Source organism: Neovison vison, chromosome 2 (genome assembly GCF_020171115.1).
Source record: "Neovison vison isolate M4711 chromosome 2, ASM_NN_V1, whole genome shotgun sequence".
Taxonomy (NCBI): Eukaryota; Metazoa; Chordata; class Mammalia; order Carnivora; family Mustelidae; genus Neogale; species Neogale vison.
The window spans coordinates 16,505,461-16,575,211 of NC_058092.1; the positions used below are offsets into that span (position 1 = coordinate 16,505,461).

The 69,751-nt window shown below is 55.4% G+C and overlaps 1 protein-coding gene across 1 annotated transcript; it reads left to right on the forward strand.

Annotated features, from left to right (window-relative positions):
* The first annotated feature begins 3,570 nt into the window (after window positions 1–3,570).
* Window positions 3,571–37,389, forward strand: EPHA8 (EPH receptor A8). The gene is made up of 17 exons (XM_044236314.1): window positions 3,571–3,667; window positions 9,047–9,111; window positions 14,873–15,536; window positions 23,330–23,485; window positions 25,641–25,976; window positions 29,784–29,908; window positions 29,986–30,148; window positions 31,293–31,386; window positions 32,565–32,632; window positions 33,484–33,648; window positions 33,842–34,027; window positions 34,326–34,387; window positions 34,930–35,139; window positions 35,933–36,082; window positions 36,188–36,378; window positions 36,886–37,059; window positions 37,224–37,389. The coding sequence occupies exons 1-17, from the start codon at window positions 3,571–3,573 to the stop codon at window positions 37,336–37,338; spliced, it is 3,021 nt and encodes a 1,006-aa protein (XP_044092249.1). The 3' UTR covers window positions 37,339–37,389.
* The last annotated feature ends 32,362 nt before the right edge of the window (window positions 37,390–69,751 follow it).

The following is a 69,751-nucleotide window of genomic DNA, read 5'->3' on the forward strand; positions in this document are numbered from 1 at the left end:
TTGTACTTGTTCCTGAAGGGGCGCCCGGTGGAGTGCTTCCCTTGGGGTGTGGGACTGCCCAGAGCCAGTCCCGTCCTCTCAAACACAGGAGCGCCTTCCCATCAGATCTCATGATGGGTTGCCAAGCACATGTGCACCTGTGAACTCACGTGAGCCTCATAGCAAGCCTTTGAGCTGGTGCACACCCTCATTACCCCCCTCTGGTCGGGGAAACTGAGGCTCAGAAAGGCGAAGTGAGAAGAACTACTCCGGAGAGGGTATTTCTCCCAGGAAACGGAGAGTCTCATGGGGCTTGTGTCATGTTCCCTTCAACCTCCTTTCCCACTCCGGGACAGAGAAGTCCAAAGGTCAGGGGTTGGGGGAGGAACCGTGAAGTGGGGGAGGGAGTCAGAGGCTGTCCTGCTTGGCCAAGTTCAGCTGTCCCCGCCCCACCGCCACCTTGCCTGCTCCGCTGGAGCGAGATCCCAAGGGCCCCACGTGCTGGTGGGAGAAGGTGAAGTGAGCACTGTTCAGTTTCACCCCTTCGAGAGTGAAGGTCAAGCCCACTTAGCACACCTGCACGGTGTTCAGAAGGCAAACTGTCCTGCAACCCAGAAACAGCTTTAGCAATGGCGGCCTCAAGCACTTGGCCAGTGAGGCGTGGGCCCCTTGGAGGGTTGCTCACTCATTCACTCACTCAGCAAACGTTTCCACCACACCCAGCCAGGACCCTTCATGGCCACTGCCCTCAAGAGGCTCAGAACCCAGTCGGGGAGGGGAGGCAAGCTAACCACAACCATCCCAGTTCCCACCCGTGCACCACACAGGGCTTCCGATTCCATCCTTCTGTCCCCACGAATCTCACTCTCCTTGCCTTTGAAATGGGGAAAAAGCAGGGATCAGAGGAGAGAAGGGATGCAGAGTCCAGCCTGGGAGATGGGCTGACAGTGACAGGGACGCCTGGGAAGCCCCCCTGCTCCACAGCTGCCCTGTCTGCCTGAGTACTCAGGAGAAGAGAGAAGGCATCATATTCCCAAAGGCTCTGGTGAGACACCCATTTCTTTAGGAGAAGGGTCTGATGGCTTCTTTCTTCCCATTGGCGGATGGGCAAGTTGCATCTTTGCCACACAAGACAGACAGAGTGGAAAGGGTGGGAGGGAGAGACCCGGATAGGGCACACGGGGGCTGGGGCATCCTGGGAGTTTTGGAGGGCGAGGAGAGGACTGAAAGCAAGCAGCTCTTACCCCGCAGAATTCCGGTGAAATGCAGTTCTAATTTCGCTAAAGAAGATTCAGAATATGGAGCAGACCCGTGGCAGAGAACTGCCCCTCATGCTTATGGAGTCCTTCAAGGAGTCCCCAGCTCCAGCAGACTGTAGTACAGGCAGAACCCAGGTTCAGCGGGCTCCACCCGGACCTGGAAATGCAGAACCCCAGCCCCCAGCAAAGCCTCCTCCCATCAGTACATATTTCTGGGAGCCCCGGCCAGGATAGGCGGTGCCCACGAGTGCAGGTGACTGCATCCTGCACCCTCCGTGCAATTTTCTGCCCTGTGGTGCCCACGCGCCCAGTGCCCCACAAGCGAGGTGCCAGCCATGAACTCTTCCATCTGAGGAGCCTGCAGGGAGGTCTGGAGTCCTAGGAGCTGTGACCGCTCCACCACGGGCTTGCCCACACTGCGTTGTTATGAAAACGTTTGCATTAGCTGCCAACTTTAAATATTAGCAGAGAGCACATAAAAATTCCAGCTATAAAATCTCTCTTGAAAGCACAGAAAATCGGATCCCCCTCCCTAAAGCGATGTGAACTGGAGCTGGGGAGACCCTCCCCCTCCCCCTGCCACAGTGGGTTTCATCAGGATGCCTGCCTGGCATTTGAGTTTGCCTCTCTGGGTCTAGTCCAATCTGCTCCCTCTAACCCCCACCCCTTTCACAGCATCCCCGAACAGCCTTTTGCTAGCGTCTGCTTGAATGCCTCTGGTAACAGGGGGCTTACTATGTCTTTGAGGCAGTTGGTCTGAGCAGTTGGTGGTAGGAAAGCACCTAATCTGAAAGCACCTTCCCCCTTTGTGTCACTAAGAAAGATGCACGGGAAAGAAGTGGGTGTTAGAATCCAGTGGATCTGGATCTGAGCTCCTCTCTAGCATTTAACCAGCTGTGTGGTGCAAGCGAGCAATGCTCTTTCTTCACTTCAGTTTCCTTAGCTGCATGGCTGCTGCAGGACTGTGAGACTCAAAGCAGAGCAAATTTATGAAGCGCCTAAAGCTGGGTCTGGCACGTCCTCCCCCAATGGTCTTGATCATTCTATGCAACCTCCAGCCAGGGGTCCAACCAGCTCTTCCCCGTGAACTTGGAGGCTGGGAGTGCAGTTGGAGAGCTAAGGAAAGGTCTATGCCAGCTAAGTCACAGTCAGAGTCCCAACTTGTCCTGGAGGTACCAACACTTGAGGACCAGCCCCCCCAGGAGCTGCAGGTCTCTTATCTGCCTCCTAGGCAGCTTGGCCCTCCAGGTGCTCAGGTGGCAAGCAGGGTCCAGGGAGGGAGCCCCCACATCCCCACCATCTGCACACAGACTGCAGCCTTCCCAGGACGGGATCCCTACTCCCGAGAATGGAACTGGAGGTGGGGAAGTCAGGGGAGGGAAAAGCAGGGAATGGTGATCACCATCATCCAGGAACAGCTGCTGTTACTGGGCACCTGGCAGTATGCCTGGCCGTATGCTGGACCCTTACCTGAGTCCTTGAATAGGATTCTCATAACAACCCTAGGACACAGAAATGGTTATTCCTGTTTTACAGATCTGGAAATTGAGGCTCAGAGAGGCTAAGAAACATGCCCAAGGCCACACAGCCAGGATTGAAAATCTTGTATGTCTGCACTCCCGACCACTGCACTCTGCCGCTTCCTAAACTCCGGTTGCCTTCCTCTCGCCCAGCCATTAGGCTGTGGAGGGGCGAGGAGTTTTTACCCCAGCGTGCTTCTGAATTGCCCTTCGAGCCTCTGTGCCCGCACACTAGTGAGAGGGCATCCAAATGTGTCACCGCGCGAGGCACTTTGGGCGCGTGTGTCTGAGGGTCATGCGTGTGAGCGTGAGTGTGCGGGAGGACGCCTCGCCTCTGCGTGAGTGTCCACGCGGGGACTCCCCCGTCTGGACCGCGCGTCCCGGTGTCGCGGGGAGCGTCCTGCCCTGCCCGCGGCTCAGCGCGCGGTGGCTCCGAGTCCACGTGCGGACGTGGGGCGCGGGGCGCGCGCCGCCCCCCGAAGGTGCGGGCTGGTGAGGGCGAGCGTGCGCACGTGCGGCGGCGGGGTCCGCGGGCCGGTGTCCGCCGTGTGGCTCCGTGTCCCCCACCCCCACCCCCGCCTCGGTGCTGATTGGCTCGGCGCCGTGACGGGCCGGCCCCCGCCCGGGGCGGCGGCGGCGGCGGCGGCGGCGGGCGCGGGTGCCCGCGTGTGCGCTGTGTGCCGGCGTGTGCGCCGGGGTGTGCGCCCGGCCGCCGGGTGTGCGGGAGAGCGAGGGAGCGCGCCGACGCGCCGGCCGCTGCGGCCGAGCTGGAGGGTGCGCGGCGCCCCCGCCCGCCCGGCCGGGCCATGGCCATGGCCCCCGCCCGGGGCCGCCTGCCCCCCGCGCTCTGGGTCGTCACGGCCGCGGCGGCGGCGGCGGCCACCTGCGTGTCCGCGGCGCGCGGCGAAGGTGAGCGGCGGCGGCGGCGGGGCGGGGGCGGCCGAGGGGCCGGGGCGCGGTGCCGGCTGCCCGAGGCTCAACTTCCTTCCCCTCCACCAAAGGAGCTGGGATTCCCGGGTTGGGGGCGGGGTGGGGGGGGCAGGAATGGCACCGCGGAAGAGACCCGAGGTCAAGGGACAGTGCGATGGAGATGGGGACAGGGCTTGGGGGATAGGGACCGGAGGGCTTTGAGGGTGGGAGACAGAGGCTCCCAGGGTCTGGAGGAGAGGAAGGGAGGATAGGACTGAGGGATTCCTAGCTGGGAGGAGAACTGAGGGCTGGACACTGGGGATGAGGGAACAGGACGGGGTACAGAAGGCAAGAGGAGATGTAGAGGAGAGAGGGGACAGAGCAGGGGAAAGGACCAGGGGACCTGGCAGGGACAGAGAACAGAGGGACACAGGGATGCGAGGAGAGGTTCAGAAGGCTGAAGAAGAGGGCAGGGGTGGCATTGAGAAAGGGGACCAACAACCAAGGAGCAGAGAGCAGGACCAGGTTGCAGGAAGCTGGTGAGAGGGGCCGAGGGACAGGGAATGAGAGTCTTAGGTGGCCGTGCTAGATGGCTGGGGAAGTCATGGCTGGAGGGGAGGGGCAGGAGGGTGGCTGTGGGAGGAGGGGACAGTGAGGAACAGGTCCAGGGGCTGAGGCAGACAAGGCCCTTGAGAGCAGGGTCTTGTCCAGGGGCAAGGCCGGGGCAATCCAGTCACAAGGGGAACCCACGGGTGGGGGGTAGGAGCAGGAGTGTGGGCTGAGCAGTCAGGACAAAAAATGTCTGGGAGGTGACCTCCTGGCGGTGGGAGAGAGCAAGGAAAGCTGGGAAGAGACACCCAACATCCCAGGCCTCACATCTGCACGCATGCACACATGTGAGTGCACACGCATACAATTAGCTCCACTGACATCCAGGTCCAACCCGATGCTGCCCTGGGTTCTGTTCTGCACCCCGCCTCCCATCCCCCAGGATCTCCTCTGCTTCTGCAGCTCGGCCCAGGGGAGCCCCGATGTGTGCCCTGGGCAGGATCCGGGGGCTGGGGTCCTGGGGGCTGAGCTGTGTGCCCACCCCAGCAGGATGAACTTCTTGCACCTGCGAGGGAGCTCCAGAGCCAATTTCCCTTATCCCCACTCGGCTACACCGAAGATCCACCCCCTCACACACGAACAGCTCAGAAACGCACACGTGCACACATGGACTCACATCAGGATTTACACACATACACCCAGGCCTGTAGAGACTCACATGCGTGGACAGCTCCCCACCTCCAGCATCGCCCACAGTCAGACACAGAAGTGCAGCCAGGACACATGTGCGTAGACATGCCTGTGCACACGCATACATGTCCAGAGGCATGCCCAGGAAAACAGGCGCACCATGGACTGTTAGTCCATATATAAGAAGACCGTCCAGCTTGCATTTACGCCCGCGGAAACACACGTGCACGTGATAAATGCACGCGTAGAGGAGCTCAGTCTCCAGGGGGAGAGGGACTGTGGCAGGGAAGCTGAGAGGTGAGGTAAGGTGGCAGGCGGAGCTGGGCCAGCTGGGGTGGCCGGGGACCGGGGACAGGTTCCTAGGCCACGAGAAGAGAATTGAGGTGGGAGCCAGGTGAGTTGGGAAGAGGGCAGGATCGGGGTAGAGGGGCCTGGGGGAGGGGGACACTTTCTTACCAGCAGGATGCTGTGGGGTCCACAGTGAGGCTCTGGGCTGTGGACCGCACACCCTCAACGGCTCGCTTCAGTTATCTTCTCCAGGAAGGAGGCAGCACCTTGCAGAATGGCAGACTGGCACCCCCCAGAGTCCCCTGGGGAGGTGACTTGGAGCAGACTCTCCTGCAGAAGGCAGGCCACTGGCCTGAGAAAGAGAGAGGACTTGTCCAGGGAGGGGGCAGCAGCTGGGGAAGAGGCAAGGTCCACAAAAGGAGGAAGGCAGGATGTCTTTGTCCTGGGCAGAGGGAGGCATCGTCCAAGGGCCAGTCCTCGCCTGTCCAGCCAGAGCAGCAGAGTACCCACAGGGGGTCAGGGCTGGGCCATGCAGGCTGGACAGCCCGGGTCAGAGGTGCTGCAAAGGCCGGCCCTCCCTCCGGAAGGACAGGAGTCCCTCCCAGTATCAGTCCTGGGCTGGTGCAGTGCCAGGATTGGCCAGGGAGACTGTGGGCACTCAGAAAGGGGTATCTGCTCCCAGCTGGGCTCCTGAAAAGTAGCAGTGCTCCAGCCTGGCCAGGTGCCCCCATGCCAGGTCCCTCACGGGGCAGGAGAGGGCCCTACACCTGCAGCCGTGCCCCCCAAGCCCGATCAGGCCCACAGCCGCTTATCACTCTCTGGTGTGGATTCTCTACCACATTGGGGTGATCGCTGAGGCATTCACATCCTGGCCGACGTCCCCTGGCCACCCGGATTCTCCAGCCTCACCATCACGCACTGCGTCCTCAGGGAATGTAAATCAATTTAAGTATTAGTCTCAGCGAAATGGAATGGGGGAAGGTGATGGTGCTGGAGAAAAAAAGAAATCGCATAATGCTTTCCACAGTGGAACAGGAAAGGCTTAGGAATTATCTGTGCTTCTCAGAGCAGGAGAGGGACCCGTTTGATCTCCTAGAACAGCCTAGGAGGGTAGGCCCAAGAGGGAGGCCTACGGACATCTTGCAGATGAGGAAACTGAATACCGAGGGGCCAAGAGATTTGCTTCACTGAAGGCCCCGAGAGGCCATGAGTCTACTTCTCGCACTGGCAAATGGGGAGATGGGCCCAGAGAGAACTGACTTCACGGAAGGCACACAGACCTACAGGCCAGGAGTGCAGGAGAGCAGGAGAGAGCCTGGGCTGGGTGACCAGAAGGTTCTGCATTTCCAAGGGAACTCGGGGGGAGTGGGCTTCACGCTGGACTTGTCTCTAGGCCTGAAGCAATCTCCTGTGGGCCTGGAGCTTCCCGTGACCAGCATATGCTGTGTCTCCTCCCCAGCCCCCCATGAGAGGGCATGGGAGGTGGGGAAGAAGAGGGACAAAGGGAGAGGAGAGTAGGGCAGGGATGGGGAAGCATCTGGAAGGAGTTGGAACAGGCAGCCCTAGAATCCTATAGCTCTTCCCGAATCCGATAGCATCGACTTTTGACTTATCTTTGGATGCTCCGGGCCCCCTGGCTGGCTGATCAAGAATCCGATGCAAATGTGGTGAGGTTTCCCAGGGCGGGAAGGACCTGGAAGGTGGGGTCCGCTGGCCGCTGCCCCTCAAGTCACGGTGCCCCAACGGAGAGGAGTCTAAGTGGCGGGCATTTACGCCGACCCTCCTGCGGTAGGGGCAGGTCGCAGCTGCGTGGAGAGCAGTCAGCTCCGAGACCCCATCTGGAATGTGGGTTGGAATGGGGGAGCCCACTAGTCCCCTGTCCCCATCCTCTCCCCGGACTAGGCTCTGCTGGTCTGGGGGAAACTGCAGTGCGGCCCCTTCCCCCTCCCACCAGCCAGCAGGAGGAGAGAGCTTGCCTGACCCAGTTTTCTCTCCATTGCCTGAGAGGGAGGGAGGGAGGCGGGAAGGCTTCTCTGCCTGCGCCCCTGGCATGGGGCCGGCTGGGGAGGGGAGATCCTTCTGCGGACACTGGCCCCACCCCCTGATCCCACCTGACCCCTGGGGACCCGGGGAGGAGGACAGAGGCCCCTCCCCTGGTTCTGCAAGCTCTCTCCAGCTGGCCTCCCCTCTGGGGCCGCCGACAATGGGGTAGGAGGGTAAGAGGAGGGAGAAAATCAGCAAATAAGAGCATCCTCACTCCAGCATTTCCTGAAGACGCTTGTCTCCATCTTTGAGGGGCAGGCGCCGAGCTGTGCAAATTTCAGGCAGAAGGACACCAGGCCTCCCTGCAGAAAAGTTCCAAGAGGGCCCCCACGGTGTTAACCCTCTGGAACATGCCCCAGCTGGCCTAAGCGGAAGCCCATGGTTGTAGGCAGGGAGAGGGGGTCCAGGGAATGGAGCGTGAAACGGGAACCGTCGGGACCATGGAGCCAAGAGCCCTCTTGTACGCCCATCACCAGATAGAGCAAACGGGGCAGGGGCCCAGAGAGGTGAAGGGACTCACCAGAGGACACACAGCAGTGGAGATTCAAACCCCAGTTTCTTAACAGTTTAGCACGCCTTCATCACCGTACAGTGAGTGGGTAGGTCTGAGGGACAAGGAGAGAGGCAGAAGGGACAGGACTTTGGGAAAGGGAATTAGCTTTAATAAGGCAGTGACTCCTGGCTTTCCGGTTTACTCTCTAGGTGTTGTTATCCCCATTTTACACGTGAAGCAACAGGGGCAGAGAAGCCAAGGTCACCTGCTACTATGTAGCTGGTCCGTGATCTGAGCCCGGGAGTGTCTGGCTCCAAAGGCAAGGTCTTCTCTGTTATATCACTGGGACTTCGTGGGGTCCCCTTTGGGGGTCGGGCTTAGAGTAGACTTGCCTTTCGGGCCAGCGCTCCTTCGCGGCCGCAGTGGTTTGCGCTCAGGTGCTGTTTCCTGGGCTCAGGCTGCTGGAACTGGCATCTGCGGAGGCTTCTGCGGGTGTTGTGGACGCCAGCCCGTCTGGCTACCCCGGTGGGGCTCCGAGCACGTTCCTGAATGTCCCCAAGGCCCAGTGTCTTCACTGGTGAAACAGAGACAGGAGTCCCCACCTCGCGGCGACCGTCGTGGTGCAGGGAACGGATGGGAGGCTTCTAGAGTGCCCCTTGCAGAGCTCAGTGTACAGTAGGGGCTGAGAGGCAGCGTTTCCCGCTCTAGGTGCCCCCACATCAGATGTGCTCAGAGGATGGAGTAGGTGCCAGGCATCTCCCGAGGGACACTGGTGATTGCAGAGCTGGGCTGGTCCTCCTGTGGGAGGTATGACCTTGAGAGGCGAAGCTTGCTGGGTGCTGTTGAATGCCGTCGTGTCCCATGAGTGAGACGAGGATGAGGCTGTCTTCAAGACACCCTGTGAGACAGGACCCACCGTCACGCTCATTTTTCACAGGAGGAAGCTGAGGCTGGGGGGGTGGGGACTTGCGCAGGGACACACAGCCATACGTGGCAGGGCTGGGAATCTGGCCCAGGCCTCCCGGACTCCTGAGCCCATCTCTTAGCCCTAACACTGCATCGCCAACCAGGCAAGCTCGGCTCTTGGGGCACCTTATGTTGTGGGGGTTTGGAAGGTCACATTTGGGCCAAGGTGGTGGGAGATGGCTTCAGGTAAGAGGGACAACTTGAACCGGACCTGGAAGGAGAGGGGAAGTGAGGCGTGAAGCTGGCGTGTTCAGGAGCGAGAGCAGACCAGCATGTCCAGGTTGGGCTGCACTGTGGGACTGGGGAATGGTATCCTAGGGTCTGATGTTCTCTCCTCTCCTGTTTTACAGTGAACTTGCTGGACACGTCCACCATCCATGGAGACTGGGGCTGGCTCACATATCCAGCTCACGGGGTAGGTGACCCGCAGCGGGGCCCGCATCACCCTCTGTGAGCAGAGAAATGCTGTGACTCAGGGTCTTATCATCAGATCAAAAGGAAGCAGATGCCCAGAGAGGTGAAGTGACTTACCCAAGGCCACACAGCAGTTAGAAATAGAGCTGCTGATTCCTTCTCTCTCTTCCTCTCTCCCTTTGTCCCTTCCTTCTTCTCTTCATACCTTCCTATCTTCCTTCCTTTCTTTCTTTATGCAGACCCTTGGGATTATAGAACCAACCCTGCTATAGAGCTCCCAGTTCTTAAGCCTAAGGACCCTAGGTGTGGAATCCATACATCTGTGTTCTGGGCTTACAGATTCATATGGGCCCCAGCCAGGCATGTCACCCCTTTGGGATTGGCCCCTCCCTCCTGCCCTGCCTTTACCAGGAGCCACCGGGCCCCTGTTATTCTCTTCCATCGGAATCATCTGAACGGCACCTGCCAACACCTACTGCAGGAAAAGCCACCAGGCCCCTCTGGCCTCCACAGTGACCCTGAGCTGAGCCTGTCAGGTCTCCGGGGGTTCCAGACTCCCAGGCGGTACCCCTGCCATCCTCCTGGGAAGTGGGTGTGGTAACCCCAGGGCATCCTCGGCCCGACCCTCCACCTTTCCTATCCAGACCCTCCCTCCATGAGCCTGGCGAGGCCCGATTCTGCCACTGACAAGCGGGGCAGCCCTGGGGGTCACCACCTCACTCCCCAAGGCTCAGTTCCCCGTCTGTGGCAAGGGATAAGCTTGTGACAACCTCGTGGGCTTTGCTGTCAGGTTGAGGGGAGGTGACACCTGGTCCTGGCGCCATGCCTGGCACCTGGGGAGCCCTCGCCGAATGTGCTGTCACTGTCATTGTCATTAGTGTGTGTGATGGTTCTGTGTCACAGACATTTCCTCCTGCAGCACGCTCAGAAACACACACACACACCCCTTCCCCACCAGATGCAGGCGTGTCACGTGCATGTGACTTCTTTCGTGAACGCTGGCTTCCATGGCTCTGGAGACAAGGGTAATAATATTAATAATGATGGTGACAGTGACTTCAACTTGTGAAGGGAGTGGGAGTGTTTCTTCACTTTTCATCTGGGCCGTTTGTGGCCTGTGGCTGGGGGCAGGCTGGAGCCCCCCTCCTCTCCCTTTGGAGCTCTCATCTCTGGGCGGCGGGGGGCCAAGTGCACTTCCATGAGCTCCCGTGCTCCAGGCTTCGGGGAGTTTCACAGCAGACCCCATGGACCCAAGAACCAGGAGGGAACTCCTTTCTGCCTGAGAAGCTCAGCCCTGATTCCAGGCAAAGGCTGGGTCCTTGAGGTGTCTCTTTACCTCCCTGGGCCTCAGTTTCTCCTGGTGAAATGCCCCTTTGTGTGCCCCAGGTGGCTGCCTCCCAGGGGTGAGCAGGGTAGGAAAGGGCTTGAGAAAGTGACCCAGCTCTGGCAATGGTAGGGAACTGACCCTTGAGTAGGTGACCGCCGGGCCGATGATTGGGTCATCTTTTTCCCCTGAGACCCAGCAGCTAGAAAGGACTGGGCGCGGCCCCAGGTTGGCTCTGGATGTCTCTGTCCCTCTGTCCTTCTCAGAGCTCAGGACTTGGTGTTTAGAGGAATTGTAAGGGTTTTAAGCAGGTGGAGTACGGCCAGACTTGGGTTTTCGCTGATTGTGCTAGAAATCTAAGATTCTTTTGTCTGCAGAGTGCCGCAAAGCGTGGCTCAGAGTTATCTTATCCTGTTGGGGAATTAGAACAAATTCTGAACGGTTCAGAGATGTGATCTCATTTAATCCGCATAGCCAATCCTGTGAGTAGGTACAGCCATCCCATTTCACAGATGAGGAAGCTGAGGTCAGAGCATCCAGGAATAACTTTCCTGCTATCAGTTTCCAGAGGATGGACTCAGACTCCAGTTCCTCAGGCCCAGAGCCTTGGTTGAGTCCCTTGTCCTCTCGTTAGTCTATGTCCTCATTGCGAGAAGGTGAGAGGCCCCCAGCATTGTATGATGAGCAGGGACCATCTTCCATCTTTATGGAGGCTGGTGACTGGGCTTGCCCGGAGGGGAAAGAAGGCTGGGTGAAATCCCTGCTTCCCAAACTCTAGACCTTAACCTGTTCCAGGCTAGCAAGTGAGGCTACAGGACCCTACATGCAGGGGATCCCGGGAGGTGCCTGGCAGTCTTTTGTTTCATAAGCTTTCCAGGTGATTCTCCTGCTTAGCTGGCTAGGGAGCCTGTGGTCATGGCATTTAAGGCTCCAGGAGGTTCCTCGGATTCTGAAGGCTATTAAACAGCCTGGGAGCAAGGGCCATCCAGGGCTGTCTCCGGCATCAGCAGAGTGACTGGATTGTCAGCCAAGGCTGCACAGCCTAAAGGCCGAGGGTGCTGCTGGGTCTGGAGGAGCCGGTACTCTGCGGCCTCTAATCACTGTGACCCAGGCAGGTCACTTACCTGGCCGCCACCTCCCCATTTATCACACGGGAATGATCACAGAACCTGCTCTGTGCAGTGGTTATCAATGAGAACGCACGAAAGGGACATTTTCCCCGTGAGAAACCCAAAGCTCTGGGAGGTTAAGCCCCTCTGCCGAGGTCAGGGGACATCTGGCCCCAGAATCCAGGCTCTTCATCAGGCCGTGCCCCTCCCTGCACAGGCTGGGACCCATTCCATGGTTCCAGCACATCTGGTGAATTAGCAGGCACGAACCAGCGCTGCCTTAGATGACAGACACATTCGGTTGTCCCCCACCAAACCTCAGCATCCCCTGGAGTTGGTGGAAGGGGCAGGCGTCGGCCAGCCCGTTTCACATACAAGAAGCACAGGCTTCAGAGAGGGGACGGGAGGTCCCCGGGGCTGCACAGCTGGGTCAGTGCATTCTGTTCCAGACAGAGCACAGAGCTGCGGCGGAGGAGGGCCCCAGGCCTCGGGGAGCGGGGACGGGGGTGCCCAGGTGGGGAGCACGGCTCATTCCATCCTTGCAACAGCCTCCAGGAATTCTCGTCATTCTGGGCATCTGCAGTAGCCCCTGGGGCTGACAGGACAAGGCCAGGGCATTGGCATTGGTAGAGCGGCTGGAGCAGACTCAGATGAGGCCGATTAATTTATCCAGGTCCCTGGCAGGAAACAGACAGGGAGCAGCTGGCTGGCTCTTCAGTGCTCCATTAATTGTGACAATGACTTTAACCCCAGATGTGACACAGCACTGCCCAAAGGCCTTGGCTGCAGTGTGGGGTCCAAGGGGGTCCTTCTGGGATACGGGATGTAGGAGGCGTAAGCTTTCAGGTGAGGCCGGCACACCCTGGACCTCTTCCCCCAGGGGACCCGGGAGGCAGGCACAGGTGGGCTGGGAAGGTGTTGCCAGGCTGGCACCATAGCAGGCCCGTTCCTCTGGTGCCCTGCTGTGCCAGGCCCCAGCCAAGCGCTTGGCAGCCTTCTCCTTTCATTCTCTCAAGCCTCGCCGCAGTGTGCCTGTCTGAGCCCCGGTTTACAGATGTGGGCACTGAGGGTTGGGACCACATGCTGGCCCAGATAAGGTGAGATGGAAGGGCTTTCGTCAGGAAAGATTCGAGGCCCCCGTGGTCCCCACTCCTGCACTCGTAGGTCACTCAGAACCCCCAAGATTCTCAGATCATCACGAGGACTGGTTTGTTCCTCCCCCATCCCCCATAAGCAATAGAATCTTTAGTTCAAGGACAATTGCGCATAGAGGCCCAAGAGAAAAGAGCAAGGCATTGCACCGCTGGCCAACCCAAGGCAGGGACCCAGAGCCCATCCCCTCCATCTGCACTCGGCCTCCAGCCCCTCCTCAGGGCTCTCAGGAGTCCACGGAACTCAGCCCCTCGTGACTGCTCCCGGCCAGCCAGCTTTCTGCAGTTGTGGAAGCCAGGGCCCAGAGAGGAGCCGGGACTTGCCCAAGGTCACACAGCACTTAGAGACCGAGGGGTCTTGACCTCTCAACTCCCGGCTCATTTCTTAGCAGTGGGTCTTGCATGTGAATCCTCTGTGGCTGAGCTGAGCTATCTGGTGCTCGCTGAACATTGCTTATTCTTCCCGGCCTCTCGGCGGGCTCTTCCCTCCCATCCCTGCAAGAGCTTCCTGCTTCAACCTGCAGGAAGTTTTCATCACCCCCTGGATGCCCACCCCCTTTGGCATGGAGCCCTCCACCTCCTTGTCTGATGGACTGTGAGACGCCCAAGGGGAGGGAGTGTTTCTGGAATGTTCCTTTCTTAGTAGTGGTAAAATACACATAACATTTACCATCACGGGGCCTTTTAAGTCCACGATTCAGTGGCATTAAGTACATTCCCCATGTCATATGACCGTTACCACTGTCTATCTCCAGAACCCTTTTCATCTTCCCAAACGGAAGCTCTGTGTCCGCGAAACACCAGCTCACCCTTCCCCTGTCCCGCAGTGCCTGGCAAGCACCATTCCGTTCTGTTTCTGTGGCTCTCAGGACCTCATTTAAGTGGGATCATACAGCGTTCTTTCTCAGCTGGCTTATTTCACTTAGCGTCATGTCCTCAAGGCTCAGCCGTGTTGTGGCAGGCATCTGAGTGTCCTTCCTTTTTAAGGTTGAAAACTGTCCCATTGTTTGGATACGCCGCATTTTGTTTATCTAGTCATCCGATGACGGGCACATTTTGGTCTTCTACCTTGAGGCTACCGCGAATAATGCTGCTGTGAACTTGAGTGTGTGTTATCTGTGGAGACCCTGCTTCCCATTGTCCTGCTTGTATACCCAGAAGTAGAATTGCTGGGTCACAGGGTAGGTCTCTTTTCAACTTTCTGGGGAAGCTCCACCCTGGTTCCCAGAGCAGCTGGCCATCTTACATTCCCACCAGAGGTCACACGCATTTCAGGTCCTCCAAATCCTCCCCAACATTTGTTATGTCCTGTCGTTCCGATAATCGCTATCCTTGTGAGTGAGAAGCGTCTCTCATGGTGGTTTTGATTTGTATTTCGCTAATGCCGAGTGACTGTGACCATTTTTCTATGGATTATTTGACCATCTGTATATCTTTAGAGAAAGGTCTATTCAAGTCTTTGGCCTGCTTTTCAGTTGGGCTGTTTGGTTTTTTGTTGTTGAGTTATAGGAGTTCTTTATATATTCTGGCTATTAATCCCATATTAGATACATGATTTGCAGGTATGTCCCTCCCATTCCGTGGATGGGTTTTCTTACACTCTGTGAATCGTGTCTGATTTATTTCTGAATCACTGACGCCTCACCAGCAGGTGGCACAGAAGCCACCACATTCAACTTCCCCACATCCTGGCACTCCCTTGCTGAAGGATTTGGGGCATAGTCAGGTCTCTGCATTAAAAAGATCCCTCTGGCAACTGATACAGAAACTGGGCCTGTGGGCCCCCTGACTTAGCCAAGCACACCCCCAGCCCCAGACTCCCACCCTGGGAGTGTTTGGAGCTGCCATGAAGACACGCATTTGGGTTTTATACCTTTGGCATCAATTCCAGTCCCGGTTCTGCCACTTATTAGCTGGGTGACTTCAGACACGGGGCTCAGAGCTATTTCGTCACCAGTAAACTGCCACAAATAGCACTATCTCGGAATGATGTGGCACTCTGAGGGCTCACATCTCGAGGTGATGGTCCAGTAGAGGGAAGGTCGGCAACCCAAGGGCAGAGAACATTTGGTCTTCTTCCCGGGGAGGTCCTGACCCCGTGCGCGCGGGGCAGAGGTGACTGGCGGGGGGGGCGGGGTGCTCACGCTCACTTCAGTGCTGTACTCTCTGTGCCCGCAGTGGGACTCCATCAACGAGGTGGACGAGTCCTTCCAGCCCATCCACACGTACCAGGTGTGCAACGTCATGAGCCCCAACCAGAACAACTGGCTGCGCACGAGCTGGGTGCCCCGCGACGGCGCCCGGCGCGTCTACGCCGAGATCAAGTTCACCCTGCGCGACTGCAACAGCATGCCCGGTGTGCTGGGCACCTGTAAGGAGACCTTCAACCTCTACTACCTGGAGTCGGACCGCGACCTGGGCGCCAGCACCCAAGAAAGCCAGTTCCTCAAAATCGACACCATCGCGGCGGACGAGAGCTTCACAGGGGCCGACCTGGGCGTGCGACGCCTCAAGCTCAACACGGAGGTGCGCGGCGTGGGCCCCCTCAGCAAGCGTGGCTTCTACCTGGCCTTCCAGGACATCGGCGCGTGCCTCGCCATCCTGTCTCTCCGCATCTACTACAAGAAGTGCCCCACCATGGTGCGCAACCTGGCCGCCTTCTCGGAGGCGGTAACGGGGGCCGACTCGTCCTCGCTGGTGGAGGTGCGGGGCCAGTGCGTGCGGCACTCCGAGGAGCGGGACACGCCCAAGATGTACTGCAGCGCCGAGGGCGAGTGGCTGGTGCCCATCGGCAAGTGCGTGTGCAGCGCTGGCTACGAGGAGCGGCGGGATGCCTGTGTGGGTGAGCGCGCCACGCGTGGGTGGGCGGGCGGCCGGCGTGCAGGCTCGGTCCGGGAGGGGGCTGCCAGGGTCTGGAGCGGGGGGGGGGCAATCGCGGGTGGCAGGCATCGGGATGGGGGCGCAAACAGCATCTGGGAAGATGGGTGACCCTCCAGCATTTCTGGGTCAGCAAATACAGCAGGCGGTGCATGCATATGTGCTCGTGTGAGTGTGTGTGTGTGTGCGCGTGTGTGCACGCGCGTGCGCGTACGTGCACATGGAGCAGGGGGAAGGGAGAAGAGAGGAAGACACCCTACAACCAGATGCTGCTCTCTGTGGGCAGTGTGGAGATATACCTCTGAGGATACCCGCAGGACTGGGCGTCCAGCTGAGTATATGCCTGTGGGAGGGGACAATACTATGAGCTCACTTGTGTCAGGCATCGTTTTAGTCACTTTTCATGTATTAACTCGTTTAGTCTCCAGAGCTACCCTATGACATAGAAGCTGCGGTTATCCTGACTTTATAGATGAGACTGAAGCCCAGAGAGGCAAAGCATCTTTTCCAGGGGTACACGGCTCGGAAGCAGCAGAGCTGCGATTTGAGCCCGGAGGTCTGGTTCGGGTGTTCATGCTCAAACCCACTAAACTGATGTGGAGGGGAGGGAAGTGGCGGCAGACCCCGGGTGCAGGGGTGCAGCAGGGGGCCACTGGGAAGCTGTGCAGGCAGGGGCCCCCAGGGAGTCCTGTGTAAGTGGCCCGTGTCTGGGGGGGAATCTTCCCCAAGGACCTGTGGGAGAGGACAGCCAAGGTCCTTGAGAAAGGGAAGGCGGAGGATGGGACAGCATGGCATCTGTTCCCATGAGTGCGCTGCTCGGGTTCCCACGCCAGAGGCCAGGAGCAGGGCCGGGACCCCAAGCTGCGTGTGTCTGTGTTTGTGTGTGAGACACTTGCACTGTGCCCGTGTGGAGGCGGTGTAGCCAGCCATCCCAGGCACCGGGGACACTGCACAAGTTGGTTGGACAGACAGCTGGTGCCTCAGCTGGTACTGGTCTCGGCCGGGTTGCCCTCTGCCCTTCCCTGGCCTCCCCTGGGGGGGCTGGACACATGGCTGCTCGCCCATTCAGAGCAGAATGAAGCCTGCTGTTGGGACCACGGGTGCTCCTGGGGGAGGAGGCCGTTCCTATGCAGGGATCAGAGAGGCTGGGGCCTCGACCCTATTTGGGGCCCTTCTCCTCGGCCCCAAGCAGGCAGGAAGGACCCCTTGGTGCTCACAAGAGAGAGCAGGGCACAGGCCAAGAATTTCAGGTAGTGTTCAAGGTAGTTCTCTGGGATCAGGATCCTCTATTCAGCCACCAAGCCCCTTCTAGACCCTCTCTGGAGCTTTCTGGTTTCCTTAAGCTGTCCTTCTTTTTTTTTTTTTTTAAGATTTTATTTATTTATTTGACAGAGAGAGGTCACAAGTAGGCAGAGAGGCAGGCAGAGAGAGAGGAGGAAGCAGGCTCCCTGCCGAGCAGAGAGCCCGATGCGGGACTCGATCCCAGGACCCTGAGATCATGACCTGAGCCGAAGGCAGCGGCTCAACCCACTGAGCCACCCAGGCGCCCCTTAAGCTGTCCTTCTTAACTGCTACGAGTCTTCACCTCTCAGGGACCCTAACTCCCGAAGCATCATCTGTGACATTCACCTGTTTCTGGACTTGTTCTGCCCCACCGTGGCCTCAATTATCAGGTTCCCAGGCTTCCAGCCTCTCCTGGTTCCCATCCCAGTCATCCCTGTACTTCTCGACCCCCCGCTGCGTGAAAACCAGCATCCACGTTCCTTTGCAGCTTACAGAGGGAGGCTCACACATCAGCTCATTTGCTCACTGGAGCAAGGCAGATCCATTTTACCAATGGGGAAACTGAGGCTCGAGAGGGAGCAACCCTGCACGGGCCTCACAGCTGGTGAGAGGCGGACCTGGGACCTGAGTCTGGTCTGTCTTGCTGGAAGACACGTGTAGATATTTAACTTACCCCTGGCCCAGCCTGACTGCTCTCCCTGCCAGAGCTGGCTTCCAGTATCCCTTTCTTCTGATGGGGACAATCAAGTCCCTTAGCAACAATTTTCAAGTGTTTGCCATGAACAGGTCACATTAGTAAGTACTTCCTCCTCGTCAGGGCAGCTTCTCATTCTGTTGAGCATCTGTTGCGTCTCAGGCATGGGGATTTAGGGAGTTCACACACGTTCTCATGCTTACAAAAGTCCTCTAAGCGAGGTAGCATATCCCCATCTTACAGATGCGAGAAACTGAGTTCTTCGACGTAAACCGCAGAGTAGGTCTCTGATCTCAGCTGGCTCCCTCCAGAGCCCTGAACGGCTTCCTTTTTCCACAGACCCCTCTGTCAAACCCCGCTTCCCTCCTCCCTGGGGGAACAGCACAACAGCTCTAACTGGTACAGCATAGGCCATAATAAGAGGCCAGCTGGTCAGTGGACACCTGGTCAAGGTCAGCTGCTGACCCCAACCCTGGGTTTAGTCTGTAAGCACAAGTAAGCCACTTGTTTGTCCAGTATGCAACAGGACACCTCTGCCCTTGGGAGGGAGGCTGATCTTCCGGACTTTTGGGTCCATGGTCTCGAGTCCTGCACTGGCCTCCTTGTTTGACAGGGTTGGGAAGTGGAGCCCAGTGAGGGATGTGTCTTGCCCCAGGCCCCACAGCAAGTCAAGGACAGGACTCTGGGTAGAAGCTCCTAGGTCTGGAGCAGCAGGACCTTCCCAGGGCTGGGAGAGGCTGGAGTCATGCCCACTGCCTGGCACTGTTGGCTCATTAATAAAAAATAATAAATGCCAAAGCGGACTTAGGAAATTGCAGCATATTTTGAATTTTACATTTAAATCACAATACAACGTAATTATGCCAGTTGCAAGATAATTACAGGTTTTATAAAAAAATATTAATTCCTAATGCACTGCAGGCGGAGAGGTTTGGGGACAAAATGCCAGTGGCAAGTCACACGAGGAGAGACTTTTCTCGCTCCTGTGAGTGGGTTTCCGGGATTATCTGGGAAACCTTCTTGGAAGAAGCAGCACGGCTCTGACACTGAGCCCCTCCACACATGGGAGGTCCTGGCGCGCGGCCCTGCCGGGGGGGGGGGGCCCTGTCCCCAGCCCTCCTTGGGCAGGTAACCTGAGAGTGGGGAGGCTGGAGACCAAGCAGGAGGCGGGAACAGAGTGGGGGTGACTTTCCGGGCTTCCTGAGTTGTCCTCTCAGAGCTGTAGCTCCCCTCTGCCACCAGCCCACCTGAGAGGGACACCCTGAGGACCGTGGGTCCCCTGGCCGCCTCCCTCGGGCAGTTGTCTCTGATCAAACAATTGAGGAGGAAGGGCTGGGCTCTGGGGTCCTGCCTTGTCCAGGCTGATCCCACCCGCCTTCCTTCTAGCAAAAGGAGGGGATCCAGAGCCTGAGGCCTGTGACAGGGGCCAGCCCAGGTGGCCACGGCCGCCCTCCCAGCCTGCAGGACCCCTGCCCCGTGCTTTCACCTTCATGGCTCTCCACAGAGGTGGCCAGGGAGCACCTGATTCCACAGAGAAGACAGTGGAGCCCAGGAGGAGGGACCAAGCAGGTCACGGGCTCCGTGAGGGCTTCCTGAGAAGCCCTCAGGCCCTCAGGCCTCAGACACCCACAGGAGAGCCTCAGAGCCAAGGGGAGCTGGTCTAGTTTCCCAGTGGGCAGGTGGGGGTCCAGAGAGCCAAAGTGACTGGCCCAAGGGCACACTGCTAGTGGCGGTCGATTGGACCCCAGATCTCCCAGCCAGAGTGCCCCTCTGCATACACAGTGCCAGGCCCAGTGACCTGTCCCCACAGCTGGCTGCAGTGCCCCCGCTCAGTCCAGGCAGGGGAAAGGCCTCTCGGAACACCACCCAAGGGAGCAGCAGTCCTGACGCTGAAGCCCTGGTTGCTGTCCTTCCCGTCACCTGGACGCAGAATGCAAACCACCCTCGGAGGCCCTAATCATTTTTCTATAAATATCAGAGAGTCTCGCTTCAGAGGGGCAGCACGAGCGCCGGGCTCTTTTGCCTTCCTGACTGTGTTTAAAATCTGATTTAGAATTAATTTCCTCTGGTCATCCACCGGCAGACACCTTATTTGTCAAATCTCGGGCTCTTGGTGGGGGAGCGGGGAGAGGTGGCGGGGCCGCAGGCAGCTGCCGGCCGGGCGGGCGGCCTGGGCAAGGTGCCCTCGGCAGGGGCAGTGGCCCCACCTGGCGCTCGGCCGACTCGCCGGGCACGCGGGCTCCGGAAGCGCCCTGGGTCGGTGGCCGGGCCCGGGCCCCAGCCCAGAGCTGCTCCATCTGTCTCAGCCATTCATCCCCGGCTCTGCCTCCCGGTCTCCGGGCTCCCCGAGGCCTGGTGATTAGTATTCTTATTAAAGATTATTTTATTTTCATTGCGCGGATTAATCTGGCTTTGACACATTAGAGCCATATGGGTATTAGCAGAGCGGGTGAGAACCGCCCACTTGCGAGTGGCAGAAAGGCCGGGCCATCTCTAAGCCCCGGACGCGTGTTGAGAGGCTGATGGGGGACAGGCCTGGGCCCCAGAGGTTCCCCCAGCTGGGTTTGTGTTCTGGCCCAGTGGGGAGCCTGGGGCGAGGTACCCCGCCTGTTTCCTCTCTGCCAAGCGCATTGTCCCCACCACATAGCACTGGGATAAGTGCCAGGCAGGGTCCTGGCGTGAGTTCACGTGTACTTACTCACGTCACCCTCACGACAGCCCTAGGAGATGCAGCCTATTATTGTCCCATTTTACAGATGAAGAAACTGAGGCCTGGCCACCTGCCCAGTATCCCTTAGCCTAGGTGAAGGGGTTAGAGCAGAAGAGGAACCCAGGCAGCCTGCTCCCAAGTTTGTGCTCTTTTTTTTTTTTCCCTAAAGACTTTATTTATTTATTAGAGAGAGAGAGAGAGAGAGCGCACGCACAAGCAGAGGGAGAAGCAGAAGCAGGCTCCCCGCAGAGCAGGGGAAGCCGCATATGGGACTCCATCCCAGGACTCCGGATCATGACCTGAGCCAGAGGCAGTGGCTTAACCTACTGAGCCAGGCGCCCCTGAGTTTCTGCTCTTAACAGACGAGAGCAAGATGATTTCTGGGGCAGTCAGAGACTCAGGAACCGCGGGCCGTCTTTCCGTGCGTCCTTCCTGCCACAAATCACACGAGGGTGTCACCCACACTTTCCCCGTGCCTGTCACAGCCCAGACAGCTGGAAAGCAGGGCCAGCTCTTGCTTAGCTCGGCCCCATAGTAGCAGCTCAATAAATTTGGATAAAGGAACAAATGCAGGGCAGCACGGGCAAGCGGTCCCTGAAGCGCTAACCGACACAGGCCTGATCACAGCAGTGAGGACGACTGTCACTCAGCTCAATGACGGGTTGAACCACATATTTGCTGACGAAGGGCAAAGCCATCTTCCTCTGCCCGAGTCCTGGGCCCCAAGGAGGCCTCTTTGGCTTGCCCCAGGACTCTGTCAACTGGGAGACTTCTGGGAGGAGGAGGTGAGATCACAGTGCATCAGCTAGGAGCCCCACAACGCTGAGGCCCAGCCCCCTGGCAGGCCCGAGAACCCTTGGGGTCTCTCCAGGCGGGAGGGAAGAAGTGTCAGAGCGGAGGCACGTTTCCCTACTCTCCAGCCTGTAGGCCCCGTCCTGCTCTGCGGCCTCTGAATCCATAAAGCAAATGTGAGGACAGAGTCATTCTTCCCAGCTTCAGTTTTTCTCTTGACCTGGGAGAATTTTACAAATTAGCTTGATTTTAGCTATTAGAATAAAGAGATACGATTTCATTTTATTTATTTATTTATGACATGATGTCTTTTCTTTTTTTTTTTTTAGTGCATTTCTTTTTTTTTTTTTTAAAGATTTTATTTGTTTATTTGACAGACAGAGATCACAGGTAGGCAGAGAGGCAGGCAGAGAGTCAGGAGGAAGCAGGCTCCCCGCAGAGCAGAGAGCCCGATGCGGGGCTTGATCCCAGGACCCTGAGATCATGACCTGAGCCGAAGGCAGAGGCTTAACCCACTGAGCCACCCAGGTGCCCCCATGATGTCTTTTCAAGTGAAGCTTCTGTCAAGCACGGAGTTTTCCAGAATGGGACTTTGTGGATAGAAATCCCATAAACTTCCCGGTGGTCTCTGTGAAAGGATGTCAGGTCCATGGTGCAGCCGGGAGCCACCTGGCTGGGTGGCATTCGGTGCTCTTGAACTCCCGGGTTCGCTTTCTGCCCAGAGCAGACAATGGCAGGATTAGCTCACTTTGAAACCTTCTACGGGCGCTGACAATTTCTGCTCGGAGCCAGACACTAGGAAGGTTGAGATGTCCTTATCCACAAGGAGCTGGCTGCAAGCACCTGCTGGTTTAGGAGGTGAGCCAGACCTACAGATTAAACAGCACAGCCGTAGGGTGTGTGAGAGGTGGTGGTCCTGAGCAGGGGCTGCAGAAGTGGGGCGGGGAGTGGTGGCTTCTGTGCACCTGTGTGTATGTGTGTGTGTGTGTGTGTGTGTGTGTGTGTGTGTATAGGTGTGGAGAAAGGCTTCATTTGAAGGGACAGTTAAAATGAATCTTGAAAGAGTCTGACAGGTTGACCAAGGGTGCAAAAGACACCCCAGGAAGAAGGCACAGTCCATGCAAAGGCCCTGAGGCAGGAAGCAAACTGCCAGATGTGGGGAATGGCCAGCTCCTTAGTTTAGCCTGTGGGTGGGAAGGGAGGAGGCTGCAGCAGGGCTTTGAACGCCCGGCACTGTTGCGCAGTCCCAGGCCCGGCATTGCTTTAGGGAGTTCCTCAACCTAGAATGTTTCTATTGGTTCTTATTTTTTTTAGGCAAGGTTCAAATATCATTTCCTTCTCCGGGAAGCTAGCTTCTCCCACCAGTCACCCTTTGCCATAGCTACCCCGTTGGATTTCCTTCCTGGAAACGGTTTTCGGTTTCGTTTACTGCATGTCTCCCCCTCGAAGAGACTGGCTCGGTGAGGGCAGCGAGAGAGTCTCACTCATGGCTGGGTCTCTGGTGCCCGGATCTGTGCCTGGCACAGAGTAGGCCCTCGTGAACTCTGCTGGAATGAGCAGCAGTCAGGCGGGCGGCCGGGGCGGGGGAGGCCAGGCTGGAGGCCGGGGCCTCCACGTCAGAGATGATGCAGGTGTGGTGGAGGCCGGGGGCGGGGCACGCTCACAGGGACGCAGGCTCTGGGAGGGGTGGGAGCCAGCGATGTCCCGTGTAGTCATTGCTTGGGAGCTTGGGAAACAGAGCCCCGGGCCCCACGCCTGGCCCTTCCACACCGGGTGGCTGTGGTGGCATCTGGAATCGGTGCTGAGTAGGGTTTTACCACTTGTGTCTCCTATCGCCGCCCACCCCATTCCCTTCCAGCGTTTTTTCCTCCCCAAGTCACAGCCCTTGGATGCCTAGCCTCCTGACGCTCCGAGGCAACGTCTCACTCAGGGACCGGGTTCCTGTGAGGGACAGATTTGGGCTGGAGACAGGCCTGGCCAGGAAGGGCCACAGGAGGAGATGTGACTCCGGTGTGAGGAGGCTCTTTCCTGGGCCAACTTCAGGGCTGGGACTCTGGTGTCAGGGTCCCGGCCTCAGCTCTGCCCCCGCCTTGCTGTGCAAACCCCGTGTAAGTCACAAGCCCTCTCTGTGCTTCAGTCTTTTCCATCTGCCAGCGAGGGTAGGAGTGGGGCATGCTGAAGGCCTGCACCGGTGTCCCCTGGGAGATCCGGCTGGAAGGCCTGCGTCAGAGTGAGGGCGGCCTGGTGGGCTCCTCTGAAGCCGCCTTATCCTCCACAGCCTGTGAGCTGGGCTTCTACAAGTCGGCCCCCGGGGACCAGCTCTGCGCCCGCTGCCCCCTCCACAGCCACTCTGCAGCCCCCGCTGCCCAGGCCTGCCGCTGTGACCTCAGCTACTACCGCGCATCCCTAGACCCGCCGTCTGCAGCCTGCACCCGTGAGTACTGCCCTGCACCCCGGAATCCTGGAGACCAAAAACAGGCCAGGACCCCCTGCTCCCAGACTCTAGGGAGCCAGGACTCTGGAGGTGACATAGGGACAGGTGGCTTTCTTGGATCAGGGGCCAGTCTAGGGCTGGGGGGTGACTCTAACTCTGCCTCCTTGGTGGGGGTCCCTACCTTGACCTTTCTCGGGGTCCCCACTTCCTGTCATACGTCACCTGCCACCTCTCCTCAGGGGAATCTTTTCTTCCTTCCCTCCGTCTTTCCTTCCTGCTTCAGGGGACCGATGAGGGTGGCTTTGGTCATTTCCTGACCCAGCAGTGAGGCTGATGTCCTGGGAGCTGGGGTGGGCAAGCCAGCAGGTTCCCAGGGAGCAGAGGAGTCTCAGAGGAGCCCCCGATCCCTGTCACCCCTGAGGGTCAGAGCTGCCTCCGTCTGTGTGCGGTGAGGGCACGAGTGTGTGCCGGGAGTGCGTGTGGCTGCCTGCGCAGATGCCGCCATGTGCGGGTCTGATTCCGCATGTGGCTCTGGAGCACCTGCCGCGATGGTGACACCGTGTGCATCTGTGTCGGCAGCTGCTCCTATGGAAGACACCTGCGTAGTGTGTGTACGCTCGAGCGTGAGCGTCGGGGTTTCGTGCCCGTGTGTGTAAAGGATTGCTACAGCTGTGTGTGCACATCCGGGTCCCTAAAGGGGACCCCCAAGTCCCCGCAGAGATTGCATGAATGTGCCTTGGGGGTTCAGCGTGTGCACACCTCGCTTTGCCGGGGACGTGCGTGTGCCTGGAGAAGTGTGATTGTGTGTGTTCATCCCCTGTGTACCCGAGGGAATGCCAAGGGACTCTGGCACCGTGCCTGCAGGGCTGCGTGACTGTCCCAGCGTTCTGATGGTTCTCCTTCATTACTTCCTCTCCTGGCCTGAAGGGACCTCTCACACCCCCATCCCAGCTGGGAGAGGCAGCAGCCAGCTTGGCCCATCCCTTTTGCCAACCCTGGTCTCTTGTGGTGGGGTGGCAGGGGCTTCCTAAGGTTCTGTCTGGTTGTGCCCCCCAGTCCAACCCAGCCTCAGTCCCCAGTCTCCCTCTCCCCCCACATCCTTCACGCCAAGCCCCCCAGTCCCTGTATGTGGCAGCTGAGAGTGCACACACACACACACACACACACACTCACACACATTGTCTCCCTCCCTCCCTCCTTCTGCCCAGACCTGTGTGTTTACCCCATGTGGGACCGGCCCAGGCAAAAAGGATGGCTGAGTGACATGGTAACTACCGTAGGGTTTGCAGGCAAGGGGAGCCCAGCTCTAGATCAGGGACACTTGTATTCGGTGAGCCAGACTCCAGTTTCCCTCCAGATCCACAATTCAGGGCCCTCAGGTTCTAGAAATCTTAAGACTGTAAAAGAGGTTTTTAGTATTCTGTGCCCTCAGATTCTATGATTCCCTATGATTCCGAGATTCTTCTATTTTCTTAAGATCTAAGAGTCCCTGCCTGGGATGCTGAGAACTGGAATTCTAAGCCCCAGGGGTCCCCACATCCCCCCACCATGCCCTCCAGACTCAAATCCCCACCCCCCGGGAACCTCCCCCAGCGCCCACCCCCCATCCCCAGCTTTCCAGACTCTCTGCCCTGCCCAGATTGGGCTCCCTTGGGAGTGGGGGGTGGGAGTGGGGGGTTACACTGCCACAGAGACCCCACTGGGCTTCCCGGCACCTCCCCTGCACCCCGCAGCAGGGCTCCGGGATCTGCGCGATAAACCAAGCACAGAGGTTAAGGAACAGAGTATGGGACGCAGACAGCAGGGGCTTTTCACACCCAGGGTGGCTGCTGTGGGCACCCCCGAGGATTGTCCGTCTCTCACCCGGCTCCCGATGGAAACTTCAGGAAGCACAAACCTGGGCTCTCTGTGGTCCAGCAGTGGGATGATAAGAGATGGGGCTTAGCTTTCTGGACACAGACCTGACATTGTGGTCCAGTCTGATGCTGCGTCTGCTCTTAGGGGGCTCCCAGAGGCTGGACGAGGCCATGCCCTTTTCCTTGGGGACCCCCGAATATCATAGGGGAGTCCCAGCCCTTCTCTGGTCTGATGGAGGGCAGCTGGGCCAGCCCACGTAAATGCCCTCCGCTGCCACCAGTCACTTTCCTCCCCCCAGGGCCACCCTCGGCACCCGTGAATCTGATCTCCAGCGTGAACGGGACCTCTGTGACCCTGGAATGGGCCCCTCCCCTGGATCTGGGCGGCCGCAATGACATCACCTACAACGCCGTGTGCCGTCGCTGCCCTTGGGCATTGGGCCACTGCGAGAACTGTGGGAGCGGCCCCCGATTTGTGCCTCAGCAGACAAGCCTGGTACGGGCCAGTCTGATGGTGGCCAACCTGCTGGCCCACATGAACTACTCCTTCTGGATCGAGGCCGTCAACGGCGTGTCTGACCTGAGCCCTGAGCCCCGCCGGGCAGCTGTTGTCAACATCACCACGAACCAGGCAGGTAGGCGGAGTGGCTTGGGCTGGCAGCTTCCCCGGTCCCTGGCCCTGCCTTCCTGCCCAGGACTCGGAGCTCCGGGCTCTCCGGGCCATTAGGAGAGTAGAACCTGTCCTGTAGGTGGGAGGAAGCCAACAAAGCAGAGACAGGTGGGCACGGCATTTGATAGGTTCCAGAACCTTCTTTCTGCCTCTGTTTCTTCCCTGGTACAATGGGAATAATGGTGTCTGCCTTGGGTACTATGATGAGGCTTAAGTGAGAGAGATGAAAATGCTTAGCCCCCCCCCCCACCTGGCCCAAGGTCCGTGCCCCATAAATGTCATTAAAAGGTAAAATTACTCTGATTATCATTTTCCAGAACACCTGCCACTGCTGCTCCAGGGATGGACTTAGTTGCACGGGTTTGGACAACAGCCATTTATCTCGGGTCCTAGCCAGCTGTTGGGCTGGGTTCTGCCCCTGGAGCCTCTCTCTTCCCAAATCCGGGTGGGTCCTGCCTGTCCAGTGACGGCCCGACCCAAGAGCCCACCACGGCAGCCTCGCCATCCGCAGCCACCCCAGCACATGCCTAGGATTGCTGTGGCTCCCACCCCGTCCCTGGCCCTGAGCCTTCTCACCATGTCGCCAGGGAGGAGAGCAAGGGTCTGAGTCACTGCGTAGGAAGTGGCAGAGTCGGGATTCGAACCCAGGTCTGTCTTGCCCCCAAGGGTAACGGACCTCCCAACTGTGAGCCCAGGGCACCCCCTCTCTGATGCCAGAGATAGACATCCACTCGAGAGACTCTCACCAGACCAGCACATGAGAGGCACCCCTAGAATGCCCGGCTCTGTCCTCAGAGCTGGTGACATGGTGGGGAATAGACGTATGGGTCTGGTGCTTGTGGCCCTGCCCTTGCCCATGGGTCTCCAGAGCCCAGCAGTGCTCCTGACGCCAGCCGTATGCTCCATCATGAAAAGAAAAAGCCTCCCTTGAAGGCACGCTCCCTTCCGCCACCGACCAGTTCTCTTCCCTGGGAACCTTCCCGAAAGAGCAGTCTGTGTGACTCTATCCGCGTCCTCTTCAGGCAGCCCTGGCCAGGTCTGTCTCCCCAGCTGTCCACTGAAGTTCAGGTTCCCCACCTGGCCACACGCAGTGGGGGGTTCTCTCTCTCTTCTTTTCTTCCCTCCTGGAACGCTTCTGTCTCGCCCTCAAACCCTTCCTACGCCCCCCATTTCTTGTCCACCTGTCTGCCCTGCCCTCCTCCATCTCGGCCAGCCCCTCTTCTAGAAACAGCCTTGGAAGGCTAGAGGATCCCATGCTTGTCCCGGACCCTCCTCTCTTCCCTGTTCACCTGGGTCCATCTTCCCTGAGTGACTGGATCAGGGCCCATGGCTAGGAACCCCGCTGACATTTTGTCACCAGCATAGGCCTCTCCCCTGAGGACCGTGTGCCCACTCTTGCCCCCGCTCAGATGTGTTTTAGCCACACAACACACAGCCCCCCACTCCCAGAACACGGCACCACTGTTCATGGGGTCGCTCAAGCCCCAGAACCGGTTGTCATCCGGACTCTCCCTCCATGTCTCCGTACCACGTCCACCCACCTGCCAGGCCCACTGGGCCTCCCTCCAGGGGACCGTCTCCGCCTCAGACCCCTTCCGATCTATTTCCCTGAGCTCAGGCTACCGTGATAAAATACCATAGGTCGGGGGCTTAAACCACAGAAATGCACTGATGACCGTCCTTGAGGCTGGAGGTCCAAGATCAAGGTGCTGGGCTGTTTGGTTTCTAGTGAGAACCTGCTTCCTGGCTTGTGGATAGCTGCCTGCTTGCTGTGTTCTTGCAAGGCAGAGAAAGAGAGAAGTCTAATCCCATCCTGAGGGCCTCACCTGCAGGACCCCACCGACACCTAACCGACACCTAACCGCATCCCCAGGCCCCGCCTACAAACACTATCAAATTAGGGCTTTGATATAACCGTAACCCTAACCCCACCCACCCCTCCAGCCTCACCCACTTACTCTCACCTGGCTCCTCCCTCGCAACCGCACGGACCTGCCATGCATCTGTCCAGCCCTTGGAGCACACCAAGCGCTTCCTGCCTCGGCCTTACTTCTCCTCCGGAGAGCGCTGGTCGGATCAGAGTCTCTCGAGTGGGTGCCCTGGCCTCACCGTTGGGAAGTCCTTCGGAACGACAGGCTCGTCCCTGTGATGCTGGGTGGCTGATTCCTTCAGTTCTTGGTTCTGCTGTCATCCCTGCCTTGGGGAGACCCACCCTGACCACCTCCCTGCCCCAGCTAACATGGCCTGGTTCCACTCCCCACTCCCGCCCCCTGTGCATACAAGGTCGGCTCCATCACACGCCCAGCCTTCTTCCTGTCCCTTGGGGTACTTAACCAGCCTGTGATTATACATCGATTTGTTTTCTTATTTACTTTCTCTGTATGGATTATAAGCTCCTTGAAAGCTGCCTCGGTCACTGTAGATCTCCAGGTCCTAGTAGACCACAAGGCATGTGGAAGGCATTCAGAAAATCCTGGGGCGGTGGGGGGTGGCCCTGGGGCAGGTAACAGCCCTGAGCAAATTGGGGAGGTCTGGCTTCCAATGGCCTTTTGCTCCCCCTCCCCTCTCCTCTTCTCTGTCCCTCTTCTCTACAGCAATCTCCTCCTTGGAGCCTCTCTGGTGCCCCCACCCTGTTTCCCTTCCCCCTCTGTGTCTGCTCCCCTCATAGGGCACCTGTTGCCTTGGAAGTCTTTTGTTTTTAAGGGGCACCTACGTATTGCTGGCACTGGTGTGTGTTCCTCCCAAACAATGGTCTTACCCCATCCTCACCTCGTCCTGGCAGGTGGTAATGCTAGCTTCCCTTTCTGGATGGGGAAACTGCCACCCCAGGGAATGGCCCCAGTCACCAAGATGAGGCCAGGTTGTGACCCAGGCCTGATTCTGGGGCTGAGGGGGGGCCCTGTGCCACGCTCTCCCACTTAACTCTGGGAGTTTATTTTTCATGTCAAAATAGCAATGTTTGTTGGGTACCTACCCTGTGTAGCCCCTGCTTTCGAGGAGCTCCGGACGTGCAGGGGGAGTGGGGGACAGGACACCCAGATAGTGGGACAGGGGAGCTGTGGGCCAGAGAGTCCGCCTGGCTGCGGCTGGCGGACTCTGGCACCTTCCAGCAGACTCACCTTGGGGGTAGGTGCCCTGAAAGCAGGAGCCAGGGAGGGAGGGAATGGTGACTCAGTCACTGCGTGACCTGTTGAACAGGTGACCTGGTGCGACACAGGAATCTTGGGGCTCAGGGGCGCCCAGCTCATTACCTTTCCCCGAGTATCAGAGCTGCTGCGGTCCTACCCTCCAAACCCAGGCAGCAAGGACTCAGGGTCCGTCTGCTTTTCCCCTCTCCTTCCTCCTCCTCAGGCACTCCTGAGAGCCTGTCCTACCCCAGACCCTTGGAGATAGAGACATCCGGTGGTGGGGCCCCAGGGCAGCAAGGGTCTGCTGGATGGGGTTTGTGGTGTCCCGCAGGCTTCCAGAGGATGGGCCTGGCCAGAGATGAGGAGGAGGCAGTGAAAGCTGGGGGAGTCAGGCCACGTCTGGGTCAAGCCAGCCCCAGCATCCGGGCCCAGAGCCGGGCAGTGCCGACCCCCGGGGGGCCGGCCAGAGTGGCAGCGGGTGATTTGCTGGGAGTGTCGGAGGCCGCCGGCTCTCCTGGGACTGGAGCTGGGGGGCAGGATAGTTGGCAAGGTGAGCACGCCCCCAGCCAGCCCCCCTGGGACAGAGGCCAGTCTCCGTCATCCCCCATCCAGCCATCTGACCGAGGCTGGCCTCCGTCCCCTAGCCCCGTCCCAGGTGGTGGTGATCCGCCAGGAGCGGGCCGGGCAGACGAGCGTGTCCCTGCTGTGGCAGGAGCCGGAGCAGCCCAACGGCATCATCCTGGAGTACGAGATCAAGTACTACGAGAAGGTACCAGCCGGGAAGGGAGAGAGGGGCAGCGGAAGCCGGCGGGAGGAGCCTGGGCTCACCACCCCTCTCGTGCCCAGGACAAGGAGATGCAGAGTTACTCTACCCTCAAGGCTGTCACCACCAGGGCCACCGTCTCGGGCCTCAAGCCGGGCACCCGCTACATGTTCCAGGTCCGAGCCCGCACGTCCGCAGGCTGCGGCCGCTTCAGCCAGGCCATGGAGGTGGAGACCGGGAAACCCCGTGAGTGCGGGGAGCGGGGAGGCCGAGAGAGCTGGGCCAGGCCGCGTGCTGGGGCCCTGGTGGCCAGAGGAAGGGAACGCCAAACACTGAGGCTCCGAGAATGGAAGCGACTTGCCCAAGGGGATGGAGCCGGTGACAGCCCACCAAACACTGGCTGTCCCCGAGTCACCAGGGTGTCTAGCCGGTGTCATGGTGCGCATCGCGGACAAGACCCCTTATACTTGCCCCAGAGACCCTCTAGGTAGTTGTGCAACAATTCAGGTTTGGGTTATTTTTTTTTTTTTTTAAGATTTTATTTATTTACCTACTTACTTATTTTAGAGAGAGAGTGAGAACATGCACGGGGGAGGGGCAAAGGGAGAGGGAGAGAATCTCAAGCAGACTCCTTGCGAATCACAAAGCCTGGCACAGGGCTTGATCTCGTGACCCTGGGATCATGACCTGAGCCAAAATCAAGAGTCGGATGCTCAACCAACTGAGCCCCCAGGCGCCCCAGCAATTCAGACCGTCAGGGTGATCCTGAGGCACATTCAAGCTTGCGGATACCCTGCCCTCCTCTCCAGCTGCTTGGGGTCCTCTCTGTGCTCTATGCTGGGGTGCCCTCTGGGGGGCAGTGTTGGCAGAGAAAGGTTCGAGCCCCAGCCCATGGAGTGTCTCAGGTGCTCTGAGGTCTGACACTGCGCTGAGACTGCCCCGCTCCCTCCCGTTTACTGTGTGGCCTGGAGGAAGTTCCCTGCGTCTCTGAGCCTCAGGGTTCTTGTCTGAAAGCTGAAGAGAATAGTGGGTTCTTCTGTAACTGGGACGGGAACCCGCACGTCTCAGCACATTTGGTTTTGCTACTGTTTGAACAACAAGTGAGACAGGCAGGTTACAGGGGAAGACACGGGCTCAAAGAAGTCTAGGGCTTCTCCGGGGCTCACAGTGTGTCAGAAAGTGCTGGCACCGGAGTGGGAAGCCGGGAAGCTGGGAAGCCTGGGTTGGCAGGGTTTGGAAGGGACAGCTTAGTAGAGGGGAGAGACTGGGCAGAGGAGGCGGCAGCTGTGACCCCAACCCAGGGCTGACTCACAGCCAGGATGCTGCTCACCCCGTGTGTCCGCCCCGGGGAGCCGCCAGACTCCCTCACCTGCTGTTCCCCACCCCCCAGGGCCCCGCTACGACACCCGGACCATTGTGTGGATCTGCCTGACCCTCATCACGGGCCTGGTCGTTCTTCTGCTCTTGCTCATCTGCAAAAAGAGGTGGGTGGTCCTGGCCGTGCCACCCCCAAGCCCCCACCACCGTACCACCACCCAAACCCCTCCCCCCCCAGCCTGGTCCAGGCTCCATCAAGCTGCTGGGGGCTGGCTTTGCTTCCTGCATACGTGCTCTTCTTTTACTCCTTGGGGAACCTTCTGTCTCGCCCCCACGTCCCTCCTACCCCCACCCCCGCCATTTCCTGTCCACCTGCCTGGCCTGCCCTCCTCTATCTCTGCCAGCCCCTCTTCTAGAAACAGCCTCAGAAGGCTAGAGGACCCCATGCCTGTCCCGAACCCTCCTCTCTTCCCTCTTCACCCGGGGCCATCTTCCCTGAGTGACTGGATCAGGGCCCATGGCTAGGAACCCCGCTGTCATGCTGACATTTTGTCACCAGCACAGGCCTCTCCCCTGAGGACCATGTGCCCACTCCTGCCCCCGCTCGGATGTGTTTTAGCCACTCAGCACGCAGGCCCCCACTCCCAGAACACGGCACCACTGTTCATGGGGTCGCTCAAGACCCAGAGCCGGTTGTCATCCGGACTCTCCCTCCGTGTCTCTGTACCACGTCCACCCACCTGCCAGGCCCACCGGGCCTCCCTCCAGGTGACCGTCTCCGCCTCACTTAATGCTGTGATGGAGACATCCTGGTGTTGCGTTGCAGGTAACCTAGTTGGGGATCAGAGAGGTTAGGCCTCTTCTGCCAAGTAGATGTCAGAACTGGGACAGGAACCAAGATCTGTCAAAACCGAAGTTGCCGTTCTCTCCCACGGCTTCCCAGAGGGCGTTGGAGATAGGACACTGTACCTTGTGTGGGCTTAGGAGCCCAGACAGCGAGGCCTGGAGGCATTGTCTTACACATGGAGACACGGGCCCAGGAAGGGAGGTGGCTGGCCAAGGTCACACAGTGTCATATATACCGGAAGCCCCTGTCCCCACCCCCAAGGGTGGTTTCATGTAAAATAGGGCTTAGGCTGTGTAGACTGCTGTGCAGACCAGGTGCACTTGATTTTGTAAATCGTAACTGTCAAAGGTGTCACCGTCCAGCTGGGTTGAGAGCCTGAGGGTGGGGACTCTGCTCTGTAGGGGCAGGAGCTGACCAGAAAGGGAAGGAGCTAGAAGGGAGGAGTTCTGCTCTGTCCCCGAACTGGGTCAGGGCTGAGGCTAGGGCTGTCCTCCGCAGGCACTGCGGCTACAGCAAGGCCTTCCAGGACTCGGACGAGGAGAAGATGCAGTATCAGAACGGGCAGGGTGAGTGCAGGGGCCCAGGCTCATGGGGGCAGAGAGGAGGTCCAGCCAGGGGGGTGGGGACAATGCTGGTCTGGGGAGGGGACAGGTGGGGAGGAGCAGAGCAGCCCACAGAAAAGAGGAGAGCCCCAGAGATAGTAGGATGTCAGAGACCCCAGACCTCAGAGGCGGCGCGCTGTTCACCCGTATGAGGTCGGCGGGCCCTACCCGGGATGCTGGAAATTCTCCTCCCCAGGAAATGCACGCATCTGCACTCACACACAATTTTGTGTCGTTTCGGAGGGGGGTGTGTCATATACCCTTGGATAAGAACCCATGCTGCAGACAGCTTTCCCAGGACCCTGCAGGGACCCCACAAGATGGGGCACATAGGAGAAAGCCTACCTCCGTACCTCACACCTGTGCCGGTGGTAGACGGTAGTGTCAGTTCTGGTACCGATTCTCAGCTGAGTGCAGCTCAGAGTCCTTCCCACCGCGGTTTTCTAGGGAGCTACTTTCAATCAAAATTGCCATTTGGGATGAAAACGTTTTTGCTACATTTCTACCCTAGAGCAACTTAGATAGACCTTAAAGATTCTAAAAGTGACCCCCCGAAACAGTAGATGTGCTCAGAACCCACTGGAGACCCCAAAGTCCCTTAGAGACCCCATAGCTCCTCCATAGAGACCCCATTTTCACTCGGTAAGCATGTACTGGGCACCTACTGTTTGCCGCCACAACCTGAGCTTCCCGGGGCTTCCCGGGGACGCTCCTTACCCTCTGCATCCCATCCCAGACCTACCCCAGGCCCAGGGGATGCTGTGAGAGCAAGCTTTCTGCGCCCCACTCATGGCATTTCTTTCCTGGCCCTTCAGCACCCCCACCTGTCTTCCTGCCCCTGCACCACCCCCCAGGGAAGATCCCGGAGCCCCAGTTCTATGCAGAACCCCACAATTACGAGGAGCCTGGGCGGGCGGGCCGCAGTTTCACCCGAGAGATTGAAGCCTCCAGGATCCACATCGAGAAGATTATCGGCTCTGGTGAGCCTTGGGGGTTGTGAAGGTGGGGACAGCACAGAGGGGTGCCCGGGGGAGGGGCACCCAGGGCAGGGAAAGAGGGGAGTCCTGGAGAACACACTTCGTGGGGCAGGGTGGGGGAGGGGGGTACTGGGGTCCAGGTGTGGAGGGGAGGGTCCCACAGCCCTCCTCTTCCTGCCCCACTCGGGGTCCACAGGGGAGTCCGGTGAGGTCTGCTATGGGCGGCTGCAGGTGCCGGGACAGCGGGATGTGCCCGTGGCCATCAAGGCCCTCAAAGCCGGCTACACAGAGAGGCAGCGGCAGGACTTTCTGAGTGAGGCGTCCATCATGGGTCAGTTTGACCACCCCAATATCATCCGCCTGGAAGGTGTCGTCACCCGTGGTAGGTCCCGGACTGGGGCAGCCTCACCCTGCAGGGCCCCTTCTGCCCCAGCACAGAAGTCTGGTTCCACCCCTGGACCACGGTACTCTGCCCCTGCCCTGCCCCCATCTCCCCGGTTCAGGTCCCTGGGTGATGGGTGGGGAGGGGACCCAGAGTCCAGGACCCCAGTGGGAACCCTAGTCTCCCTGGAGCCCTCAGTGCCGGCCCAGCTCTTGGCAGGTCACGGAGGGACCATGTTCCTGGGGTCTCTGATCGATAGACTCAATCAAGAGCTACCCCATCCTCTACCCCTCCCCAGGCCGCCTGGCAATGATCGTGACCGAGTACATGGAGAACGGCTCTCTGGACGCCTTCCTGCGGGTGCGTGTCCCGCGCCGCCTTCCCGTTGGGTGTCGGGAGAGGGAGTCTGGGTGTTGGGAGATAAGGACAGGCCTCCAGACACCCACGGGAGCTTGGACCCAGTGGACCTGGGGAAGGGGAGTGGGGTACAGGGAGGAGCCTTAAGGGTCAGCTGATCAAATTGCCTTGCAGCCCCCCTTAATGGGAAGGGCCCTCCCCGCACGGGTCCTCTGCCCTGCATGCAGGCTGGGAAGGGTGCCTCCGTGGAGACCCAGGGTCCCGCCTGCTGGGAGGCATGGCACGGAAATAGTTAGCCTCCAGCCCCCTCCCCCGAGCCATTTCTCTGCTGAGCCTCCCGGAGCCGGGCTTCCCCTCTCTGGGCCTCCGTTTCTCCTTCTCAGGATGGGTGAAACGTCATCACAGCCCCACCTCCCTCTCAGGGTCGCTAAGAGCATAAATGAGACCATGAGAAGGAGCTGAGACAGGAACGTGCTTCATAAGCAGTGAAGACACTTGGCACGCGGCGCGGAGCCTTGCTGAAGCCCAGCCGTGTCCCCCTACAGACTCACGACGGGCAGTTCACCATCGCGCAGCTGGTGGGCATGCTCAGAGGCGTGGGCGCCGGCATGTGCTACCTCTCGGACCTGGGCTACGTCCACCGAGACCTGGCTGCCCGCAACGTCCTGGTTGACAGCAACCTGGTGTGCAAGGTGTCCGACTTCGGGCTCTCCCGGGTGCTGGAGGATGACCCTGGCGCGGCCTACACCACCACGGTGCGTGGGCCCCCCGCTTTCCGGTGAGACCAGGGAGGGCTCCCACACACACAGTGAGGTTGGAAATGTCGGGGCTGCCTTCAGCCGGGGCAAGTCCTACTTCTTCTCCGCACCTCAGTTTCCCCCTCTGGGAAACGGGAGCTCCCGTTCCCACCTTTCCTATATACGGGGTGGCCTGGGGAGACACCAGGGTTCGGCCCGGGGTCACTCACTCTCTGGGAGGTTTTGGGAGGGTCTGTGTCTCTCTGAATCGCGAATCCACTCTACATTCTTCTGTAAGAATGAGCTGAACCCTGATGGCGGCAGAAGCTGTTCCGTAGAGAGGCAGGCCTCTCGAGAGAAGCCTTGGGGTCCACCTTCGAGGCATGAGGCTGAGTGGGCCGGGGCTCAGGCCCCCCAACCCTGCCTCAGTGAGAACCTTCCCTTGGGGTCTCCCCTACCGAGCATCCGGACAAGGTTTCACTTAGAGAAAGGATTTTGTGACAAAAACAGAAAGAAACAAGGAAGAAAGGAAGGCAGGGCAGCGAGATAATGAGTCCCGCAGGCTGTGTCCCTTGTCAGCCTGTTGGCGGGTGTTTGCTGAGCACCTGCTGTGTTCCAGCCACACCACGCAGGTCCTCCGCTCAGTCTGCAAATCAGCTGGGAGTGCGGGTCCCCTGAGCGGAACGGGGGCTCCAGGCAGGGGGAGGCTGGGCCTCCGCTCCTGCGCTGCCGTGTTCCTGGCCCTGCCCCGGCGCTCGGCTCCCTGCCCTGGGCCACGGAGAAGGCCTCGGCACTTGCACGTGTCTTGCAGGGAGGCAAGATCCCAATCCGCTGGACAGCCCCGGAGGCCATCGCTTTCCGGACCTTCTCCTCGGCCAGCGACGTGTGGAGCTTCGGTGTGGTCATGTGGGAGGTGCTGGCCTACGGGGAGAGGCCCTACTGGAACATGACAAACCGTGATGTGAGTCCAGGACCCTGGCAGGGCAGAGGCCGAGGGGGGCGTTGGGCGGAAGGGAGGGGGGTGGCCTCCAGCCCAGCACCGTGCTTCTCCCCTCCCCCCACCCAGGTCATCAGCTCCGTGGAGGAGGGGTACCGCCTGCCCGCGCCCATGGGCTGCCCCCGCGCCCTGCACCAGCTTATGCTAGACTGCTGGCACAAGGACAGGGCCCAGCGGCCTCGCTTCTCCCAGATTGTCAGTGTCCTTGACGCCCTCATCCGGAGCCCTGAGAGTCTCAGGGCTACTGCCACTGTCAACAGGTGCCTGGCGCCCACCCCAGCTCTGCCCAAACCCAGCTGCCCTCCCGGTATTCCCCCGGATAAGGCCCAGACTTAGGGTCAGCTCTGACGTCCAGACCACACCGAGCGGACTCCTGAAGCCCTGACCTGCCTAGGCCCCTGACCCCTGAGCTTCCTGGGCCCCTGACCCCTGTCAAGTCTGGACCCCCAACCCCTGGCTTACCTGGGCCCCTGAATGCTGTCCTACCTGGGCTCCCCACCCATGTCCTGTCTGGGCCCCTGAGCCCTGAGCTTCCTGGGCCCCTCATCCCTGCCTTACCTGGGCCCCTGACAGCTGTCCTGCCTGGACCCCGGACGCCGGTCCTGCCTGAGCTTTCCTCTGCCCTCTCCTTTCAGGCCTGGGGGCTACCTTGTCAGATGCTTTGCTCACTAGTGAGCCTGCATGGAGGCTGAGGGTGGCTGGTGCCAGGGTCCCCAAGGAAGGCAGAGACCCTGGCAGGCCACTTACCAAAGGCCCCTGTGCCTCAGGTGCCCGCCCCCTGCCTTTGCCCAGAGCTGCTTTGACCTCCGCGGTGGCGGGGGTGGTGGTGGTGGCCTCACCGTGGGGGACTGGCTGGACTCCATCCGCATGGGCCGCTACCGGGACCACTTTGCTGCCGCCGGCTACTCCTCGCTGGGCATGGTGCTACGTATGGATGCTCAGTGAGTGAAGAGTCGGGCGGTGACCGTGTGGGTGGGGACCGGAGGCAGGGCCACCGAGGCGGTGGGGCAGGGTTGGGGGAAGCTCTAGGGGATGGGTCTGCCCCCTGGCTCTGTGGTTCCCAGCCTCCCAGGCCGACCAGAGCAGCCCAACCCTTCCTTCACAGGGACGTGCGTGCCCTGGGCATCACCCTCATGGGCCACCAGAAGAAGATCCTGGGCAGCATCCAGACCATGAGGGCCCAGCTGACGAGCACCCAGGGGCCCCGCCGGCACCTCTGACCCAAGGCCAGCGGGGCCTGGGCAGCAACGAAAGCAGACCCGGGTCGTGTTGGCCATCAGAGGACTTGCAGGGTTGGCCAGGGGGGTCAGGCATGCCCCCAAGCCTCTGTCCCTCCTCTCAGGTGCCAGGGAGGCCAAGAGCTCCCCCGCAGGACCTGGGCATACTGTGGCTCAGGCTGCCTGGGGCGGGGCGTTCGGTGCCCAGATGGCTGGGACATGTGTCCCCGGGGCAGAGGGGCTGCTCTTCCCCTGAGGCTGGGGCCTCAGTGACACGGAGCCCGACAGAGACATCACTCACCTGCCTCCGCGTGTGCGTGCGTGCGTGTGCGTGTGTGCAGCTATGCTGTAGGGATGTGTTTTCATGAGGTTGTGGGAGCCTCGGTGAACATTTGTGATCACGTGTGTGTGTCCAGCCATCAGGTCCGAGCACGGACGTATGCTTATGGTGTGCATGCTTTTCCATTAGGGCAGGGGGCCTATGTGTGTGACCATGGCTGGCGTGTCGTGAATGAGGACGTGTGTCACAGGCCTGTGCGCACAGAACTTGGTGTGACGCTGCCCACTGCGGATGGGCCTGGGCCCCAGCGCCCGCAGGGACTAGGGAGAGGCACATACCCACCTCCCCTGACACCTGGAGGCTGGAATCAGGGGCCACTTCGGAACCACACCAGCACCAGGCCCGCCCTTGTCTCCGCCAGGGTGAGCCCTCCCCCGGCTCTATCTCAGGTCTGCGCCCTCCCTCCAGCAGGTGGGGGGCCACCTGCGGCCTCCACCAGGCTCCCACCGCTGCTTCCACAGGAAAACAGGGTTCCCGGCCAGCCCCTCTGGCCACCTACTGTGTAGACATCGCTGTAGGGTACACGAGATGCCCTCAGCTGGACTTGGCTGCCTGGTCAGAGGCCAGGTCCTTGAACTTCCCTCTGGTTCCCATGCCCCTCCGTAGCCCAGGGCTCCTCCCTTGGAAACCCTCTGCCAACCTCTCACTGCCCAGCCCTGGCCTGCACCCCTCCCTCCTCAATCCTAAGATCAGGGACCATAAGATCACAGCTTTTCAGCCCCACGTCCACCCCACCTCCTGTACCATCTGGGGACACCAAGACCCAGAGAGGGCATGTGCCCTGTCCAAGGTCACACAGCAACCAAGTTTCAGAGCTGAGGCCGCCTGCCTCCCAGCCCAGGGCTCTTTCTCCCCACACCACCCCACACTGACAGCTGTGGGTGAGAGGGGGCTTTGGAAGCTCCCCCACCCCGAGACTGACCCTCCCCTTTACGGCCCACCAGGGTATGTAAATATCTTTTTTCTACCATGCCAGAATATTTTTTCCTCACTCCTGACAATGCAAAAATGGTCTTCAAAGCACATAAAAAGCACCCAGGGTGAGAAAGCACCATCCCAGGGGAAGCTTGGCAGGCAGGGCCCCAAGGAACCACTGGGCAGGATGCCTTGCGCCCCCTGCCGGCCCCAGAGGGAGGGGCAAGCCCAGCTCTCCCCCACCCCCCCCAAGCCCAGCCCTTCCCTGAGCCAGCACAGCTGTCCCGCAGAGACGCCAGCACTGAGCCCCCCCTCCTCCTGCAATAATTTGGGGAGTCTCAGCCCCGCCTAGGTGCCGCGGCCAGCTCTCTACACCTCTATATATTATATTACTATATAGCCGAGCTGTTCTTCCTTCCTATGGAAGTCGGAAACATGGTCAGGACACGATCCGGGGAGGACCCTGTCTTCCTCCCACCCCCCACCCCACTCTCACCCAGTTCCTGGGCTCTGATCCTCACAGTCAGGGTGGACACAGTGGGCCCGGCACTTGCCAAACTGTGGCCCCTGCCCCGGGTGTGAGGTGCCCTTGGGGCCCCAGGGATCTGCTTCTCTGTGGTCTTCATCCTGAGTCTTGAACTTGCCCACAATGAGAATAAATTCTGCCTCATCTTTGCCTGTGTCCCCCATTTTTTCCCCATCTTTTCAACCTCAACATCACCTGGTAAGAAAGAACAGCCTTCTGCTATGCACCTACTGTATGTATCCCATACATTTTTTTCTGCTCTGGTTTTCTCATCTATCTCGGGATGTAGGATTCATGCACCCATTTTATATATGGGGAGGCTGAGTCTCACAGAGGTCAACTTCCCTAAAGTCTTGTTTGCGGGGTGCTGAGCCAGAACCCTGGTTTTTCCAACTCCAAAGCCCATGCTGTGCTAGGAAGCACGCCCGCAGGTCCCACATTTTGTCTTTCAAGACATGCAGATGGTGCTTAACATGGGAGGGCAATTGCTTGCAAGTGGGCGCTGCCTTTGCCTCAAGTGCTCTTGTGGAAGAAAGACGTCCTCCAGAGGAGGAACACATGAGGAAGGAGCATTTATTGGAACAACTTCCTTGGGACCAATAGATCCATTGAGAGACCTGGGTGCTGTGGGCAGGGAAGGGATGCAAGCACCTGCAGTTGTGGCATCAGGGGCTGAGGACCCATCTCTGTTTCAAGGGAGAGGGGACAGCAGCAGGAGCCAGGGCAGTGGTGTTGGAGGCAGAGCAGAGCCTGACTATGTCCATTTGGGGAAGATACCCCTGGGGATCCTGTTGATGAGAAAGCAAATGATCTCCAGCCACCCCCCAAGAATCTTCATTCCTGCATGTCCCCCAGATTGGAGATCTAGACCAGGGAGAAAACATTTTACTGTGTTTCCTCCATTGTCTCACTAATAATCCCAGCAGCCCAAGGAGATTGGTAATATTGTCTCCAATTTACTGCTGGGCACAAGCACGCTCAGAGAGACCAGTATCCCAACTGGCAGAATGACCGTGTAAACCTGGAAGTGTCTGATTTCAAGCTGTTTCTCCTAAAACTAAACTGCTCCAGACCTCCCTGCATGGGACTAGCCATTTCCTATGAGATAGAACCTGCCACTACACATTTCCTTCCCCAGGGGAAGGAATCATCAGAGCCTATGGGGCACTTGCTGTGTGCTGGGTGACACTGGGGGATAGAAAGGTGAAGGCAGACCCTCCAGAGGCCAAAGCTGGGTGGAGGTATAGAGTGCACCCAAGGGGCTGGTGCTAAGTGTCCAGGAAATGGGGCACACAGAAAGATTAAAGGAAATTAGAGGAGAAAAAGCCTGGAGGGTCAGAACTGTCACCAAGGACTTCCTGAAGGAGGAAGCATTCAGTTGGGCACTGAACAAGGAGAAGGATTTGGAGGTTCGTTTCCTTTAAGTGAGGATGGATGCAGAGAAGAGGGAGAGTAACAACCAGAGAAGAAACAGATGGGTTTTCTGTCTAGGAACTCTCGCCATCATAAAGTCAGCTAGTACCCTTCAATTTAATCTATACATTGTATTTCCTATAAAATTTGTAGTGGGGTTTTCTCTGTAACTTGACAAGGTCATCCCAAAATGTTTATGGAATAATAACCTAGAATAGCCAAGATAGCTTTTATTTATTTATTTGACAGAGAGCAAGAGATCACAAGTAGGCAGAGAGGCAGGCAGAGAGAGAGGGGGAAGCAGGCTCCCCGCTGAGCAGAGAACCTGATGTGGGGCTCGATCCCAGGATCCTGAGATCATGACCTGAGCCGAAGGCAGAGGCTTTAACCCACTGAGCCACCCAAGCGCCCCTCCAAGATAATTTTTAAGAAGAAAAAAGAAGAAGAGGAAGGGAACCTCACCCTACCCGATGCCCATAATTACTCTACAGCTCTAATAATTAAGATAGTTTTATTTGGTTCTGGGAATATAGAAACATAAAAAGAACAGAATAATAATGCCTAGGTATGGATCTAAATATATATGGGAGTTTGAAATATGACAAAGGGCAGAAGGTGGTCTAGTTAATGGGTGATGTTAGGACAACTAAATACCCCCATAGATAAAGATAAAATTGGATCCCAGCTTATACCACTCACAAAATAAATTCCAAGTTGATTAAGATTTAAATGTAAAAAGCAGACTATAGAACTTTAAAAAGAAAACTGGAAGATAACTTTATGACCTTAGAGCAGAAAATAAGCAAGACAAAAAAGAACAAATGGTAAAGGAAAACAATGATAAACCTCATTTCAATCAAATTAAAAACTTGTGGATGCCAAAAAAGAAAAGAAAAGAAAAGGAAAATAGATTTGTTAGAACCATAGCTGGGGGAGTGTTTGCAAACTGTATAACCAACCAAGAGAGATTTAGTTTCCAAAATAATTTTTTTTTAATTTCAAAGAATCCATTTACCCAAACATTTCAAAGCATAGGAAAGTGGGCAAAAGAGGCAAGCAGACAAATAACAGGAGAAGAAATTTGAATGCCCAATAAAGTTATAAAAGAGATTCTTAACATCACTAGTAAACATGGAAATGCAAATTAAAACAATAACAAGATAGGTATTACACCAGTTTGATTGGGAAACATAGTCTGTAATGCCAGCATTGATGAAGGTGTTGGGGGAATAGAAATGTTTATAAAGCACGAGTGGAAATGTAAATTGGTGCAACTACCTTGGAGAGCAATTTGGAAACACTTAGTAAATTTTAAGATGAGCAAATCTAAGACCAAGCAGCCCCACCTTAGTGTGTATTTGTCTTAGATTAAGTTCTCTTAGTAGTGGCTGAGATTCTCGCGCAGGTGATTTCTTGAGGAAGAGCTCCCAGGTGAAAGAGAGAGGGGAAGGCAGGGTGGGAGGGAATGCTAGGCAACGATATGTTCTTGTTGGAGACTAGCTTCAATCTTATGCCACGGGGAGCTCTGGAGTATTAATAGCACTACAGAGTTGATCTGCCTTGAAGCGAGGGGGCCAGACTTGTATCCTTTTCAGTCATTGATTGCCCACGGGCAGCCTGCCCCATTGGGGGTGGGTAGGTGATGGTGTATAGTGTACTTTCTTGGGTGAGGATGTTCCCAGGAAGGGAACAACTATGGGCTCTTAACAGCCAACCCTTATGGCAGCTGTAGGATGAGTGCATCTGGAGGTCAAAGGAATCTGGGCAGGTCATCCGCAGTGTTTTCTACCCATCCCAGGGAAACTCATGCTCATGTGCAAAAGGATACACGTCTAAGGATATTCATTGCACCTTAGTATGTAATAGAAAAATGAAGAGCAGCCTAACTGCTCTCAGCAGGAGAACAGGAAAATAAGCTGCTTTATAAGTCCAGAGAAATCATCTATCACAGCTAAAATCAACACACTAGATCAACATGTAGCAATAAGGATAAGTCTCCATGACATAATGTGGAGTGAAAAATAAATGACAAAAGAATATGTACAGTATTATACCATTTATGTAAACTTTAAAAATATATGTCACAATAGAATTACAGGGTTTGGATGCGTAACTCGATAATGACAATAAAAAAACATGCCTGAGACAGAAAAACACCAGCTTCAGCTCAGTGAATTCTGAAGAAGAAGGGCAAGGGGTATTGATCTGGGTTGACTCTTTTATTTGTTTTCCTTTTTAAAAAGAGGGTTGTGAGGCAAATACGGGAAAATGTTAACACACATTTAATCTTGGGGGGTGCATCCGTGCCTGTTACTTTATGAGTTTTCTATATATTGAAATGTCTTATAATTAAAAATAAAGATGTGTAAAAGCCACAGGGAAGGGGGTGCCTGGGTGGCTCAGTGGATTGAGGCCTCTGCCTTCGGCTCAGGTCATGGTCTCAGGGTCCTGGAATTGGGCCCCAAGTTGGGCTCTCTGCTCAGCGGGGAGCCTGCTTCTCTTTCTCTCTCTGCCTGCCTCTCTGCCTACTTGTGATCTCTGTCTGACAAATAAATGGATGGAATATTAAAAAAAAAAAAAGAAAGAAAGAAAGAAACAAAAGAAAAGAAACAAAAAAAACAAAAACCACAAGGGAGGAAGGAGTTCCAAGAGCTGCCTTCAGGAAGCTCAGTGTCTCCTTTGAACCAGGGTCAGCCTTTCTGTGGGTGAGGCTTGCGCTGTCCGTGGTGCTGAATCCCAATGGCGGGGAGCTGGTGGGTGTGTTGCAACAAATTAGCTGGTCTTGTCAGCTCTCTCTTCAAACTATGTCCCAAATGTAACCATTTATCTCCACCTGCTCTGCCCCCATCTGCAGGAGCCTCCTCACTGGTCTCCCTGCTTCCTCTCTCACTTCCCCCACCAGTGCATTCTCTGCAAGAGGCTGAAGGGATCTTTTTTAAACCAGAGCATGCCACTTTCCTAATTATAACCCTCCAACAATGTCCTATCAAGATTGTAATAACATCTAAAATCCTCACCTGGCCTAAAACATCCCACATGATCAGCTCCTGCTGGACTCTCTGACCTGCCTCCAACCATCCTCTCCCTCACTCATCCCTGTCCTTTTATTTCTTGAATGTGCCAGGCCTTGGCAGTAGTTCTTCCCTCTGCCTGGGATGCTCTTTCATGTCTGCAAAAGGTTCAGCTCAAATGTGACCACCTCCCATCTGAGTCACTCTCTACCATGTTACCCAATACTATTGTATTTGGAGTATTTACAACCAGATAGATAGATTTATCTATCATTTATTTGCTTGTTTAATTTCTGCTCCTGTAATTCAGTATGGTCTGAAAAAGCAGGTACTGCATCTAATTTACTCAATGCTCTACCTGCAGCACACAATGCAGTGATGGCCCTCACTCATGTGCAACAGATATTTGTGGAATGAATGAATGTATATCTTCTGAGCATCTGTTCTGTGACAGGACCTGTGCTTAGCTAGAGATATGAATTCTAGAGTAAATAAAGATAATTCTTGTCCTCAAGATGCTCATGGACTAGGAAAAAAAAAACAGAGAAAGCCAAATCACAAGATCATAAAATGCTGGAATAAGTCCCTTGGCTTTTTTTTAAGAAATTTTAAATTAATTAATTAGTTAATTTATTAGAGAGAGAGAGAGATAGGTGTGAGGGGCACAGAGAAAGGGAGAGAGAGAATCCTGAGTGGACTCTGTGCTCACATGGAGCCCAACACCAGACTCATTCCCACAACCCTGAGATTGTGACCTGAGCCCAAATCAAGTGCCCAAATGACTGAGCCACTCAGGAGTACCTCTTTTGCTTTTATTAAAGAATTAGAGGACTTTAAGGGAAATCAGATTGGTTGTTCTCCACATGCTTCATTTTTCTTAAATAAAGAAATCTGGCCTTACCCAGAGACGGAAAAGGGCTCACCCAGTTTCACAGAGCATCAGAGGCATAGTCTGAGTATGAAATTCTCCACCTAGTTTCCTATAGTTCGTATTTAAAGAAAGCACCCACCCTACCCCACCCCACAATGCAGCTCTTCCACCACGCTCTTCTACCACCTGGCTCTTGAATGCCCCTCTAGGCACCACCTGCAGAAAGAAAACAAATTCCCAGAGGAGTGATTTGAGGAGCAACAGAAAATCCCTAGGCAGATGGATGCCTTAGCTTTCAATCAAACACAATGCCTAGATTTTCACCATTAGGATCTCATCTCTTTGAAGCAAGACTTCCTGTCTTTGGACTTCCCTGAGAAAACACAAAAGCCCCTGGAAGAACAATTCTCTGAGCCCCTGGTGTGGGCAAAACCAGCCAAACCTTCCCACTCCTATGAGGGGGCTCCCTGGGAGAGGAGAATAGATAATATGGTTGGGGGTTGGAGGAAGCATGGAAAGGGGTAGTCCAAGGTACCAAGTGAAACTTTCTAACCTGGTGCCACCCATGTCTCTAACCTCATCCCCTGCTCTTACTCCTCAGCAAACCCACAGAGGAACTTCCAGCCTGAAAGAAGTACCTACAGACCCATAAATACTCTTGACCCTCTCCTGTGGCTGAGTCATGTGCCTTTTCCACTGAAGGAATGTTCCTCCTCTCCCTTCCCACCCTGTGTAATTCCTACTCATGCTTCAGCTCTCTTTCTCTGGGGCCTCTCCCTCATTTAGGTTTGGGTTTCTCCCTTCTTTGAGATCCCACAGACCAGGTTTCCTCATTAAAGCACTTATATTGCACTGTGATAGATCTCCTACCTTCACTGTGCACTGATTAAAGTCAAAACTGTCCCTATTTAGCACAAGAACCTCAATGCCCAGCCCAGGTCTGGTTTGTGGTAAGGATTCAGTGACTAATAAAGGAACAGGCAAACAATCCTTCCTGGGGCCCTGGATATCTGCTCCGTTGTGGGGTCCATTTCTTCCTCCTTCTCTTCCATGTGACTTTGAACACAGCATGTCAGTTGCTTCTTTGAGCCTCATTTCATCACTCATCACCTATAACATGAGGTCAGTACTTACACGTACTGCACAGGCTTGTCCTGAGGTTTAGAGGATTATATGAAGGCAAGACAGAGGGACAGAGCCTGGTATTGGTCACTATAGCAGGAGGAAGGTTGCCAGGTGTCTCTGGGATGGTGTAAGGGCAAGGCTGTTGATGACTGTGGGTGAGGTTTTAGAAGTGGGAAGGGGTGGAGAGCCCCAGAACCCAGGACAGTCCCCTCAGTGTGGTTTCTCTATCTCTCACCTCACCCAGGGGATGATGACCTGGGTCCATGGGCCACCACCTATCACATTCCATCCCCATTGCCCAGGTGCCTCGTTAGGAACATTGCCCAGGCTGCTGGGGAAGGGTCAGCTGCTGGTATGAAATTCGCAGTCCTTGGAGAGTTTGCATTTCCATGTCTCCTGTGTTGGGGATGGTGGAAGGTGATGAATAAAAGATGGGGACAGGGGGAGCTCCTGTGGCTTTAAGAGAAATGTGATGAGCATTTAGAGTGGAGAGATTAGCGCAAGAGCTTCTCTCTGAATACCAAAAGTGAGGGGTCCAGTATCAAATGTAAAATAACTAAAATAAACCAGAAAGCCATCTTTCTGCTTTGATATGGTAGGAACCCACGGGAAGGAGATGGGGGCATGGGGACCTTGGGTAAATGTAAAGACGTGGGGGAAGGCATCTGGAACCATCAGGAAAAAAGATCAAGAGGAGGTATGACCAAGGTAACCCAAGGGCTGAGAACAGGGCAGTGAGGGGAGAGGAGTCCAGATGCAGCCCCCTCTTTCCCTATGCTGACATTGTTTTTGGATGCTGAATGTAATTACCACTCCCCCCAACACAAACATATACTCCTGTAAAAGAGATTGTGAAGAAAATTCTGTCTCTGTGGCATGTAATGGGAGCCTATGTGGGTGGCTGTTATTAATAATATCAAATCACTATTTGCTGCACTTTTGTCATTTACCAGACACAGTGACAAGTACTCTCCATGCATTACAATTTCCAGTCCTCACAGCAACCTTATGAGAGTGTTACTATTACTATCTCCTTTTCATTAGTAAGGAAACAGAGGCACTGAGAGGTTATGTACATGTTCCATGTTGCACAGCTTGTGAGTGGTGGATCAGGATTTGAATGCAAGTCAGCCTGACTCCCTGGGGAGGACTAATGGTAGGGTGTCCTGAAGGCAGTGGTTAAGGACGTTGGCTCTCTCTGAAACTCAAGAATCATCCAGCAGTTCACACCTGTATCTGTCTTCTGGACAGTTGCTTCTAGGGAAAAGCATCCAAGACTCACTTGCCAGAAGGGATAAGTAATGGAGTAGTAGGGTAGGGTCCATTATTGCAGTTTTGGGCTTCAGTGTAAGTGGATGACCACAAGCAGTTGTGTGGACATTTTTCTGCATTTGGTGGCTTGAGACTTTACAAAAGGGGACATGTGATGTTATCTCCAAATGTGTGCATGACTGTTGGTGTATGATCTTTATGTGCATGTGTCTGTGTGATGGGTAAGCTTATGCCATGAAGGTGAGGGTGACTGACATTACTGGATGTGTTTTTCTATGTAGAGTTCAGTGACTAACATGCATAAAACACAAAAATGTGTGATTGGTGTAGGTATATTATTGTATCTACGATTGTACATGTGTGGGTTAAGTGCATAAACATTTTCATAACTGCAACATGAGCCAGTGTGTGACTGAGTATATGAATGGTGCGCCTGTGTGTAGAGGCAGGTAGGAGCATGTGTGTGTATATGTGTGTGTGTGCCAAGCCCAGATGGTCACCTCTGATTTCCTCCCTCCTCCCGTCTCTCTCCCAGTGACAGAACTGAATGTCTGTCAAGATGCTCAAAATAGGAGTCATTTTGCCTCCGTGTAAGGATCCTCAAGGCGACATTCTGAATATGGAACTTTCAATATCCAGGTGCAGGTGCAGAGCAAAGCCCCAGAGTCCTGCTTAACCCTGAGAGCCTCCCAGCATCCCTCCCAGGCCAGGCAGACACTTCTGGCTCTATCCTTAAGAAAGGTCAAGACTTGGGGTGCCTGGGCGGCTCAGTGGGTTAAGTATCTGCCTTTGGTTCAGGTCATGATCCCAGAGTTCTGGGATCAAGCCCCATTTCGGGCTCCCTCTTCTGTGGAGCAGGGAACCTGCTTCTCCCTCTCACTTTGCCTGCTGTTTGTGTGTGTGCTCACTCTCTCTCTTTCTCTGTCAAATAAATAAATAAAGTTTTAAATAAAAAGGCTCAGCCTCAGAAGGATTATGTGTGTGTGTGTGTGTGTGTTCATTCTTCTTCCCATCCTTTCACAGCTGAAGAAACTGAGGTTCAGACAAGACTCTTGCCTTCAACTTCAGGTCCAAATTTCTTTCCCCCAAGGTCCCCTAATGTTCTGAGTTTTTGTTTCATTATTTCACCCCTTGTCCTGTCTGAAATGAAGACAACCAATTTTTCATCTAACCATCGTTCAACACTTCCACCCTGTGACCAGATGACACTGTCAGTGTATAACCAACTCTTCAAGGACAAGTAGTCCTGTTGCACAGACTTCCTTGCACCTCAAATCCAGGGGTAAAGTCCCTTTCTGGTGTGGCACTGTCCTTGGTGCTGAAACTTCACAGGGGGCATCTGCCTCCAAGGCCTGATATGGGACCACCTCTGAACTTTGGGAGGGTCCGAAGCTGAATTTTTGGAAGCATAGAGTCACGGTCAGGGGAGGTGATTTTCCTGCCATGCACCATGCTGGTCTGCCCCGTCTAGAGTCTTGCCTCTTTTCTTGCCTGAATGCTACTCTTGGAGCTTCTCAAATGCTGGGTATAGCTGATGCAGCCCAGGCCCTGGTTCAGTGAAATTTGCTGGACTGAGCTGAAGGAAAACAAACAAACAAACAAGACCTTGAGTGTGTCCATGAGAGTATACCATGGTGGAGGTGATCTAGGAGTCATAGAAAGAGGAGTGTCACCAGTCACTGTCTTCAGATCCTGGAAGGACTGTCTGGGAAAGAGACTCAGGCTAGCTCTTCCTGGAACCAGACACTGGAGACTTGAGGAAGAGAGGAGCTTCCCAAAAGTGAGAAAGGCAAATTATTCCATTTTTCTAGGTTCTTCATGACAACAGACCAGCTTTTAGCTACAATGGTTACTCTTTACTGAATATCTATCACACGCCTGCCACAATGCAGGGGCATATATATCATTAGCCCTATGTTACAGATAAGGAAACTGAGGCCTAGAGAGGGGAGGCAACTTGTTCATGGTCACGTGACTGGCAAGTAATTTGACTGAAAAGATATCCAGGCATGTGATTCCGTGTGCTGTTAACCTGACCAATCCAGAAGGCGTAGAGTTCCTACCTTCTCCCTCATATCTCCCCACAGTCTTCTCTCAGCTCCTTCCCCTCCTCCTCCCCCTGGGTTGAGTTTTAAGGAAGAAATAAATTAAAAATGGATGAGGCACCCAGCCCAGAGTGTGGGGCCTGATCCGATTAACACTGATGTTTCTTTCATGAGGGATGGGACAGTATTTCTCACCCGCAGCAAACCAGGGCCATGGAGGAAGCTGCCTGCAAGTCACCAAGGCCTCCCAGCTCTGCAGGTTCTCCGACCCGCCCTGCCCCACCATCTGCCATCACCTTCCCCTCCTCCTGTGCTCCCCACGGCCCAGCCACAGCTCTCGGAAGCTCCAGCGACCTCCAGCTGCATCTCCCAGACAGCCTGGGGCAGCAAAACAAGGCCAGACTTTGGATCAGACCAGAGTCTAGATCCTGGCTCTGCCTCTTTCCCTGAGACCTTAGAGAAGCTGCATAAGCTTTGGTTTCTCCTCCAGCACAATGAGGGAGATGCCTGCCTCCCAGAGCAATTGGGAGGTGAGGTCATGTATCAAGGGCTTGCTGCATCGTTTATCTTCTCTTGGTTAACACCCAACAAATGGTCATTACTGTTACTACTGCTGCTGGAGTGGCGATAGTAGTAACTGCTCCCGCCACTACTGCTAGCCATAGCAATGTTACTAGTACTAGTAGTAATACTGCTGCTGTCATAGTAATACTGCTGCTTATAGTACTCGGTAATGCTACTATTGCTAGTAGTGCTAGTAGTAGTGCTGCTGCTAGTAATAGTAATGCTGCTACTGCTCATTGTTGTAGTAATACTATTGCTGCTAATGGTACTAGTAGTAATGCTCTTGCTAGTAGCACTAGTAGTAATACTGCTGCTGTCATAGAAATACTGCGGCTTGTAGTACTCATGGTAATGCTACTGCTGCTATCCCGCTGCTGCTAGTAGTGTTAGTAGCAATACTGCTGCTAGTAATAGTATTAATAATATTGTTGCTGATAGTAGTAATGGTAATAATGCTACTGCTTGCTACTAGTAGTCATAGCAATACTGTTGCTAGTAGTAATGCTACTGTTGCTACTTCTAGTCATAGTAACACTGCTGCTTGTAGTACTCATAGTAATACTGCTGCTGTTAGTAGTACTCATAGTAATGATATTCCTACTGTGCTGTAACTACTATCATTGTGTTGATGAATGGAAGCATTTCCCATCCTGAGTGCTAATGACCAAAAAAAAGACATGGGTGAAAATCAAGATGGTTGGAGTTGAGGCCCTTTCATGGAGGAGCAGGGCACACCTTAGGGAAGCCCCCAGTTTCTCTCCACCAGCCATTTCCCAGGGGTGGGGGGCAAGCAAGAAACACAAGAGATTCTGCTGGACCAGGCCCCAGTTATTGGGAATTTTCCCGGCCTGACTTTGCACCAACGAGACAGGTTGGAGTCCCTCGGAAGGACACAGGCATCTCGGCTGCTGGAAAAGCTGATGCTGGATGATGGGGCTGGCACCTAAGGACTAGTGGGTCCCCATGGTGAGTCCCAGGGTCCGACAGACTCACTGTGCAGGGGCCACCAGCCAACCAAAGGGGAACAGGGCACACGTGGGCTTCCTGTAGGCAGCCTGGCTCCCAGAAGGAAAGATCCCATCACCCACGAGCTGAGAGCCCTTGGCCTGAGTACTGTCCCTCTCTGAGCCTCTGTAGGCTATTCTGTGAAATGGGGACAAGAACAGAGCCCACCACATAGAGCCATGGCTGGGGTTACAGGGTGCAAATGAGGCAGAGGAGTGGCAGGCAGAAGCTGCCTCCTAGGCTTCCTGCCCCCATGTTCTCAGGGCCAAGACCTTTCACTGGGTCTGAACCCCCCACAGACACCTGGACACAGATGACCCACAGAGGGGTCCAGCAGCTGCCCCCACCCCCCAACCATGGAGCGGCCGTCAGCAGCAGCTCTGAGCCTCCCTGCATTGCGTGCGAGACAATGCCTGTGGCTATGAGGAGAAGGCGGGGAAGAAGCCGGGAAGCCTGGGGCCCAGGGGAGCACCCCGCCTGCCAGTCTCCCTCACGCAAGGGGCTTCACATGCAATGTGAAAGTGTCCACCAGACCTTTTCCTCACTCTTTCTCCCTCCCCCTAAGCACACCCAGGGAAGCTCAGTGACCCCAGCCTCTGCCCCAACTCCAGTTTCTGTTCACTGTCCATCCATCTGTCCATCTATCCGCTGAATGGGTAGACTGGCTGCCTGCCTCTCCTTTGATCTGCTTCCTGGACGATCACTAAGCGTGTCTATCTGCCTGTGATTCTGTCCATCTGTCTGTCGGTTGTTAGGCTCCTTGTGGGTCAGACTGGCTGTCAGTCTGTCTTTCTGTTGGTCTTCCTCTCCATTTTCCCATTAAGACTCTCTGTCCTCCCAATGGACAGACTGACCTCCCATTTCTCAGTCTACCTGCTGTCTGTCTTCACAACTATCTGTCAGTCTGTCTGTTTGTTAATTATCCTTTTACAGGTCAGCCTGACTGTCCATCTGTCTTTGAGTTTGTGAGTTTTCCTCTGTCTACCTGGTGGTCCGTCTGTCCTGCCTCCCAGTCTGTCTGCTTGTCTGTCCACCTTGTTATTCTCCATCCCCCTTGTCTCCATGTGTGGAGCTGGGTTCACTCTTCCCCCAAAGCCACCTTGCTTGGCCCTGAACTAGGACTGGCTGCCCCCAGTGAGGCAGAGCAGGTGGCCAGTGAGCCAGGACCCCCTCCCCCAAGCTGTTCAGCCCCAGCTCAGCCCCTCAGCCTCCGTGGCACAGCCTCTCCCTTACTTCAGCCCCCCTCCTCTCTCCAGCCCTAAAGTCTTACAGAAAGATTTATCAAAAGGTATTTGGGGAAGACTAGGTTCAAATTAATGGTGAAAATAAGGTTTTATGATTCCATTTCGGCTTTATTCCTCTACTGATTTTCTCCATTACCACCGAGCATCAATTGTGAAAGGCTGTTCTCTGCAGTATTTATGGTAATGCAGGTTAATGTCTGAGTTCGAGGAGCTCAATTAGCAAATTCATGGACAAGGGGGTCTGTTCGCGCTTCTCTTGTGAGCCCGACGATTCATTAGCCACATGGAGATACTGGGTTTCACGTCCGCATACAAAATGCCAGCCGCGGTTCTCCCAGGCGTGTGGTGCTCCGTTCAGAGCTGGTGTTCAGGGACCAAGTGGCTCTTTGTTCCCGGTACCCATCAGAGTCCTTGGCACAGAGTAGGACCTCAATCTTTGTTTGGCACTCAGCCTCGAGCACACGGCAGTCATCTCTAAACATTATATCAATCAATTAATCACTTTGTTCTCCGTGCCAGGCCCAGAGCCTGAAACAAAGGAGATGTTTGATATTCGCTAAAGAATTGGTACATTCCTGATCTCCTGTGCCTAATATACACTTGTCACATGGTAAATGCTGGATGAGTGTTTGTTGACTGACCAACTGATTGATAACAAATGAATGAATGAAGAATGAATGAATGTCACTGATCTTTTCCAGTAGCATAATTGTCTGGATCCCCAGAATCCCATCCTCGGGTTGACTAGAAGAAATGGGATTTCGAGGAGGGGTCCCAGTATGGAGAGTCTAGGGCTGGAGGAGACATGCAGAGCTCCTGTTCCCACCTAAAGACCAGACTTGAGAAAATGGAACAGCCATTTCCAGGTTCATGGCTTTGGGGTTTGCTGGGCTGGGGCATCTGGACTGAGTACCCACCTGTTCTCTGATAGTTGCCCAGCCCTGATTCTCAGGGTGGGGAAGCTGCACAGAGAGAGGAACCTGGTCTCTCCAGTGCCTTCCCAAGACTGATCTTGATGGAGACTCATCTCTTGATGATGCAAGACTGGGTGGTTAGTGTCATTTTGCAAATGTGGAAACTAAAGCCCAGAGAGGGGAAGTGCTTTTTCCAGTCGCACAGCAGGACAGTGGCTGAGTTGGAATTTGAACACAAGTGTACTGTGTTTTTTCCTCTGCTTCCTGCTGTTCCCTAACCCCATCCCTTGTCCTCTCTGGGCCTCTGATTTCGCATGCCCTCTCCCACTAGAATGCCAGCTCCAGGAGGACAGGATCTTTTCTGTGTTCACTGATGTCTCGCCGGTGCCTGGGACTGGGTAGGCATATTACAGGAGTGTGCACTAAAGTCTTGTTGAGTGAACAAAGAGCACCAAGCCCACCTGTGAGAGCAAGAGCATGACAACCTTCCTGGCACCTCCCACTCACGCTGCTCCTACTGCATGTGTCAGGTACCGGCGGCTCTCCAGTCTTCCAGCAGTCCCGTGGAGACAGCGTCCATCCGGTCCTAATTTTCCATCAAAGAACCTGAGTTTAGAGAGGTGACTTGGTTTGCCCCAGGTCTCACGGCTAGTGAGTGATAGAATCAGGATCAAGATTCCAAACCAGTGCATTCTGTATCCAAGCCCTGAGCCCATACCCACTGGCCACCTGCCCTCTGCACCCCTTGCTTGAAGCTGAGCCTGCCCAGCTGCCCACCCACCAGCTCCAGCTAAGGCTCACCCCTGGAATGACGGCTCCCCAGTCCCAGGCAACCTTCGGGGTGGCCTCCTGGGGCTGGAGCCACAGCTGTGACAGGGAGACCAAGAAAGGCCAGGCCCCAGGGGAGCGAGGCTAGACCCTGGGCCGCTCCCTGCCCACTCCACCTGCCAGGGGTCTCATCAGTGTCAGCAGAGGCCTCTCCGTGAGATGCGGTTGACGTTTCTTGCACAGCCTGCCATGGGCTGCCTGTCTCTCCCAGGAAGGGGCTCTAGTGGGAGGGCGTGTGGCGTGAAAGGCAGGCAAGACAGCCAGGCCCCAGAGACAGGCCCAGTACGCCCTCTTTCTCCAAGTGCTTGACAAAGAAAGCAGATAGATCTCCAGCCCCACGCTAAAGGCTGGCAAGAATAGTTGTGGGCACTTAGGGTCCGTGTGTGCTGGGCCCCGCACCGAGCATTTCGTGGGCAGCCTTTCCTTTGCTCTCACAGCTACAGATAAAGGAGGCCTAAGGAAGAGCCCCATTTGGCAGTTAGGGAAACCGAGACTCAGGGATGTGAAATGGATTGCCTAAGGTCACACAAACAGAGCGGCAGATGTAAGACCAAGTTCTGTTTGACCCCAAGCTCTCGCCCTTAAACTCCACTCTCGACAGCCTCAGCTGAAAAACACAAGCCACATGAACATGGCCCCTCGTACCAGGAAACCTCCTCCTGCAGCTTACTGAGACTGGGGAGTTAAAAAACACAGATTCCCTCCTGCTTCTACCACAGACTCCCCTGCTGTGTGACCTTGGGCAACCCACTTAACCCTTCTAATCTCCAGCTGTGACATCCTCAAAATGGAGATTTATGGCCCTGCGTCTGAGGGATCTGCTTGCTCACCTGTTCCCCAGAGGCCCCACCGCCGGCCTCTCTGATTTCCTGGGCTCAGAAAGACTTTCATATCAAAAAGAAGGAGGGGACCCATGACAGTGAGTCTCAAGGAAAACAAACAGCACAGTCTGTGAGAAGGTTCCCAAATGTGTGTGTGTGGGGGGGGGACGGAACCAGTCAAACCCTCATTAAGGATCTGACGACCAGAGAGAAGTGACTTGCCCAAGGTCACACAGCCCATTAGTATCCAGGATGGGATTCCCAAGCCAGCACCTTCCCCCACGCGGCCGCCACAACAGTCAAAATGTTCAAAGAAAATCAAAAGCTTTACCTTTGGCCCTTAGTTTTCTCTTTTTAAAAATCTTTATTCCTTTTTCTTTGAAGAGAATGAAACATTGGGGTTCTTGAAAACTCTTTTCTCCCCCATCCTTTTAAACAAAAAATAAGCAAACTCAGTCTAGAAGACCCTGAAGACAGACATGGCATGTGGGCTTCCTCTGCATGCCACCCCCCCCACCCCGAGACCCAGCGGCTGTCTCCCGGAGTCCCTGGCGGCCGGCACCATCGTGGAAAGGCCCGGCGGGGGTACTTTCTGGACCAGCTGCTGCATAAGCAGCTAGCAACTTCAGACAGACTGGAAAATCAGGCGCCACTTCAAAGGCTCAGTGACAGGCGGCAGCGGAGGTGGGAGCAAGGAGGTGGCCTCCCCTGACGACCAGCCGTGACGGGGAGGCTCTGAGAAACAGCCAACAGAAGGACAGGCACACCGCTCCCCACCAGCAAGGATGCTCTTACAGTATTTGTCAACCCTGAGCTCCAGGGGGTGGATGGGCCTGCCTGGGGGGTGCGGGAGCACAGAGCAGTGGCCCAGGGTCTGGGACAAGGGGACCTGACCCTCCCAGAGCCAAACTTCACGTGCGGAGCTGTGGGTGTCGGGCAGAGGATGGGCGGCTGCGAGCCCAGCACGCCCCTGCCTGGCTGAAATGGAGGAGCTGGAGAGGACGAGCCCACTGACCAAGCCCCCCTAACTGCGGGTGCCAGGCCGCCAGCTGGCCACAGCCCACCTCCAGACCCCGCCACTCTTCTCTCCCTTTGCAAATGAGGGGAAGCTGGGCTCACCGGCCTCAGACAGGCAGCAGGAAGCCCCGCTAGAAGGGTTGGGACGTGTGTGTGCCCAGGTGCATGCGTGAGCGTGCGTGTGGGTGAGTGTGTGCGTGTGTGTATGTGCACATGCGTGTGAGTGTGTTTACGGGTGCACTCATGCTCTCCCACACAGAGGTCTTCAGCACCACATCCTTCCCGTTACATCATGCTGGGGTCCCTTGATTGCTCCCCCCGCCCCCGGCTTCAGGGCTCCTGTCCCCCTCACTTCCCTCTGTCCTCCCTCCCCCTCCTCAGAGACAGCCCAGGTTCCAGACCCAGCCCATCACTCCCAGGCCCTGCGACCTCAGACGTGGGATGCCGCCTCTCCCAGCCTCAGCTTTCTGTCTGTGACAGGGGACACATGGCTCTGCTGGCACAGAGCGGAGCCCTCTCTGTGCCTCTGTTTCCCCATCTGTAGCATGGCAATGACACTCCCTACCTCCTAGCCTTGTGGGGAAGATTAGGAGAGACCCATGGTGGCAGGGCCGGCAGGTTCATCACAGCTGCCTGTGTCCCTCATCATCCTCCTATCTTAACACTGGCACATGAAAGCGAGTCGTTGTTACGGAATGGGAGGGAGCATTTGTATATGTGTATGTGCACGCACGTGTGTCACAGCTGACGCTGAGCTTAAGCGTGCTGCAAAAGGGCTTATTATACATGTATACACCCTGAAAACACCAGAGATAAAAATGTACAGCATTCCCAGAATCCCAGAATGTTCTGTCTCCCAGGCCATTATCTTCCCCAGAGCTAACCACTCTTCTAGATCCTGCCCAAGTTTTAGTCTAGAAAATCTACCAGGTTAGACTGCACACAGGAGGGGACAGGCAAGAGTGAGGCGGGTGGGGGGTGGGCGTGAGGGGGCACCAGGGCACAGATACCCAGGCAGGGATAGAGCAGAGGCTGCATTCGAGGTGGGGTGGTAGGAAAGTGCTGGCTGTCAGAGAAGGCCCCTGAGCCTGGGGTCTCAGGGGACGCCTTCTCCAGGAGGCTGCTGCTTCCCGAGGGGAAGACAGGAAGCATGCACGGTGGCTTGCGTTCATGTGCATCTGGGGCCTCTAGGCTGGGCCGGCCCGGCAGAGCCAGAAACGTGGGCAGCTGCTGTCCCTGGGCCTTTGATGTGACAGAGATGGAGACACACACACGCCCGACAATTAATTAATTGTGACTTTCACCGTGCTGCGGCCGTTTCCTATTGATCTCCACCGGTCTGGAGTGAGAGAGACAATTAGGAGGGAGCACAGTGGCAGCGGCTAATTACCCACAGAATGAAAACCGTGCCTTTCAATTTATTAAACTTTTATCACAAAAATAACCGAGCCGCCCCATCCTGCTGAGAAGCAAAGGGGGGGTGCTCTGGAGGGGCACCCCCATTTAGCCTTTCCCAGATGTTGCAAGTGCTGGGAAGTCTGAACCGCCTCCTTGCAGCAGAAGACCCCGCACACACGTGAGCCCTGGGAAACAGCTGAGGGAGGGAGCCATTACGTCACCGAAACCAGCCCCAGGGGGCCTGTGGCCTGGGTTGGGAGCAAAATCAGGCAGCCGGCCAGATGAAATCAGGCAGAGGCCATCAAGGGATCTGGAGGCTTAGAGGAGGCCTAGGAATGTCCGAGTCAAGCTGCAAAGGCTCCCAGCGACCACCCTGTCGGCCCCTCTGTCGAGTGCCAGAGGCGGTGTGGTGTGCAAGCAGGGCTGAAGGTTCCTGCAGCCCCCGGTTCAAGCCTCAGCCAGGCCTCCAAGGATTGCTGCTGCCCACCGCTCCTCAGTGTCTGCCACTCCCATGTTACAGATGTTGACCCGCAGCTCTGAGAGCCGAAGCGCTTGCTCGAGGCCCGATGGCTGCCTGCGCTGAAGGCCCGCGGGAGCTCCTCGCTCCTAGTCTTTCACCGGGTGGTTTGGGGCAAGTGACACCATCTCCCAGAGCCCCCACCTCCACATCCGTAGACTGGGAAGGATCATGCAGGAAAGTTGTGAACATTTAGAGATTAGAAAACAAAACAAAAACCCCTGACTATCCTGTAGCACGGCTGACTGCCGTTGCCCTCACAACAGGGAAACTGAGGCTGAGACGGCCTCACTGGCTCCGGGCCGGCATGCAGGCTGCCTGGGGCGGGGGGGGGGGGCGGGAAGGGGGGCAGAGGACGGCCAGCCAGCATGTGCTTTCTGCTCCAGAGACGTCTCTAGGTTCAGACCTGGCTCTGCCTCTTGCTGACGTCTATGGGGGACCCTGAGTGAGTTATCCACTGACGAGACCTGGTACCCTTAGATGGGTCCGGCTTTGGGACACTCCCCGATGAGCGTCCTCACACAGAGCCAGCCCACAGCCCCACAGGGCAGACGGGATAGCGTCTGCTAGAGATGGAGATGCCGGCACCCCAAGGAGGTGGGGAGGAGGAGGCCGAGGCAGCGTGAACAGAGACTGGGGAGCACCCGGCCTCCAGGATCCCAAGCCAGGTCCCTCTCTTGGCACAGCTGGTGCCCCCGCCTGGCTCCCAAGCACGGCAGACCCCACGGGCTAGGCTGGTCCCAGAAGCCAGCCCACAAGCTTTGCTTCCTCTCTGTCCCACCAGGTCAGGCCAGTTTCTGGAAAGCCCCCTGCAGCCCCAGTTCCTGTGGGAGCTGATGGGAATGAAGTTGGGGTGCTTTTCCCACTAGCCCCTCCCCCAGTGGGTGCCAACCCCCACCGGTGTGTCCCAGCAACTGCCCAGAGCCATGCGGCTGCAGAAATTGGGTGGGGGGCCCCAGAGAGGGCTTCTCAGAAGCCCCTTTTGCTGGGGAGGCCATGGCTGAGACAGGGGCCACTTTCCCTGCTTCCCCCTCTGCCTGCACCCCAAGCCCCCCAGTAATCCCATGGCAGCCTTGCAGCGAGGGCAATGGAAATCATGTTCTTCGTGTTGCGGAGGAGACACAGACTCCCGGGGGCAAAGCAGCTCTCTCAAGGCAACCCGGGCACCTGCTGACTTTGAACACAAGCTCCTTCTGTGGGCTCAGCCTTCCCATTAATTTGGCCATGGTTCCCTGAGCAAGCACTATATATTTCTCGAGTGAAAAGTATCTGGTATTTCCTAAGCACTTGCTAGATGCTTGGCACTGTTCTAACAATATTACCGTAGTGACTTCTTCCTCTTCAGCACAGTCACGTGAGGGGGCTTCTCTTACCAGCCCCAGTTTACAGACGGATTCACTGAGGTGCCAAGGGGAGAGGACTAAAGTAAGTGGCCACATATCACCCAGCGAGGGAGGGCCAGGGGCTGGATGTGAGCCCAGGCATCCAGACTGCTTCTCTGGCACACTGGGGTGAAGGAAGCAAGCGGGAGGAAAGGGTGGGGAAGGTGCTACATACAGGTCACATATAGGCCACGCACAGGCCACATATAGGCCACACACTGCATCAAGCCGGAAGAAGGTGACTCAGGCCTGGCCTGCCCTCCAGGATTCACAATCTGCTGGGGTTTCTGTGCGATTCAAGGAATTCAATGTCCATTCTGACCCTTCCTGACCTGTCATGGGGTCCAGTCACAAGGAGCCTCCAATGGAGGCATCCCCCCTGCCTGCCCCAAAATATGGGAGGTCTCTTACCTGGGGATCAGGGGCTATGCTGGAGGGAAAGAGGAGTCTGTGTCCCTTGTCCTCCAGACTCTGTCCACCCCCATTTCCTCTGGGAAGGACAGAGCTAATGGGAACTTTGGTCCCCTCTCAATCAGATGTCCTCATGGACTATCTCCTGGGTGGGGGGCAGATCTCAGATCCCCATCAATGAAGACAGATGAGGCCCCTGGTGCTCTCACGCCCACCATTTCCTCCTGCCCACCTGCCTTCACTCTGGACCCTCCACCTGTCCCTCCCACCTGTCCCTCCCTGGGCCCTCCCACCTGTCCCTCCCCAGGGCTTGCTCAGTTCTGAGGCCCACTCAGAAGAGGAGTACGCAACTGTGGCCTCGGTGCCTTTTCTAGCTTGAAAAGACAGTGTGGCAAGACCCAGCAAGCCACATTGCTTCTAATGGGTCACATGGGTACAGTAACATGCTAAGATTCAGGGGTCACCTAAGCTGGACGCAGTTTGGAAGGGGACTCTCACTTCTGCTTTTCTTCAAGGGGACATTATCTCCACCATATTGAAAGGAAATTCCCGATTCTGGAAGGGTGGGTGTAGGTGAGACCAGACACCGATAGCAATAATCTAAGGTTTAAAGTAATAAGAGACTTGAGCATGGGGCAGAGGCAGGGGTCGGGTGCTACAGGGGGAGGAGAAGTCCACGGAGGGAGGGTAGAGAGTGCTTCCCGGAGGGTTGGGTAATTCGAGATGGACCTTGGGGAATGGGTGGACTTGGACCATGGAGATGGTGAAGGGCAGGCCAGAAGGAGAGGAACTGCCAGCAAGAGCGTGGAGCTAATGGGACAGCAAAATGACCAGTGCACTTTGGGCTGGGTGTGGGTCTGTCTCTGGATCATCGGGAACTCTGGATCCCGGCAAAGCCCTTGGGGTGGTCCCTGAGTCGTGGCAGCCATGGGGTCTCACGCGAGCAGAGACTCCAGCAGAAACTGGACACCCACCTTCATGGCAATATTCAGGAGCCCAAAGCTGCCAGCGACCAAAGTGTCCATCCGTGAATGAACCAATAAATAAAATGTGAAATATACACACAAAGGAATATGATTCACTTTGAAGAAAGAAGAAAATTCTGACACCTGCTACCACATGGAGGAAATGCGAGGGCTTTACACTGAGTGAAATAAGCCGGACAAAAAAAAAGGACAAATAGCGTATGATTCCACGTACACAAGGTCCCTGGAGTCATCAGATTCATAGAGACAGAAGGTGGACTAGTGGTTGCCAGGGGCTGGGGGAGGGGAGGGATGGACCGAGTGTTTAATGAGGACAGAGTTCCAGTGTGAGAGGATGGTAACCGTTCCGGAGACGGCCGGTGGTGAAGATCACAGAACAGGGTGACTCTAATTAGTGCTACTATGCTGTACCATTAAAAATGGTTTAAATAATAAACACTTTTCTGTACATTTTGCCACAATAAGAAAACAGGTGGGATCTCAAAGGCCAGGCATCGAGAGAGGGAAAGATGCGGTCAAGCCAGAGGGAGCAGCAAGCCTCCAGGTCTGACGATACAAATCCTAACCCCAGACAGGCTCTGGTTAAAGGCACGCCCAGCATACATTGCACACCCAGGCACATCCTAGCTGTGTGCTTTAGGCAAGTTGCTGGCCCTCTCTGAGCTTCCTTCATCTCATCTGTAAAGCAAAGATAATCCTGGTCATTTCTCTTCTCTTGCAGGGCTGTTGCAAGGGCCAAACGAGGTTGTAATAACAGCCGTTTATTGAGCAATTGCTATAGCCAGGCACGGAGTAAAGCCCTCTATGTGTATTAACTTGTTTGATTCTCGTGACAACCTTAGGAAGAGGGACTTTTATTGTCCCCATTTTACAGATGAGAAAACCAAGGCTTTAGGAGGGAAAATGCCCACTTGACATTATCCAGTGGGAAGTGGAAGGACTAGAACTCAGACCTATGTCAGGAGAGCCTATAAATACCGGGGAAGGAGTCGCTGCTGTCACCTCCTTCCTCCAACAGATCCTCCTCCTCCAAGGCGTCCCCCAAGATTCCTTCCCTGGGGTGACTCTTACCTTACCCATCGGAAGCTCCCACCTCTGGTTTCTAGGAGTCTCTGGCACCCACAAGCTGCTCACTTTGGGTGTTATTCATGTCTGCCTTCCCCAACAGAACGTAAGCTGTCCAATGGTGGGTCTGGGTATTTTCTGTTGTAGAATCCCAAGTGCCCAGCCTGGATAGCACAGAACTGATGAAAGTCTGGGCAGTGGTGGGAGGTCTGGCTGAGGACAGGACCCTGGACAGCTCAGCAGAGCCAAGCCACCTGAAGCATCCTGTGAGGGCATCATCATGACAACGACAGCCTTGGAAACGGAGAGGAGGAGGACGGTGGTGACTAGGACTCTGAGGTTGGCATTCTTACCAGGGTTGGGCCCATCAGTCAGGATAGGGAAGTTATGCTGTACTGTCAGCCACTCCTCAGTGGCTTACCACCGCCAGGGTTTACTCATCCCTCCTGCAAAGCCTGTTGTGGCCCAGATGAGCCTCCGGGACAGTTGTCCTCCATGAAGACACTCCACAAGCCACTCAAAGCCTGGGGCTCTACCCTCACAACATGAGGTCTCCAGGAGAGCAGCAGGCAAGAGCGTGTTGGCAGATCTGTACCATTGACGTCACTCTGCTCAGCATCACTGCACCAACTAGCCCACACCCCACCTAGCTGCCAGGTTGGGCAGGGGATGTGCAACTTACCTGTGTCCCAGGTGTGCGGGAGCACTTACTGTCTCTCTGCAAGTGACAAACATTCCACGTATCACACCCGTGATAATTCCTGCACACACACGATCCTGGGAGAGTCAGTAGAGAAGAGACCAAGGCCTTGGAGCCTGGAGTCAGATCTGGGTTCGAATCCCAGTCCCACTACCAAACAAGTGATATCCTGGCTCCACCGGTGGTGAGCTCCCCATCACAGGAGGTGTACAAGCCGAAGCTGGGTGACCACTTTGGTAATCCTCATCATCATCCTCATCATCATTGTACGTTAATGCGTAATATCTCTCAAAAGATACATTCGATTTACATATAAATTATGTTTTGTTGAAGTCAAATGTCTATATAGTGAAATGCATGTAACGTAAATGTACCATTGTATTAATTTTCACCAAAGGGATACATCTGTGTTACTGACACTTTGGTTAGGATGTAGTATATTTCTATGACTCAGAACATGGGCTCACGCCCCCATCCCTGCAGTGTTGGAGCGCATGCTGAGGGCTGAGCGAGGTCGACTCAACAGAGGTAGAGTGGCAGCAGGATCTGGACAAAGGGAGGAGAGCGAAATGCCTGCCTGGGGTGTAGCAGTGGACGCAGACGCTCACTCCCGGCATTGATTCTGCACTCGCACCGCCCGAGAGTGAATGCCTCCGGAAATTGTGCTCCCAGGGAGCTTCTCTCTCTTACCCTGGGCCCGGTGCAGAATTTCAGCTAAGACAGGAGACATACATGCCTGGGAGCAGGAAGGCCATTCCTGCAGCCTTTCAAATCTTGTATCATAAAGCCGACGGTACCCTGGAGAGACAGACCAGGTGGAGATGAGCCCCCAAGGGGACTGGGCCTTGACCAGGCAGCACATGGCCACAGGGATGTTATGGGCCAATCTGGATAATTTTTGCAAAGAGCTCTGATTTACAGAACACCTACTAATCACCAGACAATGTTAGGCACTTTAGGTATTGTCCAATTCTCATACAGCGTAAAAAGTATGTATTTTTATCCCCATCTTTCAATGAGGAAACTGAGGCTCAGGACTGTGAGAGGGACTAGCCCAAGTCATGTAGGCGAGGACCAGCGGGGCTCAGACTCAAAGCTCGTCCTCTCTGAGCTCTGAGCCCATTCCCCCTCAGCCTTCCAGACGCAGGGACTGCAGGCGCACTGGGGAGCCCAGAAGGTGCACCCCCACTCCTACTCTGACCCCACCAGCCTCCCTCAATCCGAAGGATGGGGTCCCTGGCAGCCAGGACCCCTGTTCCCAGAGCCTGTCCCTCCTCGGAAGCCAGGGCTCCAGGCTCTGGCGGCCTTTCCCAGGAACCCAAAGAGGTTGCTTTGCATACTACGGGTGTCATTTGCATACTACTTAGGAAAAGCCTTCGCTTTTCCCACCTGCAGCAAACTCCAGGCTGATTAGTTCTCCCCACATTGGAGAGTTAATTACTCTCCTGCGTAGACCGGGTGTTTATTTGTAATCAGCAGAGGGCTGGAAGAGGGGGAGGAGATAGGGCAGAAGCAGCTGTCGCTAGCTAGCCTGGAGCCTGGAGCAGCTCTGCAGGTGGAGAGACAAGTGTGGGCTGGGGCACCCCAGACCTACACCCAGCCCCCCGGCTCTGTGTCGGGAATTGCCATGTGACTCTGGGCATGCCTGGCTCAGGGACGGGAGGAGGGATGATTGCTGAGCGCTGGGGGGTGTTAGGACAATCGCCTCCCCCCCGCCCCCCGCCGGGAGCTGGTGGCAGGACAAGAGACGGGGCTCAGAACCACGCAAGGAAGAAATGCCCAGAACCCAGGAGCCTGGGAAGGGAAGAGACTGGAGTAGGACCTTCCAGAACCACCTGGTGGGGGTGAGTGGGGCTGCTGGGTGGAGTCCTGGCCCCAGAGACTAGAGAGTGCACCTGGGACACCAGGAACCCACTGCCTGCTCTGAGCCTTGGTCTCCCCATCAGGTAGGCCAACAGCCTGGCTGGGAATCATGGGGGCCACGAAGGGGTTGTGAAAAACACAAATCTCTACTCAAATGGAGAGACATATGTAAGTCATAGGGAAGATATATTTCTGGATTCCCGGGTTGGAAATGGTCTCAGCCCCAGGGGCGATTTAGTGACCTTCCCTCCCTCCTCCTCCTACCCAACATATCAGGACTTGCGCCCTCTCTCCTACTCCGGCAAAGCCTTTCTGGACCCTTCTGCCCCTGGTCTCTGCTTGTGAGATGCAGAACGGTCATGTCCAAAGGGCCAGGGTGGGCCCAACCAATGTGTCAAGGTTGGAAAGGTCCTGAGTTGCTGTCCGAGCTCCAGAAAGATGCTGAGCTGCCTCCTGCGTGAGACCCTGCCCAGGGCACCTATGCCAAACCCAGAAGGTGTGGCTTCTAAAGCAGTAGGGAGGGTAGGAGCTGGGGCAGTTGTGTCCCAGGGACTCGGACCCAAGGGAACCACTGCTTTGATTCAACTCCTCCCTCTTTTTCACAGAGGGAGAGACTGAGTATGATTTGTCAGACCATACTCAGCAGAGCTGGAATTAAGTCTTCTGCCACCAGCCCACAGGGACCTCTTCTAATGAAAGTCTGGGACAGGGAAAGATCCCCCAGAGAACAGCCTGTGCCGGCAATGATGTAGGGACCAGGGCTCACGGTGGGGAAACCTGGCCGGGGTCCTTGGCTCACCCACAAGAGCGGTAACTGGGACCCTAGGTGGGGACAAAGGCCCATATTCACCTGCGGGGACAGAAAGGAGCCAGCCCTTGGTCCATCCTTCCCTCCCAGACAGACTTCCTAGTGAGTCAGAGTCCTGTGGGACAATAGCCATCGGGTTGTGTGACCTCTGTAGGTTGCTGGAGAAAATACATGACAATTTTTTTTAATACAACTATACCACATGTATACTGATGTTTATCTGAATTCAAATTGAACGGAATATCCTGTATTTTTCTTTGTGAAAAACCCGGGACTCATGAGCAAGTCACTTCACCTCTCTGAACCCCAGTTTCTTCACCATTGAAAAGGAATCAAAATGCTACCCTAAGCATCCCGTGTCAATTAAATGGGATGATGTATGTGAAATGCCCAACCCAGGGGAGGGTGCCTTCCAAGCACCCACAACCAATACATTTCCCCCTCTACACTCCTCGTTCTGCCTTTCAGAGACCCTGTTTTAGACACCACCCACCTCCGCCAGTGGAAAACCTTCAGAAAGCCTTCTGAGGTGATAGAAATACCTCTACCACTGACTGGCTGTGTGACCTTATGGGAATCACTTATACTCTCTGAGTTCAGTTGCCTCATGTTAAGCCCTGGTAGCAAGCCCAGTGCTTGGGCTTCCTAAGGCGTGGCGGTTAACATCTTGCACATGCACCAAGACACAGCTCTGATTTTAAAACACCTCAAGGGCGCCTGGGTGGCTCAGTGGGTTAAAGCCTCTGCCTTCAGCTCAGGTCATGATCTCAGGGTCCTGGGATCGAGTCCCACATAGGGCTCTCTGCTCAGCAGGGAGCCTGCTTCCTCGTCTCTCTCTGCCTGCCTCTCTGCCTACTTGTGATCTCTGTCTGTCAAATAAATAAATAAAATCTTTAAAAAAAAATAAAATAAAACACCTCAAGACAGCAATGCTTCCCCCATGGAAAGAATGGGTAACTGGAATTTCAGGCCAGGTGAAGGACAGATCGGGGAGATGGTTCCTGCAAGGCAGTGGGAGGGCTTTCTCTCGCGTCTGTGTGAGCTCTTTGGAACTGGGCATCATCTGGCCTTCTAGGTGACACGTTTCCCAGCTGTGGTGTCCCCACAGCCTTCAGAACCCAGGGCTCGGCCACCCCAACCAGAGGCAAACTGTCCTTGCACTCTTTCACTGCCTGCTCAGTTTGGGTCCCTAACTCTCTTAACCCTCTTCATCTTTTTACATCTCACCTGCCTGTAAGCTTGGCGGCTTCCATCAATGCCCTTCCCCCCTAGATCTGGCTAGATCTGCCTGTTGGGAACTTCCCCCCGGGTGGGCCTCCACATGGCCCCTGGAAGGGAGGAGGGTGTGCCGGCTTCCTTCTGGGTGTCCGGAATGCAGGCACCAGCCATTACAGGGGGCTTGCTTTCTCCCTGTTTTTCTTCACCCTCCCCCAGTGAAATTGCTTTTGCCTTCTTTTGTTTTCTTTTTACATTCCCTTTCCCAAACTTCTCAATTGGAACTGTGCCCAGGGCCCCTGGCTGGCAGGTAGGGGAAGGAGGAGGAGACTGGACTTTTGCTAAGTCCCGCACTGGGGACAAGCCACACTGACCCGAAGCCTTGTCACAGTTGGAGGGGTCAGTTGTCACCCCCAAACCCCGGAGCTCTCTCGTGCAAGCGCGCAGCAAACGGAAGGTGGATGCTGAATTGGAACCCGTGCTGCCTCTCATCTCCCCAACAAATTATTTGGTGTTTACAATCCCCTCCGTTTTTCATAAAACAAGCCCCCCAAACGCTTTTATCTGCCAAGAGAGGCAAAGAATAAAGCCTGTGCACTGAAGACGTGTGGCAGACTCTGACAGCTCCCTCCCCAATTCCCAGTCCGCCCCGCCAACCTTGCCAACGAGAACCCTGATCTCATTGGGTGGTGGAGAAGGAGGATACAAGGAGAGACCCTGAAGGCCCAGGAGGAGGGGAAGGATTCTCAGCCCCAAAGAGGGGAGACCCGTCATTAAGAAGATCTCTGTAACAAAGAGCAAGGGGAGTGAAATGGGAGCCGGGAGAAGGAGAAAAAGAGGTTCCAGGAAGGGCCCGGGAGATCTGTGGGGTTTTTTGAGGGAAGGGGTATTGAAGAGAGAGGTACGTGGCAGTGGATGGGGAGGACGGGGTACGGGGGTAAGCTGGGTGCCTCCTTCACGGTGTGCGAACAGACAGCAGAGACCTGAGTGCATAAGGGGATTGTAGGAGAAGGCTCTCTCAGCAGCTCTATTCACCATGAACAAAAATACCCACCAATGGGGAAGGACCTGATAAGGTGTGATATATGCATGTAAACTACTCAGCTATAAGAAACGGACAGACACACTCACGACGGGGGTAAGATCAAGACCCCCTGGGCCCAGAGGCTGTTTAAGATTCTCTCTCTCCCCCTCCCTCTGCCTCTCTTTCTCTCTCTGTCTTTCTAATAAAAGAAAAAGATTTCTGCATTTTACTGTATGTAAATTATACTTCAATTTTTTTGATTAAAAAAAAAACACAGGAACTTTGGAGCCCTGTTCTATAACAGTTGACAATCTGCATTTTGCCTAATAAGATTCAGAGAGACAAAGAGTTACAAATACCAGTTTCAATAAGGTGGGGGATGCTGCCCTCACTCCAGACCCTCAAGGAGTCTATTTCTGGAGTGAGCATGGACAGGGAGAGCTGAACAGACCTGCCTTCCCCAAGTCTGCCTCCGATCCCATGAGCCCCTTGTGGGCTAAATACATTAACGCTGCATGATCCCAGTCTTCCAAGATTCCATGCCTGTTTTGGGGGGTGAGGGGGATATCCGTGAGTCAGTTGCTACCCAACTGAAGAAAGAGAACTCTGTTCTAATGTCAAAGCCGAAACTGACCACGCGGGTCTATAGTGAAGGGATAATAGGGTTTCCAACCTGGCGCTTTCCTAAGATTCCCCCCACCCCACCCCATGGTAATAGTGACCATTTACAATTTTTGCTTAATATGCTGATTTTTGGAACCCCAACCCTTGGGTGAGATGTGACTCCACCATCAAGAATGTGAGTAATTTGGGGCACCTGGGTGGTCAGTGGGCTAAAGCCTCTACTTTTGTCTCAGGTTATGATCCCAGGATCCTGGGATTTAGCTACTGGGCTCTCTGCTCAGCAGGGAGCCTGCTTCCCACCCCACCGCCCCCATTGCCTGCCTCTCTGCCTACTTGTGATCTCTGTCTGTCAAATAAATAAATAAATAAATAAAATCTTAAAAAAAATAATTAAAGACTAGACTCCAGGGGCACCTGGGTGGCACAGTTGGTTAAGCAGATGACTCTTGATTTTGGCTCAGGTTATGATCTCAGGGTTCTGAGATCAAGCCCCATGTCAGGCTCAGAAGATTCTCTCCCTCTTCTTTCTCCTCCCCGCACCCCACCAAATAAATAAATAAATCTAAAAAAAGAAAGAAAAGAAAAGAAGAAAGACTAGAACTCCAAAGTTAGAATGGGGTCAAAACTTTAAAATAATATGGAGATAATAATACACTCAGAGAGGGGCACCTGGGTGGCTCAGTTGTTAAGCATCTGCCTTCAGCTCAGGTTATGATCCCAGGGTCCTGGAATCCAGCCCTGCATAGGGCTCTCTGCTCAGCAGGGAACCTGCTTCCTCCTCTCTCTGCCTACTTGTGATCTCTTTCTGTCAAATAAATTTTTAAAATCTTAAAAAAAGAAAAAAAGAATGTGAGTGATTTAAAAATTGTTTTTTGGTTATTGCTTAAACTCCTAACTACACCTGGGCCCCACGGATCATGACTCTACAGGCATTACAGAGCGGTTCTTCTCATCCCCCCAACCTCCCCCACCTCCCACACTCCTCCCCACCCCCCTACCTCTCCCCTCCAGGAGTCTGAGCTCTGGAGAAAAAGGAGGACTCTGTCCATCCCTTCTGATTGAAGGTGTCTCTGTTGTGACATTCGCAGGGCTGTTGCTGACCCATTTACTTTCGCACTAATGCTATATCCATTCCTATCGATGGCTTTTATTTCTTGGGAAGGGTTATACACTTGCAACAGCCTGATAAGTAAAATCATCCAACAGCTGGAAATAAGGCAAATAGATAACCGATGTCCTTTCAAAGTCAAATCAAAACATTGTCTAACAAGCCCTCCTAAGGGTCATCTGACACTCTAGGGGAATGTCACTCTGCTTGACTTATTATTTGCTATTGATCAGGGCCCAGGATCTGTAAAGACCCCTGTTAGCTGGTAGAAAACTAGTAAGTTACAAATTATTTTTGTCTGGTAGAGAAATCATGCAAATGATTTCTTTCTAATAGAGAAGATAACCCCCAACATTATGATTTTGTTGCCCTATAAACATTCACCAGTGTTGCCTCTAACTTAGCAACCTTATAAATATTCCAGAATTCTAATTTTTGGGTTATTGTTGTTTTTCTTTCTGCTAAATCTCTCTCTTCTCTCTCCATATATAGGTACATGTAAATGTTTCTTTCTCATACCCTTCATTGAACTAGCTTTCTCATCCTGCTGGTTCCTTCATTAACAAGCTACAAAAAAAAAAATGTAAAAACTCACATGTGCCCACTATATATTTCTATAAGAATGGTCTATTCAAAATTTCAGAAACTATACTTTGAGAAGACTTTCACAGTATTTGGTTTTTCCCCATGCCAACTCTGCCACTTTTTTTGTGACCTTGAGCAAGCAATGACGTCTCTGGTGGTTAGTTTCTTCATCTGTGAAATGGGAGGCATCAGCCTGGCCTTTCTGACTCCGACACGTGATATTTCTAACTCCTCTTGCAGGGAAACAAGACTGACATGCTGCCATCAAAGAAAATGGGTGCCCAGAGCCGTGTTCTCGGGTGCAACCTCCTTGTGACCTTCCTGCCTCCCGCCACTCCCTCACCTTGAGAGATGAAGGTAAGGCTCAGACTGGTTAGGTAACCTGCCCCCGGTCACAGAGATATTATTCATAATGATGATTTATTTGAATGTGGTATATGACAGCATCAACTTCCTCATAGAATCCGTAGCAGCCCAGTGAGAAGTCTACATCATCCCCATTTCACAGATAAAGAAACTGAGGTCCAGAGAAATGATATAGCTTGCCTCAGGTTACACAGTGAGTAACAAGTGGGCACAGCCCGTGAGATTCCAGCTCTCCTAACCTCCTGAATCCCCAGGAGCAAGAGAGGGGCTGGTGAGAGTTACTCTGGACCCCACTCTTATCCTGAGAACCCCCACTTATATCTATCAGATACATATTGGGTACCACACAAGATTGCAAATGAAAAGGGGTCCCAGAAGCTTGAAAACCTTGGCCCTGGATGATCTTCATCTGCCCAGGTCAATAGACTTGTTTTCCCCTCCTCTTCCTTTTGG

What these genes read in the sequence shown, in the direction of transcription:
- EPHA8 (XM_044236314.1), top strand. Translation starts at nt 3,571, where the DNA reads ATGGCCCCCGCCCGGGGCCGCCTGCCCCCCGCGCTCTGGGTCGTCACG. An exon ending in CGAGAAGATTATCGGCTCTG is followed by an intron (nt 33,649 to 33,841) that starts GTGAGCCTTGGG and finishes CGGGGTCCACAG; the next exon opens with GGGAGTCCGGTGAGGTCTGC. An exon ending in GCGCGGCCTACACCACCACG is followed by an intron (nt 35,140 to 35,932) that starts GTGCGTGGGCCC and finishes CGTGTCTTGCAG; the next exon opens with GGAGGCAAGATCCCAATCCG.